A 72,089-nucleotide genomic window follows, 5' to 3' on the forward strand; every position below is an offset into this window, starting at 1 on the left:
GTTGCAGGTTTTTTTGGGTTTTTGTTTGGTTTAGGTTTTTTTTCCCCCCAAAGTTCTAATGATGCAGAAGCTGCATAATAATCTCCCTTTGAACCATAAACATAATAAAAGCTGAGGCCATTTCTGACATAATCTCTATCAGCAAGATGCCAGCGCTTTTCCAGATTTCCTAACGGGTCCCTGCTAATTCCATGCCAAAACTAGCAGTGGATTTCTTCCGTTTAATCTCCCCTAATGCCTTATTCGATTATTGTCACTGCTCTCCGACCGCGCACCGTCCCTTCAAACGCTAATTCCCCCACTGGAACGGTCAGACGAGGCTGAACGGCGGCGGCGAGCCCGGAGGACGCAGAGGGCCACCGGCGCCCGCACCTCCCCAGCGCGGGCGGCCGGGGAGGGCGGCGAGCCCTCCGGGCCCCCCGGTAGCCTCACCCGGCGGAGCCCCTGGCCGGAGGGGAAGGAAGGATGAGCACCGGCACTCGCTGCAGCTGACGGGTCTGAGGGCACCTGAGCGTCCTCGCACACACCTGAGGCATGGCTCTGCTCATCGTCTGGGTCTGCGTCGCCGTGAGGTGAGCGGGCTCTCCCTCCTAACCCCCCAGCCCGGAGGAGAAGGCGAGGGAAGCCGGGCCCTCTGCCCTCCTCTCTTCTCCCCTCCGGGCCGGTTCGTCGACAGGCGCCAGTTTGGCGAAAGTGCGGAGGCGAGGGGCGGGGGTCCGGCGGGACGGCTCAGGTGAGGGGACGAGAGGACGGCGGGAGGGCTGAGGCGAGGGGACTGGGGTCCGGCGGGACGGTTGAGGGGACTGACGGCGGGACTGGTCTCTCCTCGCAGCGTAGAGAAGGCGCTGGGGGCCCAGGGCGACGGGGCGGACCCCTACTCGGAAAACATCACTCGCATCCTCGACAAGCTGTTGGACGGCTACGACAACAGGCTCCGACCGGGCGTTGGAGGTAGAGGGAAACTCCCGTCCCCTTGGGGAGCCGGAGAGCGCTCGGCTCGGTGGGGGAGGGCGAGCGGGAGCTCCCCGATCCCCCCGGCGTGTCCCCGGGCGCAGAGAGGAGGGTCCCGTCCTGGACCCGGTAGGAGGGAGGCGGAGGAGTAGGAGAGGTTCCCCCTGCCCCACCGGCTCCTGCGGGGCAGCCCCGGCCCTGAGCACGCCCCGCCGCCCCGCGGGGCCCCGCCGGCCCTGAGCTCGCTCGGCCCCGAGCTCGCTCGGCCCCCAGCCCGTCTCCGTGTCCCGCAGGCGCCGTGACAGAAGTCAAAACGGACATCTACGTGACCAGCTTTGGGCCGGTGTCCGACGTGGAGATGGTAAGGCCCCGCTTGCCGCCCCTACTCTCCTTTCCCGGGATTCATTAGGGTGGCATCTGAGTTGACCGTCATTAAAGCAGATTACGAGGTTTAATCTTCTTGACAATCTCTAGGGCCCAGTGGAGCATTTTGGCTGGAGCTGCATACAGCTATTTCCCCAGCAGAGCCATGCAGGGTGGCCCAAAGCTGGCCTCACCTGAGGGCATGGATGAGAGGTTAAAGATGCCTCTTTAACCTTGTTAATAAGATTGTAAACATCTGTGGCCCTGAAGTAGGCTGGCAGGAAGGCTGCCTAGTAGGAGGTATCCTTCTGAGCAGCTGCAGGGGAGTGGTGCTATTTCTGAGACAGCTGTCACTTATCAAACTGGGTGCCCCCAAGTTCAGGTAGCTGCAGACTTGGGTGAACTCCATTAATTACAGCAGCAGCCCCAGGAAAATATTAAGCCATCAGAGTGAGGATGGTATTGCCATTCCCATTCTGGAAAGTGACTTTGGTGTCTATTTTCACCCTTGTACGCTTCCTGCCATACCTGCTTGCCTGAGCCTGCAGTACAGTTTGCAGATGAAGAACTGTGGGGTCCCAAGATACAAACAAAAGTTTCTCCACCTATTCATCAGTCAATCTAAGAGAAGGCATAGCTTTGCCTTCTTACACATTTGCATCTGGGCAAGGTTTAGTTCCATTTCCTAAGCAACTTCCGTAGAGAACTCCTTTCTGAAGGCTTGTGAGACTAAGAATCCTTGAGAAAAATAACTTTGATCAATATTAACTTGACACCATCATTCTACTGTGACATGACTCACTTGCATCAGGCCTTTCTTTGTGAATATCCAAAGCAAGCTGTGGAAAAGGCACTGAGCATGCCTTTTTGTTCCTGGCACTTCAGCATTGATAGTTTGTTTTTGCACTTTGAAAGGTTACTAAATTAGACATCTGTGTTTCCTTAGACCTCGGTCACTTTGAATTAAATTATTATCTCTGAGGTAAGAGGACAATGAGGTTTTCTTTCCTTATTCCTATAAAATTATCTGTTCACTGATGAATTTGTAACTATTATTTAAATAATAACAAAATAGGATATTTTTATAGACTTTTTTCTTTTTTTTAGAAACTACTTAGTGGTAATAGGATTAAGTGTTTAAGCAGTAAATGCAATTCCATTGACATGTGCGTTAGGTACTTTCATGGAGTTCCTCGTTGTACTGTAAACAGCAACTTGGGACCGCTGCACCCACACAGAAGTCAACCACCTATTTATTTTCTATAGGAATACACAATGGATGTCTTCTTTCGGCAGACATGGACTGATGAGAGGTTGAAGTTTAGTGGGCCAACTGAAATTTTGCGATTGAACAATTTAATGGTCAGTAAAATTTGGACACCAGACACATTTTTTAGAAATGGAAAAAAATCAATTGCTCATAATATGACAACTCCAAACAAACTTTTCAGAATTATGCAGAATGGAACTATTCTTTACACAATGAGGTGAGAGCCTATTCTGCTTTTGGTTGACTTTTTGATTCTTTCAGCAGTATTCCAGTGTACCATATTTTTTCACTGTCATCTACTATAATGTATTCTAGACTAACCATTAATGCTGATTGTCCTATGCGGCTGGTGAACTTCCCTATGGATGGACATGCTTGTCCATTGAAGTTTGGAAGCTGTAAGTTTTTCTGTAACTTTCAATTTTTTATAGTAATACATTTGGTCTACATGTATGTGAGAAGATCAGGAGTGAGATCCTAGGACATTACTTAATGACATAGCTGAAACTTCTTATTACTTTTATTTTAATACTAGAATCTTACTTTTTTTCTCTAAGACTCAGACCATTCCTAAGCACATAGATTTATTCACTGAAGCGTGGCTGTTGAAGCATATTTTATTGTTTATTATTCTTACATATCTAGTAGTCAAAGTGGGTCCTTCAGTGAGTCATAAAAGCTGTGGTACATTTACTATATTACTTCTAGTTTTGCAAATATTTAGTCAATCTTTGGTAATAAATTTTGAAAATATTTAGTTGATATGTGGTAATCAATGTATGTGCATTATAGCAAATTACAAAACAAAAGCTAGTGCCTATCAGGTCCCACCTCAACCATTCTCTTATTGTTGATTTTTTTTGTGTTTTGTCAATAATGAGGTTAGGAACTTGCTGGAGCAGGATGCACATTTCTATGGCCATTTGAGCCATAACAGTGATCATGCTACTTATTTTTTCAACAGCTTATAAATTACATAATAATAGTATTTTTTTCCCTCTAACTCAGATGCTTATCCAAAAAGTGAAATAATTTATACATGGAAAAAAGGACCCCTGCATTCAGTAGAAGTACCACAGGAGTCTTCCGGTCTCCTCCAGTATGACCTCATAGGACAAACTGTATCTAGTGAAACAATTAAATCGAATACAGGTAAGATGTAGCCATGTGGGAACTATTGACATTATAAAACGCATCTTGAAAATAAAGTACAGGGTTTTTTAATATAGAAATTTTATTTTAATGAATTATTTTAATTATATTTTGCCATTTAAAAAATTAAAATCCTTGGAAGGAATCAAATCATTGTCCCTTAAAAGACAACTTTTCAATACAGCCCTGTTAAGCATACAATTTTCTATGCAATTCTTAAGGATTCCCCCTGCCTCCCCGCCCCAGTGAAAACAAAACATAAACCGAATATTGTTCTCCTCTGTTTCCATAAGGTCACTTTACTTTTTTTTAATCAGCTTGTTTCTATTATGCACTAGGAGGCCTGTAAGTGCTTTGCTCAGAATGTAATATGTTGGGTTCAAGCCAATAATGTTTACTCATATGTTGCCAAAATAATGCTGACATACTTGTTTCTTAACAGATGAATATGTAATCATGACAGTTTATTTCCACTTGCAAAGGAAGATGGGCTACTTCATGATACAGATATATACTCCATGCATTATGACAGTCATTCTTTCTCAGGTGTCTTTCTGGATTAACAAGGAGTCTGTTCCAGCCAGAACAGTTTTTGGTATGCTGCATTAAGGTCTTTGAACAGCTCAGCATCACATATACCATTCATTCATTACTTTCATTGCTTGTTTGTTTTAGGCGAATATTCACTTCAGCTGCTTTATTTCCATCTTCAAAGGAAAATAGGCTACTATGTCATTCAGACATACATTCCATGCATCATGACTGTAGTCCTGTCTCAAGTAGTGTTTTGGATCAACAAAGAATCTGTTCCAGCAAGAACCGTGGCTGGTATTCGTGTTTTGTTCTTTTATTATTCACTTCGTTCAGTGTATTGAATCCACTGTACTAAACAGCTGCTGTAATCCAGTTGGGATTGGAAATGACAGCTAGTAGGTTTCAGCGAACATAAGTAAACACTAAAATTAAACCAAATAATATTCAATCTGCCCACAAGGGTCAAAATTCTTTACTCAGAATGTTTGGTTAGCCAGACTTGTTTGTGATGGTTTTCTTCCCCTCAATATTTCTTCATATGCAGGAAGAGACAATTTCAGGGTAAATGTCAACCTCTCAGTTTTTTAAAGATGAATTTTTCTATTGATTTATTTTCTTGTGAAGCCAATCTGAGTTAAAGATTTAAAAAAAAAAAATCACATGGGATGGACTTAATCTCATCTGCTCTAAGGTGCCTCACCCAGCCCTCAGTTTCTGCATTGCTAGTCCATTTGACAGGCACCCCTACTTCAGTATTGATAGGCTCTGAAACTGCACTCATTGTTAAGGGGTAGACTTTCATTGAGTGAATTCTTGTTTCTGGACAAACAATCTTATGAATACTAAGCAAAAATAATAAAACTTGTCAAAAACTTCATGCGTCCACTACGCATACAGACACCTTTTGCAACCCTATTTTCTCTTAACCCAGTCCTTCTGTACAGAAGCATTCCCTTTGTGAGACTTGTCTTCAGTAACACAAAGGCAGCTATATGTTCCCTAAGCATAAGTGATGCAAGTTTCATAATTCACAATGAGTCTATAACTGTAGTTAGCAAGCTACAGGATTTGAATGATTTGATTTCAGTCAACTGGCATTTCCTACCTCCATGGAATGGTATGCATAAAAGCATTGCAAACTTTTAGGAATTCTAAGCAAACACAACTTCCCCAGGTGTCTCTGAAGGAAGATCAATGCTTTTGTTCTTGAAATCCCCATTGGGAGTTGGGATGCAGTTTGCCATTGTTAAGCACTTACAAGTATTATTTTCTGACAATTGGGATTTCTGTATGTGCTTAAAAATATTAAATTTTGGGCAATAGGTTTTCCAGGCTGTTTATTGCAACTGAAGCATAACATGTATATAGGAGGTTTGTACACCAAATATAATGCTACCTGATCTGGCTTTATATTGCTGCTCTGGACTATACAGTTACATCCTCCACATTTTGAGTAAAATGTATTTGCTACCTAGTGGGCAGTGGAAGTCAATTCTAGATGCTTGAAGTAATGTGCAAATTAGTCTTTAGCTGATTCAGTAATAATTACAAAAAGATCCCAAACCCTGGAATAACCACTCCCAGATGTTACACAAAATTAGAAATTTAAGTTATGTAAATACAAAATTAGAAACAGAAAATATTTTAAGAAAATAGTAAAATAGACACCTTTCTCAGATTGTGGGAAATTAGTCACATTGGCACCCTTCCATTCTTGTTTCTTCCAGGCACAGGCTGACTTTATAGTCCTTACTAATTCAAAATCCCAGGGATTCTAAATACCTTCATCTAAGGAAAGGAGGGTAAATTCCTTATGACAAAAGAGACTTTCATGCCCCAGTAAAAAAGAAAAGGTTTCAAATGGAGAAGTAAGTCTCCTTTCTGCATCATACTGCAAATACTGGAATTATAGATTTTCAGTTTTACTTCTAAGTTCCTAAACTATAAATTTGAGAGAAGAGAAAGTAGTAGTAGAAGAATCACAATAGTGTGCCCAAACCAGCTTCTCAGAACAGATTCATCTAGCAACTCTGTTTACCTCCAAAATGGATGCCAGTTATCCTCTGCAGGTGATATTACAATAAATATTCTGAACCTTTTGCACAGACAAATTAATGGTCATAAGCACCTGCTCTTTACAGACCTGCAAGTGAAAAATGGGAGACAGAAATTCTTGAAGAGGCATGCTTGTGTTCTTTAAAACTGTGTCATTGGAAAGAACAGCAGATTGCTAGGATGAAATTCCTTATTTTATGTGGAGCTCTGTACGTAGCTATGCATATACTTATATATGTATATATGTGTGAAGTTTTATGAAGCATGGCATTATCAGAAATTACTTAGAATAGGAAACATGGTTATTAGAGGCCTAATTTTAGGTATGGTCTGAATCCATATAGCAACGGCTATTATTTTGCATTTTCATGTGCCTTTATCTAATCTTTTTTAGTCCTGGCAAAAAGTTCATCTGGTTTTCTGCAGAAAGACCCTAGTCAACTTCTACCTTCCTAGCAGGTTATCCTGGGAATTTTAAATTAATACCTAATCATTACACTGTATTTATAATAAAGTCTCAGATAGGTAAAGGTGTTTGGGGTTTTTTTGTTGTTTCATTCTTAGTAAGAAAAGATATCATATTTCAGTATTTGCATTATGTAACAGATACTTCAAAACTTATCAAGAAGTCTTCAAAGTGGAAAGACAAGGGTAAACCACCACCAGTTGCACTGTTTACCAACTGTAATTTGGCATTCACTTTGATAAAGTAGTTTTCCACAGTGCAAAGCATTTCATCAATATTCATGCCACATTGAGAGAAGTCTTATCTGTATCTGTAATAGAGAAGGAGTCCTATTCCTAAGTTTAAATTCCTGCTGCAGTGAGTTTTTGTTCAGACACAGACTATATCATTTTTATTACTAACTAGCACATGGACAGATTCTAATCTAATCACACATCATATTGAAAAGTTCATTCTGGACCTTTGAAATTGAAATACGTCTCAGCATACTTGTATTCATATTATAAAATGAGTCTGGCAGATTTAGGAAAAGTAGAGCTCCTACATATTTTTATACCACCTCCTATTTGCATTTCATCGAAACGTGTTAACTAATGACATTGGGACATAGTTAACCTCAGACAGCTGGCAAGCTGTGTCATGTGAAAGAGTTGCAAAAAACCCCTCTGAAAATAACCAAGTCACCCTGTCTTGATGCTGCAGTATGCAATGACACTGCATCCTTTCCACTGAGCATCATTCATAGCATATTGAATCATCACCACAACATGACATTATAACATCTTTCACTTTCCCACCTCCCCTTTCCCAACTGCAGAAAAGAGTAGAAGAGGGGTATTCTCCACCTTGCTGTCTTTAAATACCTGCAGTTTTCACATTCTAGCAGGCATAAGTAAACATGAGTCACAGAGGCTCACATGTTAATGAATTAGTCTGCTCTCACACTTTTTGCTTGCATCAGGCAGCAGTGGGAAGTAAGTGTATTTCCTATATTATTAATGCTGTACACGAAGGAATAAATTAATGAGCTCACGTGAAGAAGACTATGGGGCCTGTGAGCTGCATGATCAGATTTGTTGTGTGAAAATAGATAAGCGGCTCTAGAGCAGGAGCTTTTCTATCCTTCCATATTTGTAACTATGGTCTCTTTCAAATCAAGGTACTGTTAATGAATCTTAAAGAATGTATCCAGTGATTAAAGACAACTGCACAGAGGGCCAAACTCTTATTACTAGAAATATTTGGATCATAGCCTACCACTGATTTTAATGCAGAATTCAGTTGATTCAGCGAGGGTTCTGTAAACCATGATGTGTCCTGTGCAACAACAACAGGAGGAGAGGATCACTGTTGGGAAATGACAGTATGTTAATCTAGATATCCGCCAAACATTCCACTTACTAACCCCTCAAGTAAAGTGTCTTTCATAGATTGTGCCTGAATTTTGTTATACCTCTGTTTATCACAATTCTAAGGAGCTGCACCATGTAGTATGTAGTTATCTTGACTTTCAGTCTGCTCAATGTATTAAGGAAGTTTGTTCAGAGCTTTTAGATGCTGAAGCCAGTATACATGAATTATTTAAGAACCAAAATACATAGCGGTCTTGTTAGTTAGCTGGTATGTAGGATGACAGCTAAGACCAAAGAGGAGTTGGGTGGGTTTTTTTAACATATCTGAGTAGCAGGGTTGAAGCAGAATTCTAATGCCCCATTTTCTTTTATTTTCAAGGAATCACTACGGTTCTAACAATGACCACTTTAAGCATCAGCGCACGCCATTCTTTGCCCAAGGTCTCCTATGCTACTGCCATGGATTGGTTCATAGCTGTGTGCTTTGCCTTTGTCTTCTCTGCACTTATTGAGTTTGCAGCTGTCAACTACTTTACCAATCTTCAGACTCAGAGAGCAATGAGGAAGGCAGCCAGGGCAGCAGCACTGGCAGCAGCACTATCAGCAGCAACTGTACCGGCAGAGGACGAGATTGTCTCGGTAATTGCTTGCTTTTCTGATAATAAGCATCATATAGGAAGAGGCAGCTGAAGCAGTGAATGCAAAACAATATTAAAGTGATCTTAACCTGAAACAGATTATGTAACCAGAGCATGCCTATTTATCAAAGACATTTTTCTTATTTTAGAAAATGAAAAGACTTTATTCATACGGTTTATTTAAATTTGAGATATGATTTACTAGAGAGATGTTTATTTGGTAAGATATTTAAGGAAAACCATTAGACTGTTACCCATAATACTTCTCTTGAGCAGTGCTGTAGGCAGTGTGGTCAGGCAGCTGTGGTTCTCTCAGTAAGCCTGCAGAATTTGTAGGGCGCTGTACAATGGAGTGAACATGTGCATTGGCCAGATGATTACGGGATCACTGTAGTACACTGGTACACACCATAAGTGGGTCATCTGGAAGAAGAGGAATTAGCCTTTATGTAAACTTGGCATCTGTTACTTCCATAAAAATCTGTGTTGGTGGAAGCCTGGGGGAAAACATAATGTAAAGATTAAGGATAGATTTTACTACATGCAAAAGACAGGAAAGCCTTCTAGTATCAAAAAAAGTATGTCAGTATTGCTTGTCAATGTTATTCCTTACATCTTGGGCTAAGTAATTAATGCTGTCTCATAACATATGTTAATATATTTATCAGTCTGGCCCTCCTGTTTTCAAAATCAGTTTTACTACCGCCACATTTCCCTTTTTGAGAGGAATAGCAGAATTTGAATGTCCTGCAAAGCCTTTAAGTCTGTGGTTGAATAAGAAAGTCAATCTAAGCGCTATTGAATATCATGGCAGCATGTTACCCACCATATAGTAATTTTTCCACATTTGCTTATGAACAGCGGTGAAAGTTATAACATATAGGTAAATTCAAACTGTTAAATTCATAATTTATAAGTTCCGTGCAATAGTGAAACCAAAGCTCCACAGCATCTTGCCACTGGTCCTCACTGGAGCTAATCAACAAATGTTCTTCACTTCACCTGGGAAGCACTGTATTTCTAAGCCATATTGTATTGTGCTTACAATTCTTTTAATATTGAAAAAAATGGAAGACGTTGCAAGATACAATAAAATAAAGGCATTTTATTTTCACTAAATATATTAATGCAAAAAGAAGAAAATCTTTATACATTCTAGCTTTTTCATTTGTATTTTAAACCAGTTATATAAAGAAAATACAAAAGAAAGTCCAAAAAATTTAAAAGAAGCTTGAAAGCAAACGTTCACAGAATCTTGCACTGATTTTAATTTAAAGTCACAGCAGAAAGGCTGATTTAGTTTTGGCAATATTTGCAATGTTTATATCTACCTTTATTTTAACTGGTAGACTTCTATAATTATATTTAAAGCTTTCAAAAACAATGAGAGGAAAAGAGAATATATATTTGCCAATATTTAGGACATACTTACCCTCTCCCCAGTATCTATTATATACTAATATATAATATATAAATGAGCAGAACATTGCAACAATAAAAAGGTATAAAATAAGAAAAATACTGTTAAACATACTAAAGCTCCATTTTTGTTCTTTTATTGACTTTTTTTTGAGGGCAAGCTATCAGAAAATAAAGCCAAAGAAATCACTCGACTTTATGTAGCATGAGGAAAATATTGATAGCTGCTACATAATGAGGAGGACCAACAGCTGGGATCTTTCCTACACACACTTCTGTATTCGAGTTAATCATAGTGAGGTTTCCAAGAAGGCTGGGGTGCACAGAAGCTACTTTTACTTAATTGAAGTCCCTGCGGACTGATATGAAAGCAGTTTGGCCTGCTCTGCACGTGCTACTGCTGGTGAATTCACAGCAGATGCTACAAAGCCGCTGCCATGCCCCTCCTGCGCCCCTCCCCCCCAGTCTCCAGAAGACAACTATTTCAACAAATAGCCCTCTGCATAAGCCCGGATACACTTGAACATATGCTTGATGACTGTGGCTCCTCTAGCACTTGTGGGTGAGGTTTACGTGGTCTTCGTATCATTGCAGACCAAGCTAGGCACAAACTACAGAATTGCTGTTGAACAAATTAATAAAAGAAATTGAAAGACTTTGAGTTTCCTATTGGGGGCTTCAGCCACAAACAAGCACAGATCCAAACTGAAGACACACCTTCCTCATTTTGTTAATATTTACTTGTTAGCTTTTCCAGGTAAAAAAAAAAACCAAACAAAAAATAAGCATCTAGGAATAAAATAAACATCTAGGAAGCACACTGAAACCATTTCCGTAAGAAATTTACTTATAACTAGCTAACAACAGATGCATTTAGAAGACTAGTAAACTCCATAACATGAAGGTCCCAAGGTAAACTCAGTCTCTAAGACAGCCCACAGTGTCCACAAAATTCTATAGTCTTGATCTTGCTCAAAGCTCGTATTATCCAAAACAGTAGTTTCAAACCCTGGAAGTCCACCACTTTTTTCTCACAGGACCAGTTGTATATGAGAACCCACCTCTGCTGTAACACAAAAAGCAAAATCACTGAGATCATAAATATGAGGGGTACTTTCAATTGAAGGAGACACAATGTAGTCGGACTGGCTTCTAGAAGAATTAATGATGGGATTTAAAGTGTCCCATGACAGAAAAACATGCTGGGAAAAAGGAGTCATTACAGGATAACAAATTTTAAGCAGCTTTTTTTCCCTTTTTCTTTCTCTTTTTTTTTTTTTTTTTTTTTGTGTGTGTGTTGAAGGTAAGGGGGAAAGAACCTTTGTATGTTCTCACAGAGATGGATATACTGCAGTCAGTGATATAATTTCAGCTGAAACAGACCTGAACTAGGTAATTTAAATTCTAACAGTGTAGTTAGCACAGGAAAATTGCATGAGTATTTGACCATTTCCTCAGGATTATCATCCTCTGCTTAGCTTTGTACTTCTAGAGTTACATTACTGGTCTTAAGGCAGTTATGTTTAAAAGGCACATACCATAATACTCAGTTTCTTTCTTACTGTAGATTTAGGATCTGTTTCTGAGGTCCTGGTTACCCTTTTCTTGCCCTATACTCCCCAGCTGGTTCCATTTATTTGCCTCTAAATTATTTAATAACTTTTCTTTCACGATTTTTCTTTTTTTTGGTTGCTACAATGCCCAGTTCTTATTCTTTACCCCTTGCATAATTTATCTTACCTCTCCTGCTCTTCTTTTTGCCTTTTCTCCCCATTTATTCTCCCTCTTTTCTTAATATGTTGTTTTCTAATTCACTAGGAAAAAAAAGATCTGTTAGAATCTTTTTCTTATACATTAAAATGTTTTTTAACCGTCTACTTTATTTGATTTAATAAAAAGTAATTAAAATCTTTCCCTTCTTTCATACCCTGGGCTTTGGTAACTTGGCTTCTCTAACCTGCGATTTTTGTTTTATTTCTTTTTGCTCTTTTAGATAAGATAGGAAAGTTTTTCATCCACTTATAATGATAATATTTTTAGTTGTAATTTTTAAGTATATGAAAGTTGTCAGAATTTTAGCTATATGAAAGAGCAGGTATAGGATGAAGAGTAGTGAACAGTGTCAAAAATGCATACTGTCTTCTACATTTATAGAAGTCAGATGGTATTTTTACACTGAGAAAATTTCTGAAGAGTGTAAAGGTTTACTTAGTTTTGGGGAGTCCATTTGTAAAAATAAAAGTGAAAAAGTGAGATGTACTTACTTGAAAATTTTCATGGCTATACAGTTGCCAATGGAACTCTGCAACCAGTAGCAACATTAGCAGTAACAACATAGACTATATGTGTTTAATAATCTGTTATCTTAAATGGCCTGAAGAGTGGCTAAAGAACATTGTGGTGGGAATAGCCTTGGGCTATCTGAACTAGGATTTTCTGTATGACAGGAAACCCGTTCTCCTGCTTTGGCTAAGAAAAGCCCAGGGAGACAGGATTGGTAGAAATGAAAATTCAAGAGAGTTATAAAACAGCCAATTAGAAGCTTTTACTGCTTGAGTGAGGGCCTAAACTCATCACGATAAATGTATTTACAGAATTTATTCAGGTTTTTTTTTTCATTCCAAAATAACTATGTTTCCTGAACAATAAAAATAAAAAAACTTCCAAAATACTATCAAAAAGCCTCCTTCCCCCTTCAGTCTAGTGAGTTTTATTTAAAATCTTGCTTTTTTCAAATGAACAAAACGTTTTCTCACGGGTTTTTATATTGTAGCCAAAAACCCTGTACACTCAGAAAAGAAAGATGGCAGAAGATCAAATTCTGCTCTACTGTACTAATGAAAGTAGAAGAAAATCTGCTCAAGTCATTGGACTACACTGGTTTCAGTAAGAGAGACAATGGCCCAACGACGTGCTCAGTTAACTGGTGGCAGCCCAGCACGCCTGTTCTGGTTCTGGGAAAGCGACTTTATTTACGTCAGTTAACTGAGAGCAGAAGTTGGCTTGCTCTTTTTGTCAGCTGCAGGCAATCCCGGTGTGGAATACAAAACTATGGGTGTTCTGCTCCAAAATACAATGGCAACAAGCTGAGTAGTCATCTGGACCCTGACAGAAACCTGTTTTTATTCTTATAGTAACCAAGCTTGTTCTAGCATGTCAAAACCAGATGTGTTATATATATATACACACATATATATAAAACATTATGGCATTTAGCTTTTAAGCCATTTCAAATGTGTATTTTCTACATCAGTCTTGTTGTTTAATCATTATGGCTCCCTTTATCCAGGAATATCCCAATACTGGAAGTTGCAGGGGAAAGGGAATTGGTAATACTGTCTGGAGTGCACCATTTGAAGTAATGCTCTGCAAGATGGTCAGGGAGTACACACCATGGGTCAAAAGAAGTCCTTTCCATGTGAGAGACTACGCATAAAAGACAAAAGTTTGTTACAGGGTGGTAGCTTGATTACAGTTATGTTATAAAGACCTGTTGTTTTAACAGAAACCAACACAGAACAAGGAAATACTGCCTGGGGAGCTTCCTTCTCCGTACAGATAGCCCTGTCCCTGTGTTTCAAAATAACATGGCTTGGGCAGAGAAGGATTCTCATTCTCTTCAGCAGCCCTGCCCAACTGCCGAGCAGCCATATGTCTCTGGTATAGAGGATTTAGTTTTCTATAATTACGTCAGAATGTATTGAGTATGTTTAATGAGTATCCTTGTGCACTGAAAGGAGAGCACTTCTATTTGGACATCAACAACCCTTTATGAGATTGTCCTAGACACAGCTATATGCATTAAAGTCTTGACTGAGAACATGGCACTTTCAATCGAATTAGGGCGGCCTTCCTGCTCCTCCATAATTGCAGATTATCAAGTAGACTATTAAAACCAAACAACAACTTTCAATTATATTGACTTTTTGTCATCCCAACAAGGAAAGTAGATGCTGATTATTTGGTTCTGCCTGAGTTAAATATTTGTCTGACTGACAAAGCCAATGCAGGGCAGTAAGGAAGACTTAGAAGTAGCTGATCTCATACACAAAAATAGAAAAATTCAAGATGAATTGAATGTAGACTTTTTTTGTTCAACCTTGAAGTTTAATCCCAGTACCTTTTTTTTTCTTTTTTGCAGGGGGCAGTGAGAACAAAATTAAGTAAGTTAAATTATAGAAAAAAAACCCAACCAAACAAACAAATCTAGTGCTGTTTGTGTAACTCTGTCTCAATTTACACACCCACAGAAGTAGTTTCTATATGATGCAGAAATTTAGCAAAGTAAATGTAGATACAGGGATTGTTCTGGACTGACACTGATAAGTTTAAGAGCCAAATGTGACTTTGAACATTTGAATCTGTTTAACATAAACACATATTTTGACAGAGGCTCTGTGCTAATTACATGATTTTTCTGATATGCTACGTATAGATGTGACTCTACCACGGTACCTTTGCATTGAAAGGAGAATGATTAGGGTTCCAGTCTCCCCTCTCCTTAGTGCTTACCTCTTTTATATGACAGCAATTCTAATACACTGAGCATGGTATATTTTTCAAAGTTAATGCCTTCTGCCGCTAAAGGCTCTTCAGATTTTCCATGCAAAGTAAAACAGCTTTGAAGTAATAAGGTAAGAGCCTCTCCCCCTAACCACTGTCACCCGATCGTTAGGCTATATTTTGAGAAGTGAATTTCAATCCCTGAAGGTTAAGAAAGAATTTGAACATGGCTTTCCCATGCTCCAAGTGAGTAATTTAACCTGAGCCATTTCACCCTTTTACTAGGGTAAAGCAGGAAGAAAACGAATTTGCTTGTTATTCCTCATAATATGCCTAGGAAACAAAACTTAGAATTCCTGAAGAGATGCCTAAGCAAGGACTATTGATGACTTCTAAGCTATATTCAGCTTTTAATTATGCAGAAAGCTGTTTATAGATGTTTGCAATACATATTTTTTGAATCAGATCCCACAGATGAGATATGCAAAGAAATATCTAAATTACAGGTTGTAATGAATCTCTGGCACGAGACAGATACTTAACTGCAGAGGACTGTAAGGATTGAGGTACCTTAGTGCACACCCAAAAGGAGATCTTGCATAATGTGGTGAACTTCCCTGCTGCAAGGTGCTCTGTATGGATTGTTCCGTAACTAAGCAGTTTTTACAGATCATGCTGTTGAATGTAGGGGGCTAAACTATGCTTAATTCAATTTGGGAGCTAAGTCACTAGCATGTGATTTTATGTGTATGATATGAATGGTTGAGTTCACTCAAACTGCATCTACTAATGAGATGGGCAGGGAAAAAGAATGTTGCCTACCTACCTAGTTAAGTATTCTGCCTTGTACAGACATTGAGTTTTGGTCCTAGGGTTTTTTATTTCTGGGGTTTTTTGTGTGTTTTGGGACATCAGCAAAGTTCAATACCCTTAATCCAATAAATTATAAAGAAAAGCAGGAATAACATTTTTAGTCTAAACTTTTGTTATAGATTTTCTCACAAACCTCTTTTTACTGTGTTGCCCACAGGAAAAAGAAACATAAGCGAGTAAAGTAAAACGGAGAGAAGTAAGGACACACAGATATTCATTTGTTTAAAGTTAGCCAGTATCTGAGTGCATACAGAAGATAGTCTTATAACTCCTAGGTCATAAACTAAATTGATAGCAAGAATATGTATTTCCAGTACGAAGGAACAGACAACAGTGGAGAATTTTACAAATATGACTTACAGAAATCTCCTGAGGAAAAGAAACATAAGAACAAAGAGCATTCATAAATCACAGTTAGCATCCATATAAAAATCAGAAAAAGCAGACAGAGAATTCCATTTACTCCAAGGTTATATATGCTGTTGTTTTTTTTTTAATCTGGAAGCCAAGTAATTCGCTGAGAGTTTCCTGAGATATTCTGAGCATAAGCAAATTCTAGTGATATCGATGAGAGTTGTGAGAGAGCAGCACCTCTACAGACAAGATGAGCCTGCTTTGTGAGCTTTCTAGAGTATTGGAGAGCTCACAAAAGGTCAAACTACCTTGCAGTAAAGCGAAAAGCAAGCTACTACTACAATTCAGTTCAAAGCAGGACATAAAAGCAAAACAGAACAGCAACTTGAATGAAAGCAGTAGGCCAGGCTCTGTCTGTCAGTCAGTCTGTTTATACAGTGGGATTATCATTATTATGATTAGTGCAAGTGGACATGGATAACCCTCTTTCTGTTTCTGTGACACATCTGTAGATCATCCTCCATTTAAATCTGTCTGTTGCTTGCTGTGTTGCTGGAAAATACAAAGCCAAACATCTGCGTTCCAGATAGACACAGCCCCAGAATATGAATGCCATTTAATATCCGTTCAAAACATTATATTAATCATTTAATGTATAGAAGGCAAAGTGGAAGAAGGAAGGATATAGCAAGTTGGAAGTGTTGATGGGCTGTGGAGGAAGAAAAAGGGTAAAAGAGATACAGACAGAAAAAGCTCTTTTTTCCCCTTTTTTTTTTTCCAAATGAGTTGATGTTCTCTCCACCTTTTACTTAGACTAAAATCAGCTGTGAAGAATCCATTTCTCCCTAATTTCAGTTGGATACCAGTCCATTCATCCATGAGCAGAACTTGGCATCATGTTGTAGCAACATCACTTGTTCTGATTCTCTGGCAGTAACACTGACTGTTAAAAGGATAATTCCTGCTATAACTCTATTTTAAGTCATCCATGAGATACCAGGCGTGTTAGGTTAGTCTTTTATCTAGAATTGTGGCCCAAGTACAAGTATAGACATTGTGTTTCAGAAAACGCTTCTTTTCCTTTTAACGACCCATTTATCTGATTGACTAAAATCTGTTTCCACGCACAGAAATCCTGCAAAATAAATCCCCAAAATGCTGACAGTGGGCTACATTTAAGTGAATGATTGTCACTAAATCACTCCCAAAGAATGACTTTGGAAATTGCGAATCTAACAGAATTTTGTTACCTTAAAACCATTCAGATGATACTATTCCATTTTACAATAGATATATATGCTGTTGTACTGGGTTTTCTTCCCATTTGATACTACGGTGAAAGTGGGTAACCAATATCCATTAAAGCAGACTTAGAGCCTGTAGTAGATCCTATTCCTAAGCTTTTTCTGCAAGGAAGAAATCTATTACTTCTACTGCTATCAAAGTAAAAAAAATGGCAACTTGGCCACAAATAGAACAGGTGTACATAATGAATATACATGTCAGCCTGGCAACTAGGAGGTAGACTCTAAATGATCCTGAGATCTGGTTAAATTTTTCAGTTTTCATACAGCTTTCTGAAGAGTAATTGGGCCTGGCTATGAATATTGCACAAAATATAGGAGTAATTTGGTTTCATTTTACCATAAGTGAAAATAAAAATATTCCCATTACAGTTAAGATGAGTATTTGTCTTCAGCTGCATGCATGAAACTGCTGCAGGAATCATGATATATATTTGAAAATGAAATGTCATCCTAGAAAAAACTACAGGACCATGTAACATTCACGTCTTTAGCACCTGTAATTTAGCCCACTGCCTTTTGTGCAGCAGTTTTCTACTTCAGCAGCAGCTAGTTTGGGGACTAGTAACTGTGTGGCATCTTGGCTCCGTTAAGTGAGTGTTTACCAAAACTCATCAACAGTGAAGGCTCACACAGTGAAGGCTGCACTTGAGCCAGCCCATATGTGCTATTTTGTTTAAACATGATTCATACCTACATAAACTTCAGTCATACCAATATATTGCAATACAGATTCACCATTACCTTCTTTTAGCTCCATATTTTCTTCTTGTAGCTTCAGTTTATTACCATGTTAGAAATACGGAAAGCATAGATTTTTTTGATGCTTTTACAGCAGAGCTTTAGGCCACAAATGTACCTCTGTATATTTGCATTATTTTCGTGATTTCCTTATGTTGCTCTAAGGCAGAGAAGTGGCAATAAAAACAGAAGGTTGAGTAAAAAGGTGGAGGGAAGCCTAATGATCACAAAACCTAGGACTCTGTATCCAAAATTCACCCTTTTTTCCCTCCTATTTCTTTTTTCTTCCACAGCATTCTGACTCCAGCTGTAATCTGAAGAAGCGAGTAAACTCCGTAACATCTCAGGCAGATCAGTCTCCTGAAGCCAGCATAACATCAAATAGAGCATCCCAGTGTCAACCAGTGTGTGTTCCTCCAGTAGTCCCACCACCACCTATTGGAGGCACAAGTAAAATAGACCAGTATGCTAGGATCCTCTTCCCAGTGGCTTTTGCAGGATTCAACCTGGTATACTGGGTCGTTTATCTTTCAAAGGACACTATGGAAGTGAGTAGTAGTAGTTCTGAATACTTGTTTATAATATGTTAACTTGACTAATAATATTTTAATTGTTCATTTACTCTTGCAACTCCAAATAATCAGTCCTTTCTGAGGGAAGTTACTGACAAGAGCTTTCTCTAAAAAATCGGCTGTGGCTTCCAGTAGTAGCGGCACTCAGAACAAAGCAGAAAGGCTATCTGGAGGTGCTAAATGCAAACAGTCATCTCTATGCCATATTGCACTGAGCAGAACACATTGTGTAAGACAACGTATGACACCATTCTCAGAAAACAAACTAATCTTAAATCTTCCATTTCTTAATCTTCCTATCTGCAGAAAAGATTGGTAGAATTATCTGTTGAAGCAATGTAGTGAAGGCGATAAGAACTTCAGTATCTCCTAAGGTTTGCTCAGTGACGTAATAAGATAACAGTCTCCCCAAAAAAGTTTGTTATTCTAAACATTTATCCGTAGCATGAAGGATTGTATACTGAACTACAGTATACAGTTTGTGAAGAGTCCCTGTTTTTATACATTTTAGCACTGATTTTTTCCCATTTCTTCATACAGCTGAACTGTTTTAAGCAGATTAAGCTGCTAAATTCTTTGCTTAAGTTTGTCTGAGTCAGGCAGAGAGTGATGATATCTTTAGATATCCATGAGGTCCAGAAGAGATATGTGCCCGGCAAACTGAGCATGTCTAGAATAATCAGTCAGTGATTAGCCATTAAACTTTATGTCTTTAATGCTTTAATTCTCTAATTTTTTCCCTTTTGCCTAAATACATTTAATGGTGTCCCATTTCCTTGGTAAAAAGTACATTCATTTGCCTCGTTGCCATAGAGTTTTTGAATCTCACTGTACATTGCAGTCAATATGATTGGTACATTTAGCTTTATTTAGGACTAGGACAGCTAGAGAGATAATGATGGTATTTAGATAGTCCTGAGTGCACAAAGTCCCTACGTCAATAAAAACAGAGGCTGGCAATCTGGTATGAGTGGTGAGCAGATTGTACCTTTATTTCCTAGATTAGAGGTAAAGCAGGCCAAGGGAAATCTCAGGGACAGCCAAGAGGTGTTGCAGATCAAAGTAACAAGACAGTGCTGATCAGCTGATTGGTGGCATCTTGCCTCTGCTTGAAGCAGAGGCTACTAGCCTCTAATTTTGCTGATTTTTGCTACTAGTATGATCTGGAAAATGCTGTCTCTCAAAGATGGAGCATGCTGCCAAGCAGCTTATATGAAATCAGGAAGGCAGGAGGCACTATCTCTTACAAATGTTCCTGCAGATGTCTCTCTCAAGAGGTCACAGCTGCTAACTCCTGGCCACTCAAAATCTGCCCAACACTAAATTTAGCATTTGTGCCAGAGTTACTGATCCTGCTATTAAAATATTGACTATGTGTGCAAATTACTTATCTCAACAGAGAAGGGAAGTATCAAAAAAGCTCATGTATAATCATTACAGCTTCTGTTTAGAAGCCAGTTCCTCAGCTTGTGTAGCTTGCCATAACTCCAGTGATTTCATTCGACCATTCACATTTTGGATCTAGAAATATTTGGAACATGCTTGCCATGTCCCTTGCTAGTGATGAAATGTTTACACTGAACCTTGTATATTAATAGTTATATTAGAACTAGGCTTTAAAAATACTTCTAAAGTCCAGGACGTAGTGCTGACTGTAAGTATTTTTAAAATGGCACTTTTGCAAGCTTACAAATGTCCTCGCAAACTCAGAAATTATGTTCTGTAGTAGCTGTATAGAATGACAGAAATCCAGCAGCACGATTTAGAAAACAGAACAGTATTGGCAGCTGGGGTGGTTTGAATTATGAAGAATGTAAACAGTTATGTGAAATGTTGATCAAGCTCTTCTTCATAAATTACATTTTTCTGTTGGTGTACTCAGTTGTAACTAATAATGATTGTGATATATATTGCTAGGCTTCTAATGCAATATCTTGTATCACTTTACCGCTTGTTACTTTCAAGGAAAACGAGGGTTGGTTTTGCTTTAAAAATATGTTCAAAATATGTAAGCCTTTCCATTCAGGCAGAGGAGTTACAAAATTTAGGTGAGTAAAGCACAGCATGCTTCAAGGCCAGTTCAACTCAATCATGGGCTCAAGCTCAAAAGGTTAAATATTGGTACAGTATTAATCTGTTAAGATATTCAATGTCATTTAGAAAGTGCATTTTATGCAGTATTTTGGGTATATTAGCTTTTCTTTTTTGAGTGGCTTCTTTCCATCCATGTGGCTTTTGTTTAAAAAACAAAATGGAAAAAAAATCTAATCAGTTCACTGAAATAGTCAAATTTCCTGTGCACAGGTTCTTGTAATGCAACTTTCTAGGATTTTGATTAGTGTAGTTTGGAGTGCAGAACATCATTCACCAAAGGCTGTCATTGCGGAGCTTCCTAAACCAAACAGCTACTGCTGTCTTTGGATGGTGCGTATAGAACAAATCAAGAAGCATTTCATGAATCTGTTTGTAAAAGCACGCTATTAGCACTGGAATCAAAGGTAGTTTTCAACTCATATCATTATCTTCCAGCCAGACTCTTCCTTTGACTTTGAAGGAAGTGCAAGAACAATTTTTTACTACATGTTCTGGATTCAGAGCATCAGCTAGAATGAGCAACCTTGTTAATGTAATGACAGAGTGTTGCACGAAATGAGGAGCTCTCTCCAAAGTTCTTTGGTAGTATTTCTGTGCACTACTAAGCAGTTTTCTTATGGCTTAAGTAATAGGCCATATGTTACCAAAATGAAGAAGTCGTTGTGTGTATTGTATCTGATAATACTTACAAGAACCTCAGGGCCTGAGTACTTTTCAAAGTGGTCCTTGGAGTACCTATTTCTTCCCCCTCCATTTCATCATTTTCGCTTTGGAGGACTTCACGTTAATCACCCTTTCTCTTACTATATGTGTAAACTAAGAGCATGTTAATTACACAGAAATTTTAGGATTTGGAAGTTTCTGTAGTGAAGAAGGTGTTTCTAACAAAATATATGCCTTCAAACATTTGAATATTATTTTTCAGAGCAGCCAGGACTGGACAGATAGCAAGAGCACCTTAGACTGAACTCTGTATTTGTACTTCCATGTATACTGAATCAAGTCTAGCTCAGCAAACCAGGAAGTTTACTAGCAAACTTTCATTATAAAATTAATCTTTTGCTACATTTTTAAGCAAACTAGCAGCATTCTCTGAATGAAAAAAAAAAGGAAAAAAAAATTCCAAGTTGAAATTAAGTGCTTCAGCTGAATGCTTTTTATACATGGATGTGGTTAAAATTGTCTTCTGGCCTTATTATTTAAATGAACAGTTCCATTCTCCATTGGAACAAGTGGGAAAATATTCTTATTCAGTAGGAGTCATCCACCATGCAACTGACACATAAAAGATATTTCAGTGTAAACGGGTTTGCATTGTGAAATAGCAATAGCATTGCAGGACAACAGTTATATTGGTGAAAGTATAGAAATGAAGCTAATATAGTTCTCTGCCTGCATTTTGCTAGGCAGCAGGTTGTTAGAACCTAATATAACCAAAGGACGACATAAAAGTAGAAAAGGGGGTACTTGAAAATATGTATGTGGAAGAATCCCCAGTGGAAATAACAGATGTCAGTTTCTCAACCACAGAAAATGCTGATACTTGTATGATAAAACCCCCTTTCTCTCAAAAGGTTTTATAACTGTAATGTGACAGATGCTTAACTATAGCAACATCACTGTGCCATTTATAATATGAGAAAAATAAAGCATTAAAGTTACTCTAAGAGGACTTACTCTCTCAGTACGTAAGGTGATTTTATAATTTATTTAGATGGAAGTTTTGAAGGTATGACATCCCCATGATTTATACATGCAAAATGGTGCAGGCATGTTTTTATGGTGCGTGTTCTTCTGTACAGTACCATAATACCTGCCAGCCAAAAAAAGTTCTATACAGTAACAAACACCACACATTTGTCTAGATAAGACAGAGAAGTTCTTGAAAGGAGAACAAAGCTATCTGACAAATGAGAAAAAGTTGTTCTAGCTTTTTATTTTGCCAAACAGCATTTTCTGGCTTTGTTTTTGGTTTTAAATCTTGCTAAATCTGTAAGCTGAACACTAACTTATGACAGTGAACTTGGTAGGTGAATTGCATGCTTAGTTTATTTTCAAATGTTCTTGATTTAGACTGCAAAGAGTGCACTTTTAATGAGAAGAATATATGTGCTTAGTCTACCTTTGCCATACCATTCACAATGCATATGCGATTCTCGCATCTTCTTACGGATCTTCTTACACATCTTCTTTCTAAAGTAAAATGTCTTAATTTTTATATGTAATGTTATATTACAGTTTTTAATATAACGAAACACAGAATTATATAGTGAATCAAACTAAAGAAGGACACGATGTTAAAGTTTTGATGATAAACTGCAGAAAAACAAGCAAAGGCCAGCATTTATTATTTGGGAGCAGAGGAAGGTACAGTCACCGAATGTGCTAAATGTGCTGAGTCCTGGACATTGTTTGGATGGAGAGAACATAGTACGGTGGCAGAAAGAGAGTTATGTAAGAGGTTGAAGGAGAAGATAAAATGCTAGTGATGTCAAGCGGGAAGAAACAAGAACAGAGAAAGAAACAATAACCTGAAAAGTATTTAGCTTCAGTATGTCGTTATTCATAAAGCTTGCAGGGCGTATTCAGTTTAAACATAGGAAGAATAAAGTTCAGGAGAAAACAGTCGTTGACATACATACTTACAATTGAGCTTTGATGATCCAGGTGATGAACATCAAATTCCAAGAGGATTCTCCCTTGTAATGCAGTTCTATTTTAAGTCTGCAGGGACAGGAATCAGGTGGTTTTGTTGGTTAACTTAGTTATTAACAACCCATAGTGTAAACTTCTCTCTAAACTTTTCTTCCAGTTTTTTGAACCTACTGCAATGCATCTTCGAAATGACCATCAGTCCAACTGAAGAATGGCTCAAGGTTTCAGAGAAATCACTGAAGGCCGTGTAGGGTTGAAGGGACTTCAAAGGATTTGTCTATCCACAGGTGCTCTCAGTTTTCAAACAGGGAATGATTATGTTGGACATCACCTGGAAACAAACTCTGGACTAATCAAAAAGAAATTGCAGAGGGTTCTAACAATATTTTCTTAAGATTTCTTACATTGCTTCTACAGTAAAAGTTCTTCTGAAATGATTTTGTTCAATTGTCAAAGAAGAGAATGTTCATTTGTTCTGTCATAAATAATTGAATGTTTACATTTATATAAAACATCAATAACAGGATTATTTTTTTAAAATACGCTAAGGTTTGCTTAAATAAGCCAGATTCTGAACTGGTGTAACCAAGCCTGGTTTCACTGAAGGGTTAGGAGCTGCACTGATTTGCAGCACTAGAAATTAACCCAAAATAATGTTAAGAAATCCAGTGAAAGGGAACTGCAATCCCATTGTCACAGAAAAGATGAATGATGAATGATGATTTTCTTCAATTTCATTTTCATCTCCTTTGAGATAATATTTGTAAAGAACAAAATATAGGAAAAAAGGAAACAGAAACTATTGTTTAGGTACTTTAGCTGATTAGTTTTAATAGTGTAACCTTTTTTGTTGAGAGTGACCATGGGAGTACAACCAGACTAATAACAAGTAATTTCTCGGCAGGATCTAGAAATGCTGGACTCAGCTGTCAGGGAGTTTTCAAGGTCTAAAGCTGACAGACAGAAAGATTATCAAGCTAAATGCAAGCCTCCAGCTCCAGGGAACTTCCTGGAAGCAAGTGTTGATAGCTAGTTAAGGAATGAGCTATATCTTATCAGCTGATTTCACTGAACTTCCCACAGCAAACTCCCTAGAACTTTTTTCCAGATGCAAAGTACCTTCAACATATTCAGAGTTTAAAGGTAATAATATTTAATTTATTTGTCACTCTCAACACAGTATATTCACCCTTCATCTCCATGATCCTTCTTAAGAATGTAATTTGGAAAGATATGCCTAAATCAAATCAAACCCAAGCCAACTTTGTTGCAAGTGTAATGGACACTGGTGGGAGTGAAAAGCACACAAGGAAGTTAATGTGCAGCCACACAAAAATTAAGGACTCCTATCTTGAAATTAATTTTTGTACATTAAAGAAACATGAAATGCTGCATTGACTCAGGTAATTCAGGGTCTTTTGCTTTGTCTAAGCAAACATCTTCTTCACTGTGAGAAAATATTTAGGGACTGACTAATTGACTCCAGTAAGTTGTCAGCTGCTTTACTGGCACTGTAACAGTTTTAACTATCTAATGACCTAGCTCCAGCTGTTTTCCTCCTATTTCAAGAGGAGTATATAGCTTTTACTAGTGTGGTAGCTGGGCTGAACATGTGAGATCACTTTTTGTACTCCCTGTTCTTTGACTCTGAAGAGCTTAGGTGGGGATGGTTTAAGTAGAGTCAAGTCAATAATAACTATTGTTTGCACAGAGATGTCATGTTTGCAGTTTGCTTTTCCTGACAGGCTGTGGGCTGGCACACTTGGATGTATTTGAAAGTGCACTGAATTTTTTCTTCATTTTGCTTGGAAACTAAAATTGTGACATTTTTTTCAATTTTCAGCCTTTATATACTATTTTTTAAGAAAACTGAAACATGGACACTGGGCAAGTATTTTATAATTTGTAAATACATTTTATTTTCAAAGAAGCAAATTTTTCTGTAGGGACCCAGAGGTTATTTTTCAGTGTAACTATAGGCATTCTTGCTTCACTGACTAATTTTCTATTTTTAATAGAAAATTTAATAATAGCTATAAGACTTTTCAGAGTACTTTAAAATTGGTTTATGCACAAAATGAAAATGTTTAAAAGCTATGGGAACATAAGTGACACTAAAGAAGCTACATTTTGTGTCTGACCTTTGTTTAAAAGTAATCTAAATATGAATTTTACAGCAGATGCAGACGGTTACTAAATAGTCACTATTTCCTTGGAGCATAGTATTTCACTGTATAAAACAGTTCCTGGTTAGGAAGATATGTTAGCATCTTAAAAATGCATTAGCAGCTCTTGGTATTTAACAGCATATTTCAACATGACCACAAAGACCGCTTATCTTTTTTCAAATGAGCTTTCATGTGGAAAAGATAGAGAAGGGCTGGTTCTCCACATCTGTTTGAACGGTAGGAAGGGATATGTATTTTTCCTGTTACGTGCTTTGTAGAGACACAGGTGTAATCAATAATAATGTTAATAATGTCAAATCATATCTTAGAATAAATGTAATTACTTATAATTAATGTCAGTTCTTAACAATCCTGGTTATGGTCAAACATGAACTAAACAAGCAATACAGTAAAAAGAGCAGATAGCTAGAAAAGGTTTATATATATATGTATATATTTGTGTATGCATGCGTACTAATGTATTTCTGTAGAAAATATAAATAATATAAATTTCTCTAATACAAATTTAAAGGAAATTGGGGAATATGCATTTCTTCTAGTATTTTTGACTGTTTTGTGATAGGAAGAGCTAAAGCTGCTCTAAGATGGGAATTTGTACGTGCAAAACAGGACACTGTGGGGGAGAAGACGGGCAGTGACCTTGAGCTATCGTGCTCTGGTAATACATTATTCAACATTGACCTAACTTCCTATGTATCCTGGTAGAAAGGATGCTCTGATTTTAGCCCATGAGTCCCTCAGAGGGACAGAGCACAGCTTAAATTCATCTTTAATGTGTTCTGCTTAATCGGAAGTACAAGAAACAGAAGAACTAAGAACACAATCACAAAATTATGTCATAGTACAGTAGAAACCTCAATTACATATTAGTCTTTATTATTATTGTTTGGGGTCCCCCCCCTCATTTTTTCATAATTTATAAAACAAATAGAAACCCAGCAGTTTTAAGATAGAGAAACTATGCAATGGCACATTAGATCAGCCCTGAGATCATCCACTGCTGTGTTCTAGTCCTCACCAGAAGCTGAAGAAAGAGTTAGGCAAACCCCAGAAATGGGAAGATGAAAGTCCCCAACAATGTTTTGATACAGCTAATGTCCACTGGTTTGATATTTTGGTGTATCCTGCCATGTTACTAACTCAAGGCCTTTCTTTTACGCATATGCCAACAAATTCAGAGGTGACTTTGTCATTGCTTAGTTCATTACATACTTGTTTCTCTTCCAGTTCATGACAAGAAGAACATTCCTCATCTGCCTTCTTTGTAGAAGTCATTCATATAGGATTCTTCTTAATCAGTAAGCAATCAAAGCCTTTCAACTCTCTGCATAAATACTGTCCGTCACCTGGCTTTATGGAGAAACCTGTGAAGAAGGAAGTCCTTATCCACAGGCAGAATGGGTAAAAACTGGGCGAGTGTTCTGTTCTGTATCACTACTTCACAAAAATCATCACTCAGCCATGGCTGGAGTGGTGCTTGCGTACAAAGACTAAAGATCCGCAGTTCATTTCCAGGCAGCAGTTTCAAGCAATTGATAGCAACTGAGTGTGAGCAAAGCATATTGGAAGTAAAAGTTAGTGACAAAGCATGAATGAGACTTGGCCATGCTTTCTGAGATGCGAGTCTTAAAACAGAAAGTTTGACTGAGAAACAAGGGAATCCAAAGAACCCAAAAGCACCTGTACAATTGCGAAGTAGGAAACAGAATTCCATACTTCTTGAGAATCCTTTTTTTTTAAAAAAAAAAAAAACACAACACAAAACCCCCCAAAACCACAATCCAAACCAACAAACTGGTCTTAATCCTATCCAAAACCAAAATATAGGTGATCTTTCAAACACAGATGAGGAAAAACCCCTAACTCATGTGTTTAATGTAGTCACATAAATGTAAGACAACACAAGTCATGGCAGAACTCTGTGAACTGTGTAATGTGGGGTTTTTTTTGCTAAATCACTTTGCAACACATTTGGGTTGTTACCAAAGAGGTCATTACTTCATGAAAACATGATCTGACCCCAGTTATGACTAGACTATTTTTTACTCCATATATAAGAGTATTCTCTAATACTTTTAAGGTACTAAATTCTTTACATGCCTTAAGGAACAAATAAGCCTTCTTTAGGCTATATACAGCTATATATTCAGGCACTACCGCAAAGGTTTTTTGTCCTCACCTCACACCTGCTTCGTTTATAGCAATGTTTTCATAGAACAGCTAGAAATATTTTGTAATTTAAAACTAAATAACAATCAAAAATATCAACTGTTAGAAGCTGACTTTTCTAAGGGCTGTAAGCTCAGTGCACTGATTAAAACTGCATGGAGACACAGTGTTCCCAAAAGATATGCGGGGAATAGTTACGAGATTTGAAAGTGAGTTCTCAGCAAAGACACCACTGGTTCTGTCTGCACGCGAAACAAATCACAGCAAAAGACAAATGCTAAAGCTCAAACTGTGCCCTTTGTTGCCTGCTTGGCTACCACGTGATCTGACCTGACTATTATTTAAGTCAATGCATAACATTTGCAACCTCATCAGGAAATTAGGTTGAAGAATTGTTGGTTCCATAGATGAGTCTGTGGGAAAGATTGTGAGACAGATTGTGATGGTGAGACAGACTGGGAACGATCAGAAATAGACCATTTCTTCAGCCAGAGTTTTGAAATGCACTGGATTGAATTTATTTTAAAAGGCAGAAATATCTTCATATGAACAAAAAGTTGGGGGATTGGTCACTAAATGTAATCAATGTGCATTCTCAAGTTTTAGTAAGTTGTACATTCCTTATGGGCTAAAACTTAGTATGCTTCCCCCCCCTTAGATGAGTAAAAGCTTCTGGTTCCTTTCTGATCCAGTCTTCATATAGAAACCAACAGTAATTGCTTGGTATGAGATGTCTGCTTGCAACACAAACCTATTCAAAAGTAAAAAAAAAATTTCTTTTTAAGCTTCATCAGTTTTAAATTTTACCCAAGTACACTTTATTTTGAAAAACTCTTTAGCCTCCTCACTCATTTTCCTACAGATTTTTCTGAACTAAATGAATCTACTGGGACAGGGGCCTTTTAGAACTGAGCAGGAAACAGCACGCTGAACAGCTAAAGCTTATAAGGGGTTACTGAGTTACACCAGGTCAGCTACACATCCCTGAAGGAGTATTAAGGAGCTGACTAAGTATTAATAAAGAGTAGTTTTAGTATTATGAATACATACATGAGGAAGCAAGGGTGCAGCCTCTGATCTTTTGAATTGATTCCTGTCCTACATGTTGCCAAGAGCAGGATTTCTCCTCTGTTAAGGAATTTTATTCAAAGCAGAAAAAAGAAACAGTGTTAAAACAGTAAAACAAAAAAACCCAATCACGTTAAATCATTGTGAGCAAGGGCTTGTGAACAGAGTGGTGTGTGATTGGTACATGGTGTCTTCCATGAATGAAAGAGATTCCACTACCGGCAGCCAGGGCTCAAAACGTGTTGAGGGTAAGAAATTACATTATTTTCATATCTGTAAAATGCAGACCTACCCTGGTGTCCTGGTTTTGGCTGGGACAGAGTTAATTTTCCTCCTAGTAGCTGAGCGAGTCCCGTGCTTTGGACTTAGCACGAGCATAACGTGATAACAGACTGATGGTTTAGTTGTTGTTGAGCAGTGCTTATACTAAGTCAAGAACTCTTCAGCTTCCCGCACTCTGCCAGCGTGGAGGTGCACAGGGAGCTGGGAGGGGACACAGCCGGGACAGCTGACCCCAGCTGACCCAAGGGGTGTCCCACACCATATGATGGACCTCAGCATCTAGAGCTGGGGGTAGTTGGCTGGGGGCAGCAATTGCTGCTCAGGGACTGGTGGGGTGTTGGCTGTGGGTTGTGAGCAGATGCATCACTTGTTTTTCCTGGGTTTTGTACCTCTCTCTCTTTTTTGTTGTTTTCATCACAAATTATTATTATTTTAATTAAATCATTAAACCATTCTTATGTTAACCCACAAGCTTTCTTACTTTTTTCCTTCTGATTCTCTCCCCCATCCCACCAGGGGTAAGCGTGTGAGTGGCTGGGTGGGGCTTGGTCACCAACTGGAGTTAATCATAGAGTCATAGAATGCCCTGAGTTGGAAGGGACCCACAAGGATCATTGAGTCCAACTCCTGTCCGTGCACAGGACAACCCCAGATTCACACCATGTTTCTGAGGGCACTGTCCAAGTGCTTCTTGAATATTGCCAGGCTTGGTGCCATGATACCTCCCTGGGGAGGCTGTTCCAGGGCTCCACCACCCGCTGGGTGAAGAACCTTTTCCTAATATCCAACCTAACCCTCCCCTGGCACATCTTCCTGCCATTCCCTTGGGTCCTGTCATTGGTCACCAGAGACATGGTGATGTTACCTTTAGACTTTCTGAACCTTACTTCATTTAATTACATTTCTGGGTAGGTTTTGTTTTAAGGAGTAAGCTGCTGAATCACTCACAGGCAGGTTAAGACCTTAATAACACTGAATATGGTCTCTGTAAAATAGTTCAAAATATTTCACAGTGCAGCAACTGTAGAATTTCCATTTTCAAATTATTACTTCCCAATTTAAGAGATAACAAGCACATCACCTGCCTAGTCTTGGATTTTAAATCATTTAAATCAGACATTTATACTTCAAGTATAATCAGTCTAGAGATTATACTACATGTGTCTCCCCTCCAAAAAAGTCCTTTTCTGATAAGGCAGACAGAGTCTTTGCTGACAGAACTCAGGGTGCGTGTCTGACAGCCAGAGTCAGACTTCATGCTTTTAAGAGTAACTGAAGTTTTTTTCACGTAGATTTTGAAATCAATACGACTAAGCAGTAAGTTTTGCCCTTACAACATTAAGGACTTTTTTCTGATGTTACTTCCAACACCATAAAAGAGGAGTAATTCTACTGAAACAGGTTGAATAAGACCAAAGTGAAAGGAAATAATGGAGACTTACTGACGCCATATCGAAGAAGCTGTTTTAAATACCAGAGTTTAAATCTATGTGGTAGCTCAGTTGTAATAGTAATATATTACTTAAATTTAACATGGACCAACCTATTACAAAAAATTACATAAATCCATTTACCCTAGATTAGGATGCCTTAAAAAGACCAGCTAAAGGAAAAAACAGAGTGTCTACAACTTTCTAGTAATTACATGAATTAAGGCAAAGGTATCATTAAATGCTATACTTAGGAATGCCTATTATAGTATTTTTTTAAAAATGAAAACAAAAACCAAACCATCCTTTATATGCCCTGTGAAGGGAACATGAGGAGATTATAACAGTGAATAAAGGAGAAAACCCTCAGGGGTGCAGGAACTTAGAAGCCAGAAAGACCACAGATGTCTTTATGAGAAGCTCTGTATACAGCGTACCTATTTGTGCTTCAATTCTGCAGGCGTACGAAAATTCTTTATCTGGAAATCACTTTCTATGTTTGAGATCTGTTCATTAACAGCTCTTCACAGAGCAGTCACAGGAGTATTATTTTGTGCTTGAAATAAATTAAAACCACTGGGTAAATGTGCTCTATTCAGGACCAATAAGCAGCAAACAAAGCTAAACAAGTTGAAAACTCTAACTCCAGCTGTATAAAAGTCAAGATCCATATGACACCAACATCCAACCCTTATTTTAAGATCGGTACATAATTTATTTACTTACAATGTATCGTTTCATTGGGGGCTGGTCAAGGAGTCACAACTTTTACAAGTGAGCACCTTAATGTTCTGAAATCACCAGGAAAATATTCAGGTCAGTGATGTGCAAACATAACACTTTTTCTGTCTACGAGTTCCATTTAAAAGCACAGCCATCTCAAAACATCTCCCATGACACCACCGCAATGGAAAAATAATTCCTGGAGGCATTAAATTGAAAAACAGAATTGGAAGCTCTTCTAATTTTAGTACTAAAAGAAGAAGGCAAAACTGGATTTTGTTACTTACATATTTCTGCAAGGGACAGTAGTTTGGCCATTAAGATAATTCAAGTAAGTGCCATTTGTAATGGTCTCCAAGGAGGCACTCTAACAATAACAGACAAATTAAGACCCACGTTCACCATCTGAGACATAGTTCTTACTGGGCACAGTACTCATCTTGCCTTAAAGGCTGAAGAGATAGGAAAAGTGTTGGCGTGACTACAGAGAAAATATGGATCAAAGAGCAATTTTTTAAATGGTGTTGAAGGACACCATTTAAAGGCTGTTTTAAAGGTGTTGAATGGTGTTAAATGGTGTTGCTGCTAAATGTATTTTAGCCCACGTGTCATGGTCCATGAAAGCCAAATGTCCATGAAATGCCCATGAAAGCCAAAATGTCACATGAAAACTAGCATCAACAAAATTTTAATATGGAGGGGAGGACCCCTGAGATTTAAGGGTCTCTCTCTGGTCCTTTCTGACACAATGTCCTATATTAACAAAACACAAAACTTGGTAGGCAGGCAGCGGTCAAGTCAGCACAACTCTGCTTTACATTGTTTTGAGGCGGAAAAATAATAATTCTAGAGACAGTAAAAATTTCCTCAGAAATTGTCAGGGAACAGTTTTCCTCTGTCAGTTCTCATATTATTTGCATACATTGCTTGATAGCTAAACGACAACTCAATAGGTTAGGTCAATATACAGCCATCAGTAACAACACCACTGATGTGTCATCCCAGCTTAAGCTATTATTAACACAAATGTTTTCCTTAGATGGGATGCAGGTTCCTTTGTCTAGGAGGAATCCTGAGTAAGGTTTTTATCTCTGTGAAGTGCAGCATGTCACACGCAGAGGCTCAGTTCACATCTGTGTGAAGGGACTGCACGAAGGGTGCAGGGTGGATTCTCCAGGAAAAACAAAAACGGTCTGTGGATCAGACCCATAGCAAAAGTGGTTCTTGCATGAGAAAGTTTAAATACAGAACTGGACAGAAAAACAATCCTGCCTTCCCTCCCTGTGAGGTTTTGTTCATCATAGATGAAACCAGAGCATTCATATAAGTTACTTTGTGATTTTATTAAAATCACAACATCAGTTTTCCAAATCATCTTTTTTCTTCATTCTAATCCTTCTGGCTAAAAGGTTTTAGGTCTGGCTTTAAACCGTGTCCCCATCCCCACCACACCTTCCCTAAAGAAGGTGGAAGATTCTCCATGAAAAAAAGAACCCAAACCAAACCCTTCTCCAGTGGACAAAAATTTTGTTTGTTGAAGAGACCAACTTTCCATCAAAAACAGTTTCAACAGAAATTAATCAGAATTTAGTTATCTATAATGCATCCCAGATGGAAAAGTTGGGAAGTAAAAGAACTGATATTCAGGGAAGTCACTTCTTTCCTAATGATTGTACAAAGATCAGTTCACAGTGGAATTAGTGATAAAATGCAGGGGGGACATCCAGAATACTATTCCTAGGATGGCACGCATTTCATTATGAAGAGCTTTAGGGGGTAGGAACTCCTTTACTTTGAGAGGAGACATTTTCACTCTCACTTGAGAGCATTCAACCGTTCCTGCTGTAAACTTGAAGATGAAACAAGGAAACTGACAGCACTCTCAACATTCAATACAGTCCCCACATACCAGAGTCAGTGCACCAACTGCAATGCAAAAATGCTCATGGCCTCCAAAAGAAAAGCACACACTTAGAGGACCATTGCAGCCATGCCAGATGCTGCCGGAGATACAGATACAAAATACAATCAATGTTGTCAAGTGACTTTCCAAAAGGGCATAAACTGAGTACCATGAATGTGCCAGCAACGTAATCTGGTCGATCCAAGGATAAAAGGAGGCAGTGCAGACGTTCATGCACAACAGTAAGGAATTATGACCTAATTTCAGAGAATGGTTATAGCCTGACTTGTACAGCCAAAGGTCTTCTGTTCCTGACACTCCCTTCCAGGGAGTGAATGCTCCTTTATTGGCAATGAGCTGCTGCTAGCTAGGACAAAGGGGGCATGCATCTGTGACTCTCTCGCAACTGTGAAAGAAAGCGGCCTTAACTATTTCAGACATCGAATAATCTTGCTGAGTCTGCCTAAAAGCTTTTTCTTCTCTTAGAAGGTGTCCAGGAATGTCCCAGTACTGTGAAACCAACTGGTTCACAGATTCTTTGGTTGCTGAAGGTGACAGCGGTTGGTTATTTTTTGGTTTTCTGGTTCTTTCAAATAAAAGTGATAAAAAGAATAACAAACTCTACTTGTAACTCATTAAGTTATACAGGATATGTATTGCTGTGGCTTTTATATTGAGACTGTAGCCGTCACCTGCTATCATCTACTCAAGCCCATGGCAGTCAGTCTCAGCATTTCTTTCTCATTTCTATAATTTGGTTCCAAGTCTCATCCTCATTATTTTAAACAGCATTCACAGAATTTTCTCCCAAAGTATTAAGGCTATCATCCTTTATAACTCCAAAACCCAGAGTTGCTCTATACTATTACTTCATCTATTTTTTCACAATAAAAACTCTTTCTACATGTGGCTGAGTCATACAAACCATTACTTTGTGACTTTTTTTTTGTCAACTGCTCTATACATTATTCATGTATACATATTTATTATTGCCAAACCAGCTCTAGAAAGAGTGAAACAAGGTGCACTAAGTAGTTATATTGTACCTTTTATTTTTATAAAACAAAATAATTTGTGAGTATATTGCTTTTTTAATCCAAGATGCTGTGTTCATTTTAGGGGCAGTGTATTCTTGTTATAAAGGACTTTAATAAATGCATTGCCCTGAGGAGGCTGGAAGACTAACATATCTCCCAATGGCTATTCTAAAGGTAGGGGAAAAGTATTCCAGAGTATGATGCAGTCCATGTAGCTAAGGGTGGGCAAGTGATCACCCTAAGCCTAAATCCCACAGTCCTTTTTGGGCACATAATTCAGTCAAACCATTATTTTACTCTAAGTGCTATGGACATGTTTTTGCAAAAACATGATGGTACGTTATACCAGGATAAGTTAAGTTAACAATAATTACTTTGACATCTTCAACAGTCCTTTTATCATCTTACTACTAATTTAATACCAATTTGCATCCAAGGCTATTAACATGGTTTTAATAGTACATATATTGGTCACATAAGCAGCATTTTACGGCACAGAATCACCGAATGGTAGGAGTTGGAAGGGGCCTCTGGAGATCATCTCGTCCAACCCCCCTGCTTGAGCAGGCACACCTAGAGCAGGGGGCACAGGAATGCATCCAGGTGGGTTTTGGATGTCTCTAGGGAAAGAGACTCCACAACCTTCTGGGCAGCCTCTTCCACTGCTCTGTCAGCCTCACAGGAAATAAGTTTTTTTTCTCATGTTTAGGTGGAACTTTCTGTGCTCCAACTTGTGCCCATTGCCCCTTGTCCAGTCATTGGGCACCACTGAAGAGTCCAGTCCCATCCTCTTGAAACCCACCCTTCAGATATTTATAAGCACTGATGAGATCCCCCCTCAGGCTTCTCTTCTCCAGGCTGAACAAACCCAGGTCTCTCAGCCTTTCCTCATAAGGGAGATGCTCCAGCCCCCTGATCATCTTGGTAGCTCTCTGCTGGACTTGTTTGAGCAGTTCCGTGTCCTTCTTAAACTGGGGGGCCCAAAACTGGACGCAGTACTCCAGGTGCATAAGGGCCCCTACCTCATTCAGCAGCGGGCCCACAGCATCCCCAGTCTTCCTTTTACTGCTGACGTATTTGAAGAAGCCCTTCTTGTCCAGTTTAGAATAGATTAGGAAAAGACAATTTACCTCTTTGGTATTATTTAAATATAGCACTATTTTCCTTGGGGATAGCAAGATGAGTCCTTAACTTCTTATGGTACACACAGTATGGAAAAAAATTAACATAATTTATTTAATCTCTATGAATAACTACTGTTAAAACATGCATTAACTGCTACTAGAAACTGTATCATACAGTACTTATGATACCGCGAATTAACTTTTCTCCATTAGCACCATATGTCCTCAGTTTTCATGCTGTTTCTGTCCTTACCTTTACCCTATCTCATAGCAAGTTCTAAATAGAAGACAGGCAACTTAGAATAAGGAGTAAAGACGTTTCAAGTTTCTGTAAAATAGGAAGAGGCCACTTATAAATCCCAAGATTCTAAAGAAATGCCAATCCAATGCCTATCTATTCACAGAAAGGGAGAAGTCTGTGAAAGTCACCTAGTGATCAGATCCAAATACAGACATTTATAGCAAATCAATTTTAATTCACTATTACATAACCTTGTACATGTCTCAGATAAATTGGAAGTTGTCACTTTGTCTTATAATACAGTACAAACAGCTCAAAGGTACTTTTCCACAATAGTTTTGTTCTGGGTTTGCATGGTGAGGTTTTGGTAGCAGTGGGGCTACAGGGACAGCTTCTGTGAGAGGGTGCCAGAAGCTTCCACCGCATCCGACAAAGCCAGTGCCAGCCAGCTCCAAGAGGGACCTGCTTCTGGCCAAGGCTGAGCCCATCAGCAACAGCGGTAGCACCTCTGGAATAACATGTTTAAGGAGAAAAGCTGCTGCACAAGAGCAGCTGGAGAAGATGAGTGAGAATATGTGAAACAGCCCTGCAGACACCAAAAGCAGTGACCCAACGCTGGAGCAGGGGAAGAGAGTGAGGAGCCCTGCCCCTGAGGAAGAAGGAGCAGCAGAGACGACGTGTGATGAACTGAAGGCAACCCCCTTCCCCCATTCCCCTGAACCGCTGGAGGGAAAGAGGTAGAGAAAATCAGGAGTGAAGATGAGCCTGGGAAGAAGGGAGGGGTGGGAGGAAGGTGTTTTAAGATTTGGTTTTGTTTCTCATTACTGTGCTGGTTTTGGGCAGCACAATTACCCAACTCTGATTTGATTGGTAATAAATTAAACTAATTTCCCTGAGTCAAGTCTGTTTTGCCCATGACAACAACTGCTGAGTGATCTCTCCCTGTCCCTGTCTCAACCCCTGAGCCTTTTGTTTTATTTTCTCTCCCCTGCCCAGCTGAGTAGGGCACCGACAGAGCAGCTTTGGTGGCGCGTGGCATCCAACCAGGGTCAACCCACCACAAAAATCTTCAAGAGTTCATTTTACCTTTTCACTTTTATATGTTTTGATTAAATGCTTATGATGTCCCTGTAATTTATAGAACTTTTGTTTACCCTGTAGCCACACTTGTGTTCATCTATTGTTTCAGTGTACACAATTCAGCAATGCATGGTTTATTGACTGGAACCCAGACGGTCTTTCAGGTGAATAAGAGAGTTGGTACACTGAAGTAATAAAATGATGCTAGAGTTGTTTTCCGTACTGTATGTGCCAGGAAAATACACAGATTAATTAACCTCATGACACAGTAATTATGCAGAAAATGTAGTATGTAAAGGAGACGTTTCCAGTTCAAAACAGTTGCAAAGGCAAATATGCTGAGAAGCCTCTAAAACACCTCATCATGCCACAGCTGGATTAACAATTTATAATTAAACTCTCCAATAAAGTTTATCTAAATATTGTATATATAAGAAGTGTGGACTAATGTGAGGTGAACAGGTTGAGAAGAGAGCTGGGAGAAAAAAGGATACTTTTCAAAAAAGAGCAAATATTTGAAAGCGTAATATTTTACTGCAAAAAATAACTGATTGATTACAAGATAGGCAGAAACATACTTGTAAATTTTAAATATACCGAGGCTATCTAGTTTTACTACTGTCATTGTATGTTACATAATGCAGGATATAAAAGCGTATTCAAGTACTTCATGAAACACTGATGAGTTGAAAGTTCAGAGCACTAAGACATCATCTGATTTTCAGTCTTGTCGAGCTCCCAGTCAGCATCAAATTAGGTCAACATAAATTGGGTCTAAACAACACCCATTCACTTTATTTTGTCTATTTATGATCAGTATTTCCTCACTGGAAATATTGGGAGAAATTTCAAAATGGAATTGGAATTTTCTATTCCTAAGAGCAAAGTGGCTTCAGAAAGCACCTTGGGTAACTTACTGGCTGCAAATGTCACTTTGAGGAAGGTCCAAGAAAACATTTCCTTAAACCTGTCGTTTACACCTTATTTTGATCTACTTCACACCCACTTTACACATTTCTTAACCAAACTGTTTGATACTTCAGGTGTAACTGCCCTTCTAGAGAAAGCACTTTTGTATCTATAGTTTATCAACATTTCTGAAGTCCAATTTATTATCCTAGTTATGTTATTAGTACCATGACAGCTTAACCCTGCAGTTCATTACTAACCAAAACCAGTTCTATGAAGTAAACCTGTCTAATTTAATGAAAATATCAGGTGTTTCTTCTCCTTTCTAGACTTAAGTTAAATTACTATAGCCTTTGTGGTGATGGGTTATTTTCCAAACATAAGCATACTGGTAGTCAATTCACTTGAATTGGAAAACTTATTGGACACACATTTTTTCCTGCTTCTGTTTAGGTACATCTAAAATGTCTCCATAGTGCTAACAAGGTAAAAGAAAATTAATTTCCTGTGGCCATCATCTTCTGCTTCTAGATCTTTAAGCAGAAGTTAAACATGGGACACTTTATTTGCAGTTTGGGGCCATACAGACAGTGAAAATGCGTATTTTCACATTGATTCCTAAAGTCTTACTTGAGTATAATGGGAGGATGTGGGCATCATAGAATCATAGGATGGTTTGGGTTGGAAAGGGTCTGTAGAGGTCAGCTAGTCCAACCACCCTGAAATGAGCAGGGACATCTTCAACTAGGTCAGGTTGCTCAGAGCCCCGTCCAACCTGACCTTGAATGTTTCTAGGGATGGGGCATCTACCACCTCTCTGGGCAACCTGTGCCAGTGTTTCACCACCCTCACTATAAAAAATTCTTTCCTTATATCCAGTCTAAATCTACCCTCCTTTAGTTTGAAACCATTACTCCTTTAGTTTGAAACCATTAATCTTGTCCTGTCACAACAGGCCTGGCTAAAGAGGTTGCCCCCATCTTTCCTATAGTCCCCCTTTAAGTACTGGGAGGCCACAAAAAGGTCTCCTCTCAGCCTTCTCTTCTCCAGGCTGAACAACCCCAACACTTTCAAACTGTCCTTGCAGGAGAGGTGCCCCAGCCCTTGCATCATTTTTTGGCCCTCCTCTGGACCTGCTCCAACAGCTCCATGTCCTGTCTGTGCTGAGGGCTCCAGAGCTGGATACAGTACTGCAGGTGGGGTCTCACCAGAGCAGAGCAGAGGGGCAGAAGCACCTCCCCCGACCTGCTGGCCACACTTCTTTTGATGCAGCCCAGGATACGGTTGGTCTTCCGGGCTGCAAGCGCACACTGTAGGGTCATGTCCAGCTTTTCATCCACCAGTAGCCCCAAGTCCTTCTTCGCAGGGCTGCTCTCAATCCCTTCATCCCCCAGCCTGTATGGATATTGGGGGTTGCTCTGACCCGGGTGCAGGATCTTGCACTTGGCCTTGTTAAACCTCATGAGGTTCTCACAGGCCCACCTCTCCAGCTTGTCCAGGTCTCTCTGGATGACATCCCATCCTTCTGGTGTGTCAGCTGCACCGCTCAGCTTGGTGTCACCTCCAAACTTGCTGAGGGTGCTCTCGATCCCACTGTCTATGTCACTGATGAAGATATTAAATGGTACTGGTCCCAGTGTGGACCCTTGAGGGACACCACTCATGATCAATCTCCATGTGGACATCGAGCCATTGACCACTACCCCCTGGATGCGACCATCCAGCCAGGTCCTTATCCACTGAAAAGTCCACCCATCAAATCCATATCTCTCCAGTTTAGAGAGAAGGATGTTGTGGGGAACTGTGTCAAAGGCCTTACAGAAGTCCAGATAGATGACATCCATAGCTCTTCCCTTGTCCACTGATCTAATCACTCCATCATAGAAGGCCACTAGGTTGGTCAGGCAGGACTTGCCCTTGGTGAAGCCATGCTGGCTGCCTCAGGTCACCTCCCTGTCCTCCCTGTGCCATAGCATAGCTTCTAGGAGGATCTCTTCCATGATCTTCCCAGGCACAGAGGTGAGGCTGACAGGACGGTAGTTCCCTGGGTCCTCCTTTCTACCCTTTTTAAAGATGGGCACAGTGTTTCCCTTCTTCCAGTCCCCAGGGACTTCACCTGGCTGCCACGACTTCTCAAATATAATGGAGAGTGGCTCAGCAACTACACCAGCCAATTCCCTCAGGACTCTGGGATGCATCTCGTCAGGTCCCATAGACCTGTGTATAACCAGGTTTCTCAGGTGGTCACGAACCTGATCTTCCCTTACAGTGGGAGGGGCTTTTTTTCCCTGGTCTCCATCCTGCAGTCCGTTGGCTTGGGAGGGGTGAGGAGAGAGTTTATCAGTGAAGACTAAGGCAAAAAGTCTCAGTCGTCATCATGATCATCACACACAAAATAAAAATAAAAAAAAACCCCAAACCCAAAAAACCACCAAAACCAAACAGGCCAAGGTCATAAAAGTCTGATCTGAAGATCAACAACTTTGCAGAATAACTTCTTATTTTACCATCTCATGTAATGGTTCTGAGGCATGACTTTCCCCACCCTTGTAGGAATGGAGCAGGAAATGAGTTGTATGATAATCCTAAATTAACTGTGGAGACCCCCTTGGCAGTATTGTTCAGAAACTGCTCTGCTATTTGGAATGAGACAAAGAAAGAGGGTACAAAATCCAGTATTTCCAAGCAAATCAGCCTGTATTCAAAATCTCCAAGCAAAAAAAAGACTACTTGGGAAAATAATTCTCAAGCAATTCCCAAGAATCCTAAGCAATTCAGGTAACTAAACATTATACTGAATTTTATGAAGAGAATAATGTTCCTGCTTTAGGCTTTTTGATCTTACATTTCCATCTCACTACTTCCTTGCAAAATGTCTAGAACTTGCAGTGGCCTACTAGAAGCTAAAAGCTGCTACGAAAGTCCTACTTTAAGTCACAGAAAACAATGTTCACAGAGCTCAGGGTGTTTCACTTATTTTGCTAAATGTAAAAAACTGTCAGAGGTGCTTGTTAATGTGAGACGATAATAATGGAAACTCACATATAAACATACCTTTCAGACAAATTTTCACTTTGTGGCCTTATTAAAACAATGTTAGGTACTACTATTACTAGTAAAGAGTTGCAAAGACTGAGGGGTGGGTCAACCCCTATCTGCTGGCTCCATGTAGCAGTTCTGAGATTTAACTGCCAAATTTTCAAGGGTTAGAAGAAGCAAACTTATTTTGCATATTCATCAATAAATTCTAATGTAACATAGGTTACTTTCACTGTATCCTTAAAATAGGGGATTTTCCAAAGGTTTCATCAACATTAAGTCCCATTCACTCATTTTCATAGAGCATGAAAACTCCATAGTGAGTCAGAGGAAGCTGGCTGTATAGTTCACCACCTTGTTCCCAATGGCACAAGACAAAGTTGTGAAAGTTTTCAAACCTAAATTCTACATGTTATTGAGTTATTTTTATTTATAACCTCACTTGTAATTGGCTCTAGTCTTTCTGTTTCTTTCTTCACTTAACATAGGTAGTTAGGTAATTCTGAAAACTTGCATTTCTGTTAAGCCTTTTTAAAGGTGAGACTATTGATGAGAACACAATGTTTGTGACAAGATTATACATGTATTAAATATAATAGTAATTTGAACATATTGTAATGACAGGTAACACCAGATGGTGCAGTTGCAAGTAGTATTACTAGTTCATTTTCAGTTATGAATTATTTACTTTAACAAAATAAAATGTAATTGTTTGTTTTGCAGTCCAGATTCTACTGGTAGCTTGTTTCAAAAGAAAATTAGAGAGTTCTCTGACTTTTTTGTCACTACCATTTTAGTGGGTGCAGTCTTGGTATGGACTTACATACTGCCCACCCACCACCTGCCCCAAGGCAATAAACTAATGTTTGTACTATACTTTTCATTTAGAAAAGAAAAAAGTTATGCCTGCATTCTGTTGATGAACATCTGTTCAAGACAGTTTTATGCAAATTCATGTTTCTTGTTTAATTTGCTGGGTGGGCTCAACATCACTGAATCCTCTACCCATGGGAATACTATACCTATTGATATTCAGAGAGGCTCGCATTGTTCACCCCTCACCCCATTCAGCATATCTAAATACCATGAGTTTTCTTCAACCACTGCCACACCTGTAGGTGCAATGAATGAGAATAAGCAATACCCTCTGTAAGAATGACATTGATTATTTCTATAAATCAGATGTAGGAATGCAAAACAGTATCCATTTTGGAAAGAAGGGGCTTTACAAACATAAAACTTGAAAGATTTAGGTTCGAAGTGCCTGACACTTTTTCCTAATACTTATCTTTAAAGAATGCTTAAAATTAGAGCAATCACTTTAAAACATTAATTTTTTTTTGTCCTTTCTTACAACAGTAATTATTTTTAGTAATAGATTTTTCAGAAGACCATTCAAGATAAACTACTGAATTTTTCATCATTCCTGTAAGGTGAAGGCAGATGTGTTGGGGTTTTAGGTTTTTTGTTTGTTGTGGTTTTTGTTTTGGATTTTTTTTTTAACCTGATGAGAAAACTAAGATGGCAGGGTCACCAGCTCAATATGACATCCAGCAGCAGATGAACTGGAAATTTCAAAATCTCATTAATTTAGTTTAAGGTTGTAGGTACCACTCAGCTGACATAACCATACAAGGAACTTTAATTTCTGTACAATTGTAAAATAATAATTTTTGCAGAGACATAAAGTCCACCTGCTCTTCTTTTAGCTGGAATTTTCCAACCTACTCTTGTGCATTCAGCAAAACCTGATTTCCTATTTTAACAAGGCAATGGACAACACCCACCTACCCGATAGGAGGATTTGCTCAAGCATTCAAAGTAGTAAAGAGCTAACACATAGTTTTCAACCACAATCCAGATACAGGTATAACAATCTGGACCCAATTTCCAGTTACCAAAAGTAAACTAGTAAGATATAGGACATTATAGTGCATGCACTAAACCAGGATTGAAGATATTTAAATTTGTTTCCTGATGCTGTCAGAAGTCTTGCATATGACCTTGAGAAGTTCATGTCTCTGGAATTTACATCTGTGGACTCCACACAATAATGATTTCTGTCTTTTCTACATATATTGTAAACTTTTCAATCAGGGTCTCCTTATTACAGCAAAAATCCCCAATTAAGTATCAAACCCATCATTGTTCTCTGAGTTTCTACAATATATAAATAGCCTAAGAATAATTTGAGTCTTCCAAATCATGCAAGTCAATGTCAGGAGACATTCTATCTCGTTAAAGAGAATGTCAGGAGCCTCTTCATCCCACTTATTCTGCAATTGGTGAATATTCATCCACCTCACTGTGGGTAGAAACACCTCTCACTTTCGGAAGATATGATATTTTTATGCACACACTTATATGCAGCTGTTATTAAGAATGCAGTCACATCATTTTTTATTCTAATAGTGGGAGTACATAATCAGTTCAAGTGCTGCACTAGTAAGGAGAATTCAAGACAAATTATAAGTCATAGATAATTACTATTAATAGAAAATATGCCTCAAGGAGAATGGAGTTATTAGATAAACATCATTGCAGTGCTTAGTAGCTCAGGAGTGGATAAAAGAAAGGAGAATGAGTTGCTTTGGGATTCCTCCACCCCGTAGTAGTTGGTAAAGGGATATTTTTTTTCTTTTTTTTTAAGAATCTTTTCGGGCACATAAATGCTGATTTCATTTTAGAAGAGGCGTGAAAACCTACAGAACAGTGCAATACTTGATACTGTTGCAGGAGATGTAATAGCTCCTCAGCCAAAGCGAAGGCTCACTCTTACTCTTGCGCACCTTTCTGCCTCAACCGATTGTGGTTGAACGTCCTTACAGTGATACTGTTGAAAACAGGAATTAGTTATCAAAAACAAGTTTTTGTGTAAATGACCTGGCTGCTTTAGATTTGAATTTGCATAGAAGTGACATAATTTGCTTGCTGCATTAAGTTTTATGCCATGTACTGGAAGAAATCTTTCTAAGCCTGCCCTCCTTCCTCTCAGCCCTATTTCAATTGGACAGCTGACTGTCGTTCTACCAGATGGCAGATACTTTTCCTTTACTTCAGTACTGAAAAAAAAAAAGGTAAGAAAAAAGCCTAGAAGAAATACCCTTTCCCCTTGATGAGGAGAGTGTGATTATTGAACCATTGATTTGCTTGATACAATGATTTCATCTTTGATTGACCCACATTTCCTACAAATATTTGGTGGTTGGTTTCCTTTAACAGCTCACCGGGAAGGGTTACTTTTAAAGTCCCATGAAGCAAAGTCATACCAAGCCAACTCACCTGCAGCCCTGAAGTGGCTGGATGCTGTAGTATGCTATAGGAGCACACCTAAGGAGGGAGACAAGAGGCCAGAACGACAATGCTTTTGACAACCTGAAAAAAATAAATCAATAAATAACTAACACACACCCTGAAGTGTCTCAGTGCTAACAAAGAAGAGATTATTAACCAGACACATCAAAAGGCTATAAAGTGAATGTTTCTCTATTATATTGTCCAAACTATTGAAAAATTTGTTTGTTTAAAGACCCTTTACAGAGAGAAAGAGGACAGAGATCGCTGTGATATTACTTTTTCTACACTGAACATATCTGGCTTTATTATGAATCATTCCCCCTTCTGTAAGCAAAAGATAATTTTCCCCAGTTTTTTTTTTTTTTAATGACCTGCAGTTGTTTTACTCTAATCCCTTCATGCTGTTTGAAATCAACATGTTGCCTGTAAACAAGAAAGGTTTTCTTCACTGTGGCCTCTGTGAAGAGGAAAAAAGAAGGCAAAGCAGAAGGGTGAGGACTGAGAAATCTGGATATAGGATTTTCTGGCAGATAGAGAGGAGCTACAGTATGATCTTTTAGTCAGGAGGGTGTCTTTGGTAAGCAGCATCTACCCTGAATTGCTCTGTTTGCTTGTTCAGTTGGAGTAGTGTGGGATTATATACAAAACTTCTAAGCTTAAAAGGAATTCTTACCTTCTTAAGTGCTACTCTTAAAATCCTTCCAGTATTTCTGGCAATCAATAACCTCACACTTTATGAAAATTCTTGATAAATTAGACTGATTTCACACTGCTTTGCAGTCAAGGACTGCAGAAGAGAAACGTTGTCTGGCATTTTCTAGTCTGTATGCCCATAGGCAAGGTAGGCATATAGAATATTTGCTATGGAAAATTTCCTTGGCTTACAAGTGTTTCACATTTCACAGAAGGCTGATGTATTTCTGATTTAAAAACCCCATTCAGTGCAATTTTTTAAAAGCAGAGGACTGGGTAATTGTGGAAAACTGAGCATTGTATAGGGCATCTAGGAAAAGTAGCATTACAAGTGTTCACGCTTGGAAAAATGAAACCATTGTTTCTTACAACACTGTTGATCTACAGCTCAGAGCATGATGCAATAAATGCCTGAGAACAGCTATTTTCCACCTGGTCCTCTTTTGAACATTGGTTCTTTCTGAAAAATATATGGGGGAGGATGCACAGCCTCCTTGAATCAAAAATTGTCTGGTTTTACCCCTGAAATTTCTCATAAACCCCTTGCTCTTCCGTTCCACTCCACCTCCAAAGCTGGACAGGGTGTGTAACCAAGTTGGTTGAGACAGTAGGGAGCTGCTCCCAGTGGGATATTGGCCTGCGCAAGGTCATGAGAAGCTAGGGAGGAGCACTCAGGCAATAGCAACACAAAAGCCGGCATAAGCACTGTCTTCTCTATGTTTTGTGAGTGAAAAACAGTCCCCATGGGAGTTATACCATAAATCACAATCCATGTAGCTGCTTGTTTGAGTCTGTCACATTATATGTGATGCCCCAGACACAGTTCTGTGGCTTTTTTATCAACACAAGCTCACAGACGCGTAGCTCCCCCATTGTATTAAACAGCAGCGCCAAATTTGGCACAGTTTGATCACCCTCTGTGTAAAGACATGTCTCAGAAGGGACATCTGTGAACTCAAGTGGGAGGCAATGATGGACCTCTCCTGCCAGCTGGCCGAGGGGCAGCATGGATGTCAACTGCGAAACATCTGTTCTTCCACCTGCAAGAGTCATGGTGGAAAGCTGCTTTCAGAGCAGTGGGGGAAGATACAAATGCATATTTTCTAATTATGCAATTGCACTCTCCTGCCTCTTTTCCATTTGGGAAAGCAGAGTAAGTTGGCACAACTAGAAGTTTTGCTAACTAATGCAGACGTGGATCAAACTGGAGTCTGCATTACAGAACAGAAGCAATAGTCAAAACAATTCTCAACCTCTACTCACTGTAATGACAAGAGTTATGATGTCTAGTAATTTGATGCAAAGAAACATAGTAGTGTTGAAACAGAGAAGAAATGACATGAGGAAATGTTTAAAGCCAAAGGCTAACTTCCATGATACATAAAGATTTTTCCTTTTGTAAGTCACAGCAGTCAGAAGTGATATGATTTGTCTTTGACACAATTCATGAAAAAGACAGTTCATGAATTAGGGAACCAGTGGTAGCTTTATTTATTGGAGGTATGCCAGTGCAGCCCTGGGATGTACACCCCTGTTTGTTGTCTTCATTGGCCAAATACCTGGGCAGAAGCTTCATGGTGCTCTGCACAGCTCTACTCCTAAATCCTTGATAGCTTGACTTCTGCATAATGACACTGGCTAGGTACACAAATAGATACTTAAAGTAGAACATATAACAGCTGGTTTTGGTCCTTGTAGGATGGGTGTTCTCCACCAAAATACAGGGCACTGAGAACCCCTTATTGCAGTTTTGGACCCTGAAATAATTCTATATATGAAATATAAAGTATAAAGGTGTGACAACAAAAACTGAGTGACTTTGGCAAGCCTTCTTGGTCATAATACTGCATTCAGATTCATTGTCTGAATAGCGTCTTGAAAGTCTCAGTTGGTCATTCCTAAAAGCCTTTATAGGAAGCAAGATGCCATATTAAGAACAGTCATGCAGTAATAAATTACCTCCTTCACCCTGTTAGTATTTGAAAAAACAGGTTCTAACTTAGTTAGAACTAACTATATTTAGACTGGATATAACGAAAGAAAAATTTTAAAATGAGGGTGGTGAAACACTGGCACAGGTTGCCCAGAGAGGTGGTAGATGCCCCATCCCTAGAAACATTCAAGGTCAGGCTGGACGGGGGTCTGAGTGACCTGACCTAGTTGAAGATGTCCCTGCTCACTGCAGGGGGGTTGGACTAGATGACTTCTAACGGTTCCTTCAAACCTAAACCATTCTATGATTCTAAGTGATGCTTTTCAAGGAAAGGAAAAGTTTTGAGATAGAAACTTGGGCAAATAAAATACAAAAGGAAAGCACAAAGCTCCTTCTGCTAGTCTTCTGGTCATAGCTAGTAAGTCAAAAACCTGAACAATGTGCACATATACAGAAAGTGGAAGGACCTATGTTAAAAAAAGTGAGGTGGAAATCATCAGATGCTGGCTCAATATTTCTGAATGACCCCCTCACAGGGTATCCACAGTCAAATCTGTCTTTGGAGCTGAGCTTGTCAAAAGCTCTCAGAACCAGATTTTCAGGCTCTCACTGTTGATGTTTGGGGCTGTGTTTCCAAGGGAGGACAGCTGACAATGAAGTGCTGTCATTAAGACCATAATACTAAACTTTTCTTTCAGGAAACAAACAAGCAATGTAACATATAAAAATAGTTACAGATATTCAGGATTGTTTTGTTGTTGCTTTATGTTTATTTTGTTGGCTTTCTTAAAGATGGGAATATCTCTTCCAAAACAAATGTTTGAAAATTGTCCTCACAAGGCTGACTAAAATTGGAATGAATAGAACTAGAATAAACACAATTTCATATTAGTTTTCATCTGTTATTATTTTCAGCTCTCCTTTTAACTGTGAATGATCATGAACGAAATTTGTTTCTCTTACTAATGATACAGCCCTCTTACTCTTTCATGTGGGATCGCTCAGATTGAAACACACTAATGAGCCTTTCAGAGCTGAGTTGCCATTTCCCATTTTGAGTAGTGCTTCAGAAAGCAAGGGAAGAAGCTTTAGAAATGAACCCAGGGCAGGTCCAAGGGATGATCCACAAGATGCACCCGCCACTTCAAATCAAGCAGACTGGGGTGATGGAAGGAGTCAGAGCTACCTGCACCCAGCAACATTCCAGCAGTACTTAACTATTAGTTTTTCAAAGGTGTACGGCACTCTTTAATTTATACCAAACCAAGGAGGTGATGAGCAGTACAGGTCCATGCTACACCTAAGTAATTCAGCTGTGAACCCAGCACTTCCAACAGGCTAAGAAGCAGGGAGATGCTATGAATGGCCAAGAGCGAGCATACGGGAGTTCACAGTAATAATAAAGCTCTCTATTTCAAAAACAAAACAAAACCAAAACAGTCAGGGAGACATTTTATTATTCCATAATAGGTTTTTGGTCAAGAAAATAAAAGTTGGAAATACAATGCCTTGCTTTCAGTAGTGTCTTAAGCCAGCAAGATCAGATGTATTAATAAGAAGAGCCTAGGCAAGCTTAACTCAAAGTTATAAATAAAATAAAAACCTGCAAATATTAACAGGAAGACAGGAAGAAAAAAAAAAAAGAATACCAAACATCATTCCAAAGCCTTGAGAAGGTGATTTCAAAGGAAACAGGGAGATAAATGAATGACAACATGCATATTAATGAGCCCAAAGCAATTCTCAATTACAGTTCATTAGCATTAACCATTTGAAAAGTAAAAACCAGATAAACAACTTGGCCTACTCTAGCAGGAGTTGAAAATTTCCCGGCAAGAGATGCTTCCCTCTCAGGAATTTTAAGTAAAGGCAAAGAGCCTCTGAATGTAACACTTAGGATTCAATTCAGATAATGAAAAAGACTTGGGGAAATGGGAATTGAGTTGCATTATCCAGAAGGACAAAAAGTAAGCCCCAAAGACAACACACACTATTCATAATATTCTGAACCCTCTGTTAAATACATCCTCCCGTGCTGGCTTACATCAATACTCCAGTCTGAGCACCAGGTTGCAGTGCAACCTCCTGACCTCTCCGCCTTCATTTAACCTTATAATCTCACACCCATCCCTGCTCATTCTGAAATAATGCCCCATCAGCAGGTTTTGGGGTCTGCTGATAATGTTTTCTTGGTGCTCACTACTGTAGGAACTTTCCCTGAAGACTGCTGACTAAATACAATTCCCATGCAACTGCATACATGCTGGGGAATCTATTCACAGCCCACATGTTATAGGTTCAATGTCAATAATTTCTTGCCTTGTAAGTATAAAAATGAGTCACCTGCCTTGTTTAGATCCTGAATTAAATTTTGGAAGGAACAAGGATATCAGAAGGGGACAGGATTTAGAAACTAAAAAAGCACACTACGGCTGGTAGAGAAACTTTGGGAGGCAAAGACTCATCACTCTTGCTGTAAAGAGTACAACATACCTGTCACACTGAAGAAGTTTTAGAAACTTCCCTTCTCCTCTCACAGCCTGTGCCTGACTGCTATGGTGAGCCTAAACCACCACTCATCCTCCTTGGGACAAGTGCCTAGAATTTAATAATTTGCAGAAACCTGGAGGGGTTTTGGTGACCTGCAGGAGTAGGAAATGAAGGAGTGGAGCATGTATTGCTCCACAGATTCTCATCTCTGTCATCTACCAAAACAAACAGGTTTCACTCTTGAGAGTCTGGCATCAAGCATTTAATTCACATACAAGATGGCGCACCCTCCTGCAAATTAGTTGAGAGTCTGGCACCTCTGAAGAGTTTCCCTTGGAGTGTTACCTTGGAGTCAGCTCCTCTGCTGACAAGAGGGGTGTAACTGTGTTTCCCCAGTGGGGCTGCCCTCTGCCGAGGCCATCTGCAAGGGTTTGTGCCTTGCAGGTGCTCTGGGTAACCCTGTGTGTCACAGAGGCCTCTTGCACCACCTCCACTGCCCCCCATTGCATCACCCATGAGTGGAAGGACGCCACTGCCATGGTGCAGGCAGAACTTCCGTGTTCAAAACTTCAAGTGTAATCTGTTTCAGAACTACTTAATCCGTATTCTAAATCTTTTTCATCTGTATTCAAAAATAGTTTTACCTATTCCAAAGCTTCATCAATGGGCAATTTATAAGCTCTTTTCCACCAGGCTTTGGGCCACTCAGAGGCGGAACTGTCACGACTAACACAACTTCTGTTTCACTCAGAATAGATGTAGGTATGCCCTAATAGTGCCTTTAAAAGTCTGTGTCAAGAAAACAACTGCAAAGAGACTGGCAAAGAAAGAGAAATCTTGCAATAATTCCATATTAGAACCAGAGAGGTTCAATGGCATTACTTTTTCCCTCCCTCTTTTACTAATTCAATCTTATTTTGTTTTATTTTTCTTATTTTCAAAATTGTAACTTTTGGTAGATTCTACTCATTCTTGGTATTTCCCCTCATTTGATGTTCCAAAATCTTCCACTTTCATAGCTCCATTTTATACAAACTAGGAAATAATTTTGCTAACCTCCATGTTTTTAAGATTTATATAACTGGAGCTTAAAAAAAATTCTTATCCTGTTACTGGGTCACCAGTGGAATCATCAGTGATTCCCCTGATGTCAGAAACATTCACTAAAACTTTTCTAAAGTAAACTGCTTTAAACTTTTATTGCCCGCCTTCATCTAGTGCAGAAGGAATAAAACATTTGTCTAACATTAGAAGATTACAATTTCTATTAAGATTTTATTTGTTGTTAAAAAACTGAGAGTTTGTGTATACCATCAGAAATATAAGCTGTTTGGGTTTGTTTAATGACACTGTGTGATGAAGTTAGCAGATAAAGAATTTGTTCAGAAGTTCTGTTCTTTCAATGGATCAATGCAGTTCTTGCTCTTTGTGGTGAAATTAGGTTCTGTACACTATGGACTTCATATTGCTTTTTTTCCAAAGCTGGTATCTTGTAGTCCTAGTCAGAATTTCAAAACAAGTGCTAACACTTGGAACACAGAGGAACAAACCCACAATTCTGAAACCTTTTCTGTGACGAAATGAGCAGAATCAATGCCCAGTTCTACACAAATACTTCCTGCCCATCTAGGTGAAAATAATTTGCTTTCCCAAACTTTTAATAGAGTAAGCAGGAAATGTACATGTGTGTAGTTGATCAATGTTTGCACTGGTCACTAAAATTCAGGAACTGTATCCTCATATTAAAAACATTTGATTAGCCTGAAAATATCCTTTCAAGAAATAATTACACAGCCACTTCTGTGTAGTACATAAATTGGTTTTCTTTTTTTTTAGTTCAATATTGCAACACTGTGGGATGCTTTCCCATAAGAATAATTATTTTTCAAAGCAATTATCCTTTTGTTTTCTTGAAATGTACATGATCACTACAGGGTTTGGGAAAACAGAGCAGAAATAATTAATCTGGATGAAGAACTCCAAACTATACGACTTGTTCATCTGTGCCTTCAAACAGTCAAACCAGAGTCAACCTATCATAAGCTCTTTGACTGAGAAGGTCTGTAATGATATTTCTTTTAGCAATTAACAGCACCTCTTCTGTATTCAAACGTGCTTAAGCTGGCAGAGCTGGGGTAGAAGTCAGGGAATAGAGCAGCACACAACAATTACAAGACCTGTTCAAACAACATACTCATCTTTTAAAGTACCTCCCTACACACATCAAGTCCACAACACTCAGGTAACAAGTGAAAAGAATCCTGTAAAATGACTTTCCCAAGCAGCAAATTTTACATAGGATTATCACAATTTTGTATTTGTTCACTACGCGATTTTCTGCTTCATTTATAAGAGACCTACACAGATTCACAGAACTGTTTGCCTTCTCACCTATTTATGAAGTTTCATTTACTCTTTATAGTGGCAGTGTGATTCGTATGACTTCTCGAAATCATATGTTTATCAGAAATCACAAAACTCTACTAAAGTCTCTGAGGAAGCCCCACCAACAGCTACTTTTCTCCCATTCTTAAATCCACTGTCATATACAGTGTTAGGAAACACAAAAAGAAAAAGCCCGTAATTTGATACTCCATTTTTTCCCTCTGCAGCTTTCATTAACAGAGTTTACTATTAAAGACATTTTCTGCTTTATTGCTCAATATTACAACAATGCTGCATTGTTTAATTTCAGAAAGACATTTCAATGTAACATCTGCTGTTGAAAGCTTCTTACAGATGACCAAGCCAATAAAAGTTTTACCATTAGTTTCAATAAGCATAAGCTGTCAAATTCATACTAAGAAACATGCTTTGCTGATGTGCAGTAAGCAATGCGATTATAAGGGTATATTACCCATCTATCATTTCACTGCATTGCTATTGCAATAAAACATTGGGTTTAACTAAATGCTTTGATGTCATCAGCATCCATGAAAATGGAGCATAACGAATGTGTGAATGGGAGACCTCTCCAATCTGGAAGTTAATTTGCATGACATTATGACCTTGTTTGCATTGCAGAATATTAAAATATTCCTTTTAGAAAACACTGGCATTTTGAATACCCAGGAAATGCAGTGCTGAGATCTTAATAGGTTATTAGATATTTCAGCTTCCCCAGATTTTTCCAGACAGATGCATTATAAAAGAAAATATATTCTTACTATGGGAGAAAGGGAGGTTTTTTGCTTTAAAGATCCAGGAGAACAATGGTGGCATATATTAAGAGAACAGTATTAAGTTACTCCTTGTTAATATTGCACTATGTTTTAGAGGAATACACACGCTATCATTTTCTCTAAGAATTTATATTGTTCAGGATAAAATTATTACCTCTATTTTCAGCTTTATAAAAAGCTGAATATTGTTATTATTATATTAATGAATAAATACCATGAAATAAGGCAGGACTACACTCGTTTTCATCCAACAGCACAAAATCTTCAGCACTTACAGCTTTACGTAAGCAATAATAGTTCATTACCCTCAAAGGAAAAAATAAACTAGAGGCAAAGGAGCTCTAGTGCTTAGTTACTCCTTGCTTTGGCTTGCAGGGATTGGGGTCGGGGTCACGGCCACAGCCCATACTGTCCTGCTGCCCTCCCCTTCCTGATTGCTGACCTAAGGCGACGAGGACCAGAGGTGCTCAACTGAGAGTAATGAAAGGGAAGTCTGTGGCCAAGAAAAGGCTGAGCTGCTCCCAGCTCCCAACAGCGGCAGCAGCTGACAACATTCTCACATGTATCAGTTCAGCATGAGCCCCATCCTGCAGAAGATACTGACAAACTAGACTTCTCCAATGGGAAAGCAAAGAAAGAGACAGCAGATGCACACTCACGTTTGGTATTTAGGGTAAATGATATTTTAATGCACCGAGGTCTTTTTTAATAATGGAAACTAAGCTCCAGAAATATTTTGAGAAAGTATCATAAATCCTTCAACCCTATAAATCATGCCATTGCATATGGATATAGAACTGCTGGTATCTGCATTTGGGAATTCATCGTGAGGTTCAGGATGCAGCACATTTTCCCTAAATGCATAGCTTCTAGACTATTCAAGCATTCATGCACAACACACCAAGAAAAAGTTATATTTTTGCGCTTAGGTTAAGCACTCCAATCTCTACTGCAAAAAGAGGACATAAATATCCTTAAGGCAGGAAAAAGATTATCTAATGGCACTCCACAGCTAAAGACTCCTATTTTCATACAAAGCTATCTACTCCTTCAAAAAGCACCCAAGAGCAACTCTTGTTTGCTGGAAAATGGTACTTATTAAATCACAGTATGATCTTTTCAGAACTTAGAGATGCAGAATCTTCCAATAGCTGGTCATAATGTCCTTATTTTTTTCTACTTATTCTTTTGTTTGCATTCTCTCCAATACGTTACCACACTGCTCTTAATGAAAATACTCCCAGAGGTACATCTGTGAGAGCAGAGACAAGGGTAGTCAAAAATCAGCTGGGTCATTCACAGCCCTGGAACGAGTGGGGAACACAAAGTCCCTGCAGGCCCAGGAGTGCACACAGCCCAATCCCAGGGGCAGGATTAGCCCTATCCCTTTTCAGTGGGATTCACACATCATTCAGACATGCAGCACATTAAGGGAATCTCTGTAGTCTCTGACATCAAACTTAAACATCTATCCAGCTTCTATCCCATGAGAGTCTCTGGCTATGCCATTATTTCATCTATAAAACAAACATTAGCTGTCTTCAGGGAAAGAGATGGGCTTTTCAGTCAGAAATGCAGAGGACGGAACATGGAGGAGAAACCTAAAACTTCTCAGAATGCAGTGCATGTCTGATGATGGGATGGGAGCCCTACCCGTAGCCATGCTGGAGACAGACTTGCAGGGGAACGCAGAGATGCAACAGTCTCTCTGCTTTCTGTTGTAGTTATTTTCCCTTTTCATTCTTGCTATGTTGTTCTTTACCTGCGCTTCTTGCCTTTGCTGCTTTCTAGACTGTTTAGACCTTGTCCAAACTGCCAAGTGTCAAACCTATTTGACTGTGATATCTCCTCTTCCCTGAGGAAGAACAGAGCCTATGCCATTTCCTCTGATCCTTACCTTAGAGGCTGCAGGCACCAACTGGCTGCAAAATGTAAAAAAATATTCTTAAGTGACTTGATTTTCATAAGACGTTGCCAATGTCACAGAATCATGAGTTACATGTCGGAGATTAAGATTTCATTCAAGGAAAAAATCCTTTCTATTCTTTATGGGCAGAGAGATGAGTTCTGAAGTTTTTGCAGAAGTTTTCTGCACTGTCTGACAGCTTGTGCCAGCAGGTCTGAGTTTATGTAAAAAGTGTGCTAAATCCAAAACACACCACAGCATACAGACACTACCTTTGAGGGCTGCTGGGTGCATAGCGGGAGTAAGCAAATGCTGGAGACTCCTGGACGTATCTGAACAGAACAGGAGGCGTAATTCACAGCATCTGTAAAAGTGCTGGTCTTCCACCATCATCTCTGGAGAAGTCCAGCCTTCATCTCCATTCTTGTGTGGCCTGCTTTTTTTTCTTGCAGAACAAGGGACGGGAGGGTTGGCTAGGAGGGATTTGCATGTAAATTTTTGCCCCAACTGGGGACACCTACGCCCAGTTAAATAGTAGTGTTGTTTCCTGCAGTGCAGGCATAGTCCATTTGGCCCATCCAAGCAGGTGTCAACCAACTGCCGCAGCACTTAAAGTGGAATTGGAAAGGCGACTCTTGACACACGCGTTGCTTCTGACTTTTGCAGCAACATCTGAAGGATCTGAGACCTTTTCTGTTATTTTTGATGCAAGAAGACAGTTCAAACTGAAAAGGAGCAACCAGAAAAAAATTAGCCAAAAGGCAATTTAAAGAGGAACTAGGAAATTTGCAGATAAATTACAGAAAGTTCACTGAGTAAATTTCCAAGATTTGGATACTTCATAAGGCCTCTGAGGTCTTGTAGACTGTTGCCTCAGCTACATTCAGAGAAAAATATACTCTGAATCCTTTTTGAAAAGATACCTTGAGCATGGTGCAATGCTATACTGAAAATGGAGTCATGGCTGCTGCTCCCTTCAGTGCTATTGAAAGCATTATACCCATGCACATGAAAACGGGACAAACTAGATGGGCTATAAGGGCAGATATGCTGCCCTGAAGCATTCGGGTTTGGTTAACAGGTATGGTTAGCATGCTTGTTTTAGTAATGTTCTAGGCAGATCTCAGGAACTTCATAAATAAAACGGCCTTTTTTTATATTAAAAAAAAATATAATACCAAAACCATATCTTCCACAAAACTACAAAAATAACTAGAAAATCTTCAACCATGTGAGTCTATTATGTACTGGCAAAGCACTGAGTTCAGTCACATGTACATATATGTAGATTCAGCTTTACGCAAAAATATTGCATTCATTTAGAAGTAGAGGTTACTCTCTTCTGTTAGAAAAAAAACCTATCAGTAATTTCCTCCTATTTTGCCTGTTTTCTGCAAACAACATTGTTGTGTCTGATATTGACAAAAAGAACGTGTCTGTCCTTTAGCAGCCAGTCCACAAGCTAATCCCAGACGTTGCCTATGAAATCTTTGTCACACCAAAGGGTCAGAGGCTTAAGAGGATCTTTGCTGAAATAGATTATAATTTCAGATTTATTTGGTTTGGACTCATTCAGTAGTGTTGTTGGCAGGTTACACCACTCTAATCTTTTCTTTATGTCAACATGTGATTTAATCACTATATTGCATGCTGTGTTCATGTATGTAATATTTTTTCCTTTTCCTAAAGGACATAGGCCTTGTATTTTTCTTTAACCTTTCATTATTTTATTCCAGATTGTATGGACATGCACTTGCCCAAAAACATTCCAGCTGAGGAAATCTTTAGGGAGATACACTACTGCTTCAAGGACTGGTGAAGAAAACTCAGTGTGTGGGAAGCAAACTATGGTTCTCCATTGCCATCCGTTGTGACTTGGGATCACTTCTTAACAAGGGAAGCTTCATAAATTTGGGATAGTTTATGTTTCGATTCAGAGGCCTTTGTGAAAACACCCACCACTTTGAAGGGTGCTTGAGCCTGGGGGAGGCAGAAACTTCCTCCGAGCATCAGTTACTTTGCTTGAGCAGGTGCATCTGAATTCAGACATGAATTATGCCCATGGTCAGATAACACATCTGAAATCTAGATGCTCTGTTGCCTTGATATGGCCATTCACCCCTCCCCTCAAGCTTATATATAGCAAGAATATTTGTGTGTTCTGAATCATTATTTTTCTTTGAAACATCTAAAAATACCATTGCTGGAGGAAGCCAGCCATTTGAACTATGTATATTTAGTCTTCTCCAGCTGCTGGAAATGCTGATAGGATTTGTATTTATCAGAATTTTGGTTTAGGCTGCAGGTTTTTTTCTTAGCAACAGTTGCTATGCAAATTATTCAGAGAGTTTCTGCTGCAAATTGATGCTGGATAGAGATTTGGAATATCAGATTCTTAAAAATATTTTTCTCTAAAACACCTCAAGTTCTTAACCTTTTAATGTGTTGAAAGTTGACAGCTATATCAACAGAATCACTTGCCCTTCCCCACAGTATTTCAGCAGTGAAGTCTTAATACTTTCTTAATAATACACAGAAAAAATAGGGTTTCTGATATTCCCAGTATTGCACAAGAGAGCAGCTGAACAGAGATTAAATTGTCCTTTTCTCTATTCTTTAATTACCGTAGAGGGCTCAGTCCTTTGTAAAGCAGAAAACTCTATTCCTGTCTAGTGGCAGTGCCAGACTCTTGAGGGAAAAATAGGGAAAAAGCACAACTCCCATCTAGCATTAAGTCTGTTAATATCTTTGTGAAGTTTGAGTCAATTTTGCATTCATTGTACAGATAGAAAAATCAAGCCATGACTAGGTTGAATCAACTGGGTTAGGATTCCACAGTAAAACTAGGAATAAACCAGTCCTGAGCTCCCAAATTTCCAATACTCAGTGCAAGCCTGTAATAATGAAATACATTGTACTGATAGTCTTTCCCAGGTCACTTCCTGAAGGTGTTGAATTTGCATTAGATGCTACTATGCACTTATGCAAAAGCATCTTATATAACCTGCCGTCTTCTGCCAAGAGTGGCAGTTGGGGAATTAACCTAATGCTGTCGCTGCCACTTAGAATTAGATATTAGATATGGGATGAGTTCTGATCATATTTCAGTCTAGTTTAAGCAAGGTTTCAGTGTTTGGGCTTCTCAATAAGCCAGAGCTATAGTTGGATACTCAGTCAGGACTTTTCTTTTGGTTTCCAAACGTCCCATGAAGTTAATATAAGTCCGTAAAGATTAATTACTCTTTTGAGAGATGTTGTGTTCAGTCTGGATAGAGAAAATAGGCCACTAATAATTTGAGATCATGCCCATAAGCACGTTTCTAGAGCTACAAATCTGAACAGCCTTCCCTTAACCCAGAAAAAAAGGATGATTTAAAGCCAAACTCTCAGTTCCCTGAGAAGTTTTGCATGACAACTAACTTTATCCTTTCGCTCATTTTACTTAAATGGCGGGGTGTGGGTGGGGGTGAAATAATCACCAGTGACTAATTGGTAACTCCTGAACTTGTGCAATGCACGAGCAGACGTGAAAACTGTGGGTCTGTGGTTACATTTTTCATATTGCTACAGCACTGATGACCTTGGGGGAAACCTTTAGTTTTCAGCTGGACTCATGGAAAGTCCAAGTCGTATTCAGAGGAATGACTAAAACGACTGAGGTTAGAAAACACAAAGGAAAAAGCTACCCCTGTCAAAGCTAACTATGGGGTGAGAGTCACAAGTCTATAGAGATCTTTAAAAAAATTAAAAGAAACTAGACTATTTGGAAAATTTCCCCATAAGTTATAGTTCTATACTTCTGCTGGGTGTGCTGATATTGTATAACAACTGTGGAGTTTGAACTCAATCTCTACATGCCCTTCTCATCAGTGATTACTTCTGCAAATGTCGTACTGATTAGTCAGATTCTCACTGTCAGAGAATTGTGCATTTCTGTTTTGTATAAACAATCAATGAACAAGAAGTCCTCTTCCAAGGGCATGACAGGCAAATACATTATGTATTATCATACATTAAAGAAGTGGAAAGCATAACATTTGGGACCTTCGAAAGTCTCCAGCTAAAAATGGTGTATCAGCAAAAAAAGTGATATCTGTTGTGAACAGGATAATCTAGATTTCAATTATTATGTTAAGTAACGTACAATGGCAACAAATTCACAATTTAGAGACTCCCGTCCTCAACTGCTATAAGCCACTATGGCTTAGCAAATCTACTGTGCACTAACTTAACCTACTTCTGTGTCAGCTCTGGAAGGTGGGCATTTGGAAAGACATGACAATGAGCACCACAGAAGCCTTTCGTATAGGTAGCTTGGGGAGTGGGAAGGAGGGTAACATGTATTGCGGTAACTTCTTTGTGAACCATTAGCAATGAATTTACTCACTGAACTGAACTAAGAGAAAAAATGCTAATAAAAGCTTGCCTTGGGCAACAACTTTTTTGTTCAAGAAACTCTATTTCTACTTCCATCATCTGCGAGCATTACGAAAATCTTCATCTGACTTTATTCACAAGAACATTTGTTCCTACGGCAGAGGAGCTGCAGTACCGCCCTTCAGGTGAACACTCTTACTTGGCCTGTCTACTCTTTTGTGCAAAGTTCACCTCGCCTTGTGTTAGGCACGCTGTAACCAAGGCCATCCTAACAGGTAGTTTAGACTCCTTTTAAAGACACTGGGGAGAAGCAGGTTTCTTCTAGGTACAACTAGTCCCATTCTGGGGCACTTGTCTGAAATAGCGGACAAAAATCACATCCTAGAAATGAGTCTGTGAGGGAGTCCAGCTGACCAGCGCAGATGTAGGCACCTGTTCAGTAGGGAGTTAGTGTCAGATGAGGAAAAAATCCCAACCATTCAGTCTGCAGTCTTAGTCTTGTGCACATCTGAAGCCACAGCCTAGGCAGGAAGTTATCAGACAGATCTGGAATGACCATTTTAATAACTATTTTTCAACACTCAGGATTACCAGACAGCTTCCTTCATTCTTCCCTCTGCTTATTCCTAATATCACTGAAGAAGGCTTCCTTCTGCCTCAGGAATTGTCTCTTCCAGTATAACTTTAGCCATTAATACATTTCTGATAGTTTTTCTCCCAGGAACAAGCACAGTCCTCTGAAGCCCTTTTGTGTCTTTTAGGTATGACTTGCTTCAGAGTCAGCCATAAAACAGGGCCTTTCACTAATGGGTCCATCAGATGGGTCACCAAGCAAAAAAGGAAGGGGAGGAAATCCTGTGGTTTTGAGTGTTATAACCAACTAGTGCCCTTCCATTTTAAGAATTAATAGTGTTCTCTGAGTGAAGAGTAAAGAAAATTACATCCTGTTCCTTTCAGAGGAGTACCTTTTCCTTGCCTAGGCACCACTGTGCTCGTCTAGAGCAGTCAGAAAACATTAAATGAGTTTGGCCATATAAATTTAAAGTACTGGCCTCAGATTTGTTATATTGCATATTGTATGCTCTGGATACCCAATTTTTCCTTCAGTATCTTTCCTAGAAACACAATATGAAAATCATGAAAAGTCTACAAGTCTATGCATAAAGTTATAAGATGGTCCCTTGCAAGAGTGAGAAAAGATAACCCTATCTTCACGTAACAGGTTCAGCATGCTAGGCTATATTTATTTAAATATTTGTTCATTTTTCATTTCTTGTAGCAATTAAAGTGAATGATTATCATGGGTTAGATAAAAGACTATATAGATCATTATGATGACATGGCAAATTTAGTATTCTTTTTATTACTTTGCTGTTAGACTATAGGTTACTAAGATTCATTGACAGATTTGAAAGCTAAAGTTGATTTTTTGCTATGAAAGACCCTTATTCCTTCCTCCTCCCAACCCATTGCTTAGGTATGTCTTGTATATTTTTTTTTTTTACATAGCCTCAGCAACCCCAGACTAAGAAAACTAATTGCTTTGCTGTTTTTGAAATTGCTGTAAGCATTCCACTGTAGAGAAGCTGCTTTTCTAAAGCAAACATATATGAGTTTCTGAGATAGAAAGGCTTCAATTGACATCAGAGGGCTTTAGAATTGCTTCTTACTGTTTACATACTTTTTAACAAGGCCAAATTCCCTTTGTAGAAATCATTAGTGCAAAATTCTTTAGCAGACTACATTCACTTCAGTCATTTCAGTTGCTGTTTATTCTGAAATGATTTAACATTCAAAGCAAATGAAGGTCTGCTGCAGTAAAAAGACAACTTCTTGCTGAGGCACTGCATGTAATAAATACAGAACAGACAGTATAACAGAATTATAGCAAGAGTGATTTGAACCATAGTCATTTTTCTAATGTTTAGTACTGACCACTACTGCTTGTAACACTGATATAACTAACAGAGTTGTGGTATTTTTAATGTCTCATTTCCTAGCTTTTTTGTAGAAGCCAGATCAATTAATCTGACCTTAGTCTCATAGCACAATAAAGGTCCTATGTCCACTTAAGGAGGTAAATATATTTCCCAGTTAAAAGCTATTCTTTTTTATTAATCTGGCTCTAGTTAGAGTTCTTTCCTCATTATTTCCAAATCCATAAGGTAGGTTTGGGACAGTGTAGTGCCAGACCTTACTCCATCTTCCACAGTGTGTTCAAGGCAACCCTGACTGACATGGTCCTGATAGCTGTTATAAACCAAGTTACAACTAAATCTTTCACCAAATCTCTTAACAGCATTTCTGGCAATGACAGGCCCAGCCAGTCAACCCTGAAAATTGTAGTGGAATAAACCAACAGTCCTAACACACGTGCAGAATTTCATAAACTCAAGGCACAGGATAATGTAGGGGGATTGCTTCCAAAAGCAGTCTCATACCTTTTCCCTTCATACAAGCATGCTTCCTTGGCAGCCATCAGCTACTGAATTAACAACAGACCCAAAGAAATCTCCTTTCTCATACTGGGGCTAAATCATATTATAAGTGAAAATTTAAAAAGAAATAGAAACAAAACCACGTAGGCCTTCTGCCATAGGGGCTCTACTGGGTTCCTCCTGAAAAATTCTCAAAGACTAGTTCAGCACCAGCCCACAGATCAATGCACTTAATATTTTCAGTATTTGACAATCCTACTGCTTAAGTTGAGGGCCAGACTTAGAGCATAAACCACAGAAGTTTGATATACAAAAAAGAGGGAGCTGAGTGAATCTATTTTCATTAGCATTCCTCCAGCACTAGCTTTAGTTACCTGGAGACAGCTCGCATGGTCATACATAGCCCATTGCAGTGCTTATTGTAGCTATGAAAAAAATCAGTGCTGTCATTTTTAGCTGGAAGGAAGGGTATTGCTTGCTGGGCAGGACAATGTTATCAAATAGAAAAACAAGAGATCCTCAAACAACTTGGGATAGAGTGTAAAAAATTCTTCCCTTTATCTTCAGCTTCTTTAAACAAAACCAGAAAAACTGAAAAAAAGGAATCTGACTCTGTCTGGAAATTTTCAGTCTTCAATAAATGTGCACGTCAGACTGAGGAAAAAAATTCCTCTGAACTATGTTTTGAACATCTTTAAATGCATCAGTTCCTGTTATTTCACTGCTCTTTAAACTGCTCTGTCAGTCCTACACTTGATAAATTCCACTTTAATCAGCAGGTGTCTCTCTCTATTTATGACTGAGAAGAATAAAAAAATTGGTTAATCAGTCAAAAATGTATATAATCAAATAAAGAAAAACTCATAGAAACTCCAGGAGACAGTGTCTGGAGGTGATTAATAATTAACATTCCCATTTTCAAAAGGAAGTTTTATTCTTAGAGGTAACTAATTTTCCAGTTCAAGATTCCATCTTCCTTATTTGCTTTAATATCCTTTTACACAAACAGAAATGCTTCTCCCCAAAATTCATAAGTCTAAAATAAAACTTGAATGCATTTTAAGAACAACACTTGCTTTCCAGAGGTTAATGTGGAGATTGTTTGTTGTTTCCTGCTTTATGTTTTTCAAAGGAGATTAAGCTGTTACTGTACAGGATGAATACTGTTTAGAAATGGATGAAAGTAATTATAAACACTGCACAAACATTATGTTCTTGCTTGTGAAAATGGCTTCCATCTTAAAACAATACCCATAGCAAAACATTTGCCATAATGCCATTCATAGTTTCCTCTATTCTCTCTCATTCCATGCAGAAACCTCTGAGAATTGAGACTGAAGATTAAAGGTTTTGCTCCCATTCTAACATAAAATAAAAGAATAAGAATAGAATAGCTGAGGTAGGAAATATTTGATATGTAGTAAAGAAATGAAGAAACTGCAGTATCTTCCCCCCCTGCAGAACAGATTAACAGAATTGCTGTAAACTATTCCTGTCTAAGAAGCAGAATCCAGTTTATATTTTCTAGTGGACCACTGTCAGTAGAAATTACTTGTAGTTTTACTATCCAGAACTCTTTAACACTTAAAGCTCTGTGACTTAATGAAAAGCACAGCATAACCTTCAGCAGTAAACCTCTTTCAAAAAGAGCTCACGTGCTTAGACTGCCAAGTGAGTTTAAATACCTTCCTAACAGTGAGAGAAACACAAGTTTCCTGTACTGGTGTGAGCAGGCATTAGCTACAGCAAGTATCCTCTAGTCCAGCTTGTACAGACACTGCACATGAACACTGTCTCTGCCAGAGGGCTCACTCAGGGGCTCTTACAAGCCCTTTGTTAAAATATCACCACCAAATCGAAGGCAGGATTGATTTCCCTGTCTCTGACAGAGTGAACCCCTTTCTGGATACTGCTTAATCATCCCTGCTAGAAATAACTTATCCCTGGGGCTTATGGAAAGACTTCTGAAGAGAAAATCTTACTTTCAGAATGTATCAGCCTTCCCAAAATGGCAGGTATTTTCAAAGGCAATGTTCCCAAAGGAGGATAACCTCCCTACAAGGTCTTTACTCTTTTGCTTTACCCAGCTCTACCAGCTGAGCACTGCATTGGCATATTAGCATGCACAGCATCCCTGTATGAAAAAGCATAAACATTTCCAGCAAGGGCACTCCGTGCAAGTTTGTCGGCTAAGTGGCTTTGCCATCCGCTTAAGATACGCTTAAAATAAAGCAGTTCTCAGGAAAATAGAGTCCCTGTTATTCCTTTCCCCATGGAATGTATTCAGAGCCAGGACTTTTTAGACCCTCTCTGTTAGCTCCTGTGAGTTTGCATCCAGCCCCTCCATCTTTTTATGGAGGGAAGGCCTTATTACAGGCTAAGGAGACTGCCCTGTGCCTGCACTTTGCTGGTGCTAGCAGTGCATCATTGCAGAACTGACTCCTCTTCAAATGGGCTCTGTACTCTGTAGGCAAAGGTAAGTCCTGGGAAACAGATACATGCCATTATTTCAAAATCAGTACAAAAGACAACAGCGATCTGATGGTTGCACATGACATTATAGATTAGGCTTCAGTATTCCTGTTGGACATTACTTTTTACTGGGAAGAAATAGCAGGAGGAAGCCTATTGGCTCTGTTGTTTGGTTTTTACCTAATAATTAGCTGTGTTAAAGTGCCAAAATAATTTGCCAAATCCTTTCAGATTTCTCTATATGAGCTATAGTTTCTAGAAGGGTACAAAACCACAGTTTACTACTAACATACCAAAGGTCATTATAGTGGCTCCCCTTTCTTGCACCAAGAAGAGACTTTCTTTACAATTAGTCCCAAAGGTTCTGCAGCCAAGGCTTTCCTTGTGGTTAAAGATAAATAAACCACTCTGACCTGTACCTATGAATATTAAATAATACAATTTTATAAAAATTGTTTTTATTATTCAGTACTCATGGCTATGGATGAGATATTCATATTAGGTTGCTTTGAATTAATCAAAGATATAAAATGAGACAAACATATAAGCATATATATTGCTAAGTATACATATACATATGTATACACATATCCTGCAAGCCCATACCTACTTCAGAGAAAAGATACTGTCCAAGACTATTCTGGATATAATTTCTTTTATGCACGATGGTACAACAGAATCTAGGATTTCATTTAATGATGCAATTGGATTTGAGCTACTAAAATTTCATCCCAGCAGAAATAACTATTTCTCACTTTGTCACACAGTATGGATTATATACTGTTAGGTCTTAACTACAACTTGAAATATTTAAAATCCTTTACACAATTCCTATGAATTTTATATTTGTCATTTATCTTTCACGTTGCACAGAGGATCTACCTAATTAAAAATATATATTACATAAACAGAAACAACAGAAGACAATCAAAGAGAGCATCCAGGTTGATGCTTCAGTTTAGTAAAATACTTAAGTGCCAGCTCCTCTGAGTTCACTGGAACTATTTATATACTTTAATTAAGTTACATGCTTTGGGCCAAAGGCCCCAGAAGAATATGGCTATGTTCATAATTAGAATGGAAAGACCACTTCCATGCCCACTTCTGGCCCCTGCTCAATCTTGAGGTGAGGGCTTCAGAAGCCCCAGAGGATGGGTATCGCCAAGCTGACTGCACAGAAGTAAATACAACTCAGCCACCAAGAAACACAGGAGCAGAACAGGGTTTTGCCCCACCACAGGGAGTGCTTTGCTGCCCCAGCCAGCACAGCCAGAGTTACAGGAGGAGCAGATGGAAAACATTGAGACACGGTAGGTGTCTCCTAATTCGCTACTCATAGGTGCTTATACTTGATTATGCTGAGCACAGAATGGGAACAAGACTAGCAGAGAAAAGAATAGAAGCTTAATGAAAACTACCTTTTAAAATACCGACTGACATATTTTTTTAAAGCATTATAAATATAGACAATACAATCTCTGGCAAAACCACCAAACCTTCCAATCTATAGTTAGCTCAGCAAGTGAACAGGAGTAGAAGCTAAAATATATACCATCACATTCAGTTTAAGAGAACTAATAAATCATTCATCAGCCTTTAATTATCGTACTCTATAATCACAGAATCAAGCAATAAGCATTTCATATCCAAATTGAACACTTCTACCTGGCCATTGACTAAAATTGGGAAGCACTTAAAAGACTTCTGTTTTGTTTTAATTATAGACAGCCTAATTTCAATCTATTTATTATGTCATTTGCATCTCATCTTGAAAAATACATATGCATTTCAGCATCTTTAAATGTGTGATTAGACCAGTGACACTAATATCTGCAAGACTGTTTCTTTTATTCAGAATAATATTGCTCCATTACCAGAACAGATCCATTCTGAAAATACTTACAGTTTACTGTGTTTTAAGAATGTTCTTCAGTACTCAAAATTAAGTAAAAATACAAGAAAAAATATTTTCTTCCTTGACTGCTCCTCATTGTGATTAACACACTTTCAAAGTGCGTTATCTCTACTACAGCCCGTGAACTCTTTGCTGGGACTCCCATGAATCTATTATATCACCATCCCTGGCGTAAACAGCCTGCTCTCAAACCTGCATGGCCTTGTAAGAGATGGAGAGAACTAGAAATCACTGTGGTGTCGAATTACCTACTCAGAATTTTTAGCGTGAAGAATATTATGTAAAGAGTTGGGTAGTTAACATATAATTTAATGACATTTTACTATTTCTGAGAAAAAGTTAATTAACATAATTCAGGGATAATAGAGAATTATTCTAAACTAAATTCCAAGTTTTGTTAAAACTTCAAAAGCAAACCTTAACTTGATCTGGTTTTCCTACGAAGAGAATACACTAGAAAATGTGTGGAGTTTATTGTCTTAGATGGTATTTTTCCACTTGATATTGTGATGCTTATGTGCTGTAAAGATATGTTTATGTAAAAGAACATTCAATTGCAAGTTTAAAAACAGTCCAGGGATTATACACTCTACAGATAAAGTATACACGCAAGATTGCCTTGTTATTATGTTAATGTAACTTTAACAATAATGGAGAACCTCTGAGATATTTAAAGGTTTACTCAAAAATATGCATTCCAATTTTATTCAAGTTTGCCACGTCTAACATGACATATAGTCTTAATAACAAAACAATCTTGAGAGTCTGTTTGAAGCATGACCGTAACCAACTTAGGGTATTCAGTTTACACAGTCACACCCAAACCAACTACAATTTTTGCAGTATATTTAGCCAGTGTATACAAGTATTCTTCATTACAAGGTCTAACAAGACTTAAAAATGAAAGTTAATTTTTAAGTAGATGTCCCTTTGAATATGAAATTCTTCTTCCAGCACCTTTGTTATCAATACCTGTTCCCCAAAATGGATTCAATTACTTTACAATGCCCTCACACATGATCTTGGCTGACTTCTTATTTTAAGCAGGTTAAAAATAAATCAGCCAAATCTGTCTGCCTTTGATATCAATGAACACTTTTCCTCTTGGTTTCAGTTGTGTTGGTGACATAATTGGTTGGAAATCTTTCAAGACCTAGAGAGTCATGACACTGTATTATAAGTTTCATCAGTGGTGTCACTCTGAAATAAGGCTGGTATGCCCCAGCATACTGCTAGAGGCATCTACTGTAAGAAAACTTATGAGATTTGGACTTTATCTTTAGGCATTGCATTTCTTTATCTGACTCACTCTTACAATATGCCCAGAAAGCCCAGTTTCCCTGTGAATCTATCTAAGCATGTCAGCTAAAGAGAAGAACCTACAGACAATATCATTTTTCATAAAAGCCTTGTATTAATGCATTGCTCAAAGTTAGATATAGAAATAAGTATTAGAAACAAAATACTGAAGTTAAATGTAGAACTATATCTTTAACCCTACCCAAAGAATCTCAGGATCTGCCCATCACTGCCAAACTTCAAACCAGAAACATAGCCCTGGGGGATAAGGCAATGGGCTGCTTGTGAGAAAACATGTGCTCCTGTTACATCCCTCACGTTACAAGACTGGGAAACTCTTGGGCAGAGGACTTATGCTCAGCTATGTAGCACTTCACCGTTACAGCTTTTGCATTCCCAGGAGTGTTAATACTAAAGATGTGTTTGCTCTTCAGACTTCGCTACAGTGTGAAATAGCTTCCAGCAGCTGTGCTGCGTGGCCCTGCAGGAGTGCAGCCTGCAGTAGGCTATGTCCTGTGCTTCAGAATTGCACCATGCTTGCAGCCCATGGAAAGAGGGAGCTATGACACTTTTAAACCACCATCGTAAAACAGCAGCTGCGACCGGCCTTTGTGCCAGCCTCTTGGCCATTCAGCTGTCAGCAATATTTCATATATGTATGTATGGATACAGTATGCTGACAGCAAATGTCATGGGTGAGAGAAGTTTCCTTATCCTAATAATCTTCAGCTTCAAAGAGTTGTTACAAAAATTACTTGGTTTTCCTTTGAGAGCACACATGCTTTTAGATTAATCTGGTTCTGAGCATCCTATCAGAAACACTCCTGAAGGTGTCTAATTCTAGATCCACATACCACAAGGTTCAGCTTCATAGAGGTTTTTTTTCAGCTTTTCTAGAGGCAAAGAGCCAGTCTTGTCAAGGATTAAGATGAAATGGATATTGGGTCCTTGTATTTTATCAAGGGCAGAGAGCTGATATTATTCCCTTCCTATTGAAATCTCATCCATATTATCTTCAGAATGTAGTTCTTGTTCATCAAGTTGATGAAAAATAACACCCTGAGGAAGTTTGCTAATCCATACAAGTTTTGTATCTTGACATAAAATCACAGGTATTGACAGCCAATACTATCATACTATACATGAAGGGGTTTTTTTCTTGAACTTTGGAGAAATACAGCAGTCACATAAAAAACCATGGCAAGAAAAACTAAAGTGAAAAAAAAGGTTTGGTTGTTCTCTAGATGTAGATGTGCAAGGGAAAGGAGCAGAAGTAATTTAATGTTTTCTACCAGTTCCTGTGCTTTCATCCTGCCTACTGTCTCTATTGGCTGGATCTCACGAGATAGGATGCAAATGTCAGCCAGTCTCCTGGTATTGATGGGAAGAATAAAAAGGGCTTTTTTAAAAAAAAAAAATTTTTTTTCTTTGTTTTAGAAAGAATACATATAGATTATGAAGAATCTGCTTTATAAACTAATGTATTTTTTAAACTGTGTCTTATTTATTTGGTCAGAAGCTGTGTTTTGATGGAAAAAGTAAGGATTAATTATTAATTTAATGCTGGTGCTTGTCTTGTTTATGACTAGGAGGTATGATATGAAATTACGGAGATACTGAAAAAAATCAGCGTTTTCTGAGTGCATGTGTTTTAATAGATCTCAATAACATTATTAAATATATATGTGTGTGCGTGTATATATATGTATGTATATATACAAAAAAAACCTGCTCTTAAAAGCCATACACATTCTTGCTGGGAAGGTTAGTTATTCATCTACTCGTGCCTTGTGCTAGTCCTCTGCACATTCTGGAAAGGGGCTTTGAAACCAGACAAGTGCCAATAACCAGAGCAAGTCTAAACAGTAATTCCTCTGAATTCTGACACAACTTTGGAAATATGCATAAAAGACCAAGAGACAGGAATGACACTAATAACTGCATTCATTAGGAGTAAGGGCATACCCATTCTTTGCCTAATGAGTATCCAAGATCAATAGAAATTACTGAGCTGCCTAAGCTTTGATTTAGGGAGATCCTTAATAACCTAGGATATAAGATATAAATGCAACTATGGTTACACCATCAAAACCAGACCAAGGATAAAATCTTTATCCCTTGTAATTTCCATCTGAAGATCGATTTTCATGATACAGCAGTGAATTTCAGAAATCTTGATCTACTTGCCGATTTTTGAGTAGTTTCTATTCTAAGCAAACAATTGCAAATTCTGAGTGGACAAAAAGTGTCACTGTATAAATAAATGTCTGGAATATTCAATTGCTTCTGTAATTCATCCATGGCATACAGTTACTACCTCTCTAGCCTTGTATAAGAAGCTATTCGACTAAACATATTAATAGTTGAAGAATGGTCCTGGGAGATTAAGACTAGGAGTTCAGAATATAATGCATGTATTAAAATTACATAATGTTAATGCTCTTTTAAAGAGCAATTTCTGTAGTGGAATTTGATAAGCATTATGGCTTACAAAAAATGATGGATGCAAAGTTCAAGACCAGACCTGTTAACAGTGCTGCAAATTTTTTCTTATACAAATTTGACAGCGTTTCATAGCTTTGGCTTTCAATTCTCCATGTGTTATTACAGCAAGATCTGTAAGATGTTTTGCTGGTTAGGTCTATTCTCAGCTTAGCTTAGTTCAGAAGCACATGTGTTTTCCAAAGGTCTAACAACTGTGCATAAGAACCAGTGTGTTATAATTTAGTTCACAGCTACCCATATCTTCAAAGGAACAACAGCTATATCAAGACTATGTTTCACCTTGGTTCTCCTGCTATGGTGCTCTACCTCTGCTTATTCTTTCCTGTGCAAGCCTTGTCTTTCTTTTTCCTAGTATAATTACTACAAAATTTCTTTAACTTGGCAAGTTTGTGTCTCATGGTTGCGTGCTTTACAAACAAATGCTAATGCATGCGCGCTCTCAGCTGTCACAAGTTGTTTTCACCATTGCTATGACAAGCTCAAGGCTATAGTCCTGCTCCTTTGCTGAGCACAAACCCCTCTGCACAGGCTGTGCTGGGACCATGTCCTGTGGGTGCTGCCTGTTGGTGGGGCAAGAAAAACTAAAATAAAACATCCTGCCAGAGTTGGTAGGGTTAAAATCCGACTTCGTTCCCCTGCTGAGAGGACTGTTGTATGCTACACTAAAAAGTCTGATAGAATTATCAATGAATAGAGAATATATTTGAACATTGTACTTGAAGGTCAGAGATAGAAAGGGTGGCAATTCACCCTTCAGAATATTTTTAAAGTTTACAGTTTTCATGGGCTTAAAATTTCTTCCTTTGTGGCAGTAAACCTGTGTTAAGACAAGTTGAAGGGATTTTGCCTATGTGGCATTCCTGTTAATTGCCTGTCCCCTATCACTCTGCTGGACAATCTCTCCTATGTGGTTATAAGAATGGAAGAATCCAACATATTTCCCAGCAAATTTAAAGAGCTTCACCATAAATTTAATTCTGTGGTGGGTTTTTATTGGTTTCTCTGCTAATTTTTAATGAAGATTAAATACAGTTACCTGAAATACCTGCTCAGTTCTGGGTCCTTACTCCTGCTTAATACCTATGCTTCACTTCCTGCTGTAAAGCACAGCTTCCAAATTACAGCATAAAAAATACTTCCAAGTTATTTCTACTGTATAAGTGGCATAAAAGCATCTGATGTTGATATTTAATTCTTACCATGATATATTCATTACTATCAAACAAGAATGTCTTACAGTAAATGGTTGGTTATTACTCATTATCAGGACAGCTCTGTCTGCATCTTTGTGTTTTTATGTTAAATTCAGTAACAGATAATTCTGTGAGGATAGGACATTTTACAAACATATTTCACATATATATTTCACAGTATCTTAAGACACTTCTCACTTGAATTTCAACTGCAGTGTTTGCTATGTAATAGGTGAACAGGTGCAGTTCTTATAAGGGCTTCCTTGTTATATTGGCTGACTCTTGCCCTCTGAAAGCTTGAGCTTTCCAATTTCTTCGTCCTGTAAAAAACTAATGAGGTGCCTTCTGTACTGCACCATATTGTCAGTCATTCTTCATTGCAGTGGTCCTTTAAATAGCTTTTCTGTCACAGAAGTTGCTCTAAAGGTGTTAACTTGGTACACTGAAATAAATGCATTCATTCACCTTAATTAGAAAAACTATTTGTTTTTGTAACTCTGTAAACCTGTTTGGGTGAATGGTACTCTAAGTTACAATCTTATTTCAGCACGCAATTTTTTTTCAACCACTATTTTACTCTGTTCATTGTTGGAAGCAGCATTGTTCACTATGTTACAGTAATTATATTTAATGTACATCCTTTTCCTATTTTTGTATAATATTTTGAATAACTAAAAACTTGCAAAAGAAATAAAACAGGCTAACGGTTGTGAAACTCAATAACCCGTGTTTCTTCACTAAAGATGACTTAAGACTAAGTTTCTAATGAGCTTTTGGCACATGCTATTTCACACTGATTTTGCACTGGTAATAAAATTATATCTAAGTATATACATACAATAAACATTCTAGAAGTTATAGTTGAAGAAATTTTACATTTAAAACCCTTTCTGTCATATCACACATGGAAATGCCAACTTGAGTTTTGTGTCAGTCCAAGACTGTTTTTCACTAAACATCTACTTTGACTAAGTTTCAAATGCACTCACCTACTCAAGTCCAAGAGTTGAAGAGGCATACCTTTATTTGTAGCATCTAGCCCTATAGAACCTGGGTGAGGTCAAGAAAAGTTTTAATGAAATGTTCTAATTCTAAAGAGTTCCACTATCAGATTGTTTTCAAGAATAGGCCCCTCTGACAACAGCTTGTACCCATAGACAATTACTTTGCTGGGGAGTAAGCTATGTTCTTTTTCCCTGTTTGAATTGTTTAAATAAGCTCATTCACAGTTAGTATTTAAATGGCTAGTGCTTGCTATATTATAATTGAAATATATGGATTAAAATACAAATGAATGGCCTTGTCATTTTTCTTGTACTAACTGATTTTTCAGTGATTATTTACACAGTCAGAAAGATAAATTATCTCACCATTGATATAATGTTTTCTCAATAGATTTTCAGGGCAGGGAACCCTTACAGCAATACCCAACACAGAACATATGAGAAACTGTTTTAAAGTCCCTCTATTTAAAAAGGCACAGGACTATACAGTATGCAGTCTTAATGAATTCAGTGGCACTGCTAACATACTTAAGAACAGATCTTTTAATAGCATTTGTAGACCAGTGCTTAAGAGATGTTTGTTTTCGGGTACTGAGGCTATTAGGGGTAGGGTGGGGGTTGTTTTGTTCAAAGAATCAAAGTATTTTCTTTATATTTCTAATGAGACAAATGGAAGACAAGAAAATCCAGCCTTCCTCCCCCCAGCTTTCATGGAAGAATAGCTCACAGGGAGGCGGCATTCTCAGTCATGCAAATATATCATTAATTAGTTACATAAATGGTTTTGTAGAATCATGCAAATGTTAACAGAGAAATAGCTAGGTAATTCTTTAGCTTTCAGAAATGGTTTTGTATTTTATTCCTGATAGAGGTCTGTACAGTTCAAACTGTACTT

The 72,089-nt window shown here is 38.5% G+C and overlaps 1 protein-coding gene and 1 long non-coding RNA gene across 2 annotated transcripts; one reads left to right on the forward strand and one right to left on the reverse strand.

The window, feature by feature from the left end:
* Window positions 1–534: 534 nt before the first annotated feature.
* On the forward strand, window positions 535–23,504 carry GABRA6 (gamma-aminobutyric acid type A receptor subunit alpha6). Its single transcript, XM_075102115.1, has 11 exons — window positions 535–572; window positions 833–951; window positions 1,245–1,312; window positions 2,581–2,801; window positions 2,900–2,982; window positions 3,593–3,736; window positions 4,179–4,331; window positions 4,412–4,564; window positions 8,523–8,782; window positions 18,269–18,523; window positions 23,454–23,504. The coding sequence occupies exons 1-11, from the start codon at window positions 535–537 to the stop codon at window positions 23,502–23,504; spliced, it is 1,545 nt and encodes a 514-aa protein (XP_074958216.1).
* On the reverse strand, window positions 22,689–23,538 carry LOC142061279 (uncharacterized). The gene is made up of 3 exons (XR_012662098.1): window positions 23,468–23,538; window positions 23,288–23,365; window positions 22,689–22,834 (listed from the first exon to the last, which is right to left on the reverse strand). It is a non-coding gene; the product is annotated as an uncharacterized LOC142061279 (long non-coding RNA).
* Between the last annotated feature and the right edge of the window lie 48,551 nt (window positions 23,539–72,089).

This window comes from Phalacrocorax aristotelis, chromosome 8 (genome assembly GCF_949628215.1).
Source record: "Phalacrocorax aristotelis chromosome 8, bGulAri2.1, whole genome shotgun sequence".
In the NCBI taxonomy this organism is placed as follows: domain Eukaryota; kingdom Metazoa; phylum Chordata; class Aves; order Suliformes; family Phalacrocoracidae; genus Phalacrocorax; species Phalacrocorax aristotelis.

Coding starts and splice junctions, on each gene's coding strand:
- GABRA6 (XM_075102115.1), top strand. CDS start 535: ATGGCTCTGCTCATCGTCTGGGTCTGCGTCGCCGTGAG. Junction 2,802..2,899: donor ACTATTCTTTACACAATGAG/GTGAGAGCCTAT, acceptor AATGTATTCTAG/ACTAACCATTAATGCTGATT. Junction 4,332..4,411: donor TCCAGCCAGAACAGTTTTTG/GTATGCTGCATT, acceptor TGTTTGTTTTAG/GCGAATATTCACTTCAGCTG.